The sequence below is a fragment of the Oncorhynchus keta genome, chromosome 20 (genome assembly GCF_023373465.1).
Source record: "Oncorhynchus keta strain PuntledgeMale-10-30-2019 chromosome 20, Oket_V2, whole genome shotgun sequence".
NCBI classification, from domain to species: Eukaryota; Metazoa; Chordata; class Actinopteri; order Salmoniformes; family Salmonidae; genus Oncorhynchus; species Oncorhynchus keta.
In genome coordinates, this window is record NC_068440.1 from 18,843,188 (window position 1) to 18,901,582 (window position 58,395).

Here is a 58,395-nt window from a genome sequence, read left to right on the forward strand (position 1 = left end):
ACCCATGACGGCGTGGCCACGCACGCCTCCAACTCCATCATCAAGTTTGCAGATGACACAACAGTGGAAGGCCTGATTGCCAACAATGACGAGACAGCCAACAGGGAGGAGGTGAGAGCCCTGGCAAAGGGGTGCCAGGAAAATAACCTCTCCCTCAATGTCAACAAAATGAAGGAGCTGATCGTGGACTTCAGGAGACAGCAGAGGGAGTATGCCCCCATCCACATCGACAGGGCTGCAGTGGAGAAGGTGAAAAGCTTCAAGTTCTTTGGCGTACACATCTCTGACAATCTTTAAATGGTCCACCCACGCAGACAGCGTGGTGAAGAACATCTAACAGAGCCTCTTCTACCTCAGGAGGCTGAAGAAATTTGGCTTGGCACCTAAGACCCTCACAACTTTTACAGATGCACCATTGAGAGCATCCTGTCGGACTGTATCACTACCTGGTATGGCAACCACAGGTCTTTCCAGAGGGTGGTGCATTCTTCCCAATGCATCACCGGGGGTACACTGCCTGCCCTCCATGACTTCTACAGCCCCCGGTGTCAAAGGAAGGACAAGAAGATCATCAAGGTCCTCAGCCAACCAAGCCACAACCTGTTCACACCGCTATCATCCAGAAGGCGAGGTCAGTACAAGTGCTTCAAAGCTGGGACCGAGAGACTGAAACAGCTTCTATCTCAAGGTCATCAGACTGTTAAATAGCCATCACTTGCCGGCCTCCACCCAGCACACTGCTCTGAACTTAGTCACCGTCACTAGCCGGATACCACCCGGTTACTATTGCTGTACATACAGTTGAAGTCAGAAGTTTACATACACCTTAGCCAAATACATTTAAACTCAGTTTCACAATTCCTGACATTTAATCCTAGTAAAAATTCAGTTTTAGGTCAGTTAGGGTCACCCCTTTATTTTATGAATGTGAAATGTCAGAATAATAGTAGAGAGAAAAAAGGCACATTTATCATTAGGAAACCCTTTTGCAATTATTTTAGCACAGCTGAAAACTGTTGTGCTGGTTAAATACGTAACAAAACTTGCCTTCTTTAGACTAGTTGAGTATCTGGAACGTCAGCATTTGTGTGTTCAATTACAGGCTCAAAATGCCCAGAAACAAATAGCTTTCTTTTGAAACTCGTCAGTATTCTTGTTCTGAGAAGGCTATTCCATGTGAGAAATTGCCAAGAAACTGAAGATCTCATACAACGATGTGTACTGCTCCCTTCAGAACAGAGCAAACTGTCTCTAACCAGAATAGCAAGAGGAGTGGGAGGCCCTGATGCACAACTGAGTAAGAGGAGAAGTACATTAGAGTGTCTAGTTTGAGAAACTATATTGTATTTCTGATCAATATGATTTTTTAATGCACAAAAAAATGATTTTCTTTCAAAAACAAGGACATTTCTAAGTGACCCCTAACTTTTGAACTGTAGTGTGTGTGTGTGTGTGTGTGTGTGTGTGTGTGTGTGTGTGCGTGTAAATATATATATATATATATACACTTCGGACTTATTGCTCGATATTACTGCACTGTTGGAGCTAGGAGCACAAGCAATAAAACCTGATAAATGTGTGTATGCAACCAATAACATTTGATTTGAGTGGGAATATATTTTATTTTGTAGTTTGTGTGGATTAATGTTATTTTTCCATTCCCTGTATGGAATTTAGTTGCATTTTGTGATTTATTTTCACCCTTGTCCAGTTGGTGGCGACAAGACACTTGCGTGTATAGTTCACCATAAAACCTCAGCGAAGACGAAGTCTTTTGGGGACTAGAGTCCTCTATCTGTTTCTATGTCTCCACCACATGCAGCAGACAGTTGACATTTTTGACATTACGCGAAATAAGTTGGGTACGACCTTTACAGTTTTGTGGTCTCCCGTGAGTACGTGAAAGGGAATGTCGAACGGTGCAAGATCGGTTAGTGAGGTGCATCGGAACGGCAATATTATGGGTGAGTTCTCTTACTCTGTCCGTTTTAATTCATTCGGGAACTTTTGCTATCGTTTTTGCGTCCTCGGAGTTGTTACTAAAGAACTTTGTCAGAATTAGCTAACTAGTTACCTAGCTAGAAAAACGATAGTTAATTGGCTCATTGAAATACATTCACACACCGCTGGAGAATGACCGCGAGTAACGTTACTTTGGCATTTCCTTTGTTGTTTTTTCGACTGAGTGGCTTTGTTACCTGGCACACAGGCGGCTAGTACAGTACCAGCAAACGATAGCTAACATTAGCTACCTATCGTTAACATGTTGAGATACAGTCAGAGCATTTCATTACTGGCTAAATAATATGCTGTGTGAAGAATGTCTAATGAGTTGAGTTACTTCGTCAGATGCTAGTTGTGATAAGTTGGCAACCCCAACAAAAGCGCATCATAAATAGTTACGTTTCTAGTTAACTAGGTAACGTTAGTTTTGTTAGCTAACTACTAGCGCAGAGAACAATTACGTTGTAAAAACATTTTACTACTAGCTAGCTAGGTAGGTAGGTTGCAATGGAATAGTTGACGTCGCTTGCTGAGCTGTGAATGGCTGCTATTCCAGAAAGTCGACGAAGCTTGCTTAGTTTCAGATGTCAGAAACTGGCAGTGTTGATCACATAACTAGTCATTAGTTAATTCAAGTGGATTGAATCAATGCGGGGGAAACCTGGAGCAAAGTTGTTATGAACCAAAACTTCCTCAAAAACACCTAGCAAGATACGTCATCATTCGTTTGTCTGTCAAAATGTCAATCAAAAACCCATCTATGTTTTACTTGGATTGCAATATCTCCTTTAGAAAACGAAGTCCTGTATAGGTTCACATGAGACTGGATTAATACTGTGGTAATAATGTTGTAAATGCATGGTGGATGCTCATACTGATTAATACTGTGGTAATAATGTTGTAAATGCATGGTGGATGCTCATACTGAGTGACTCTGCTTGTCAGTTATTCCTCTGTGACCTGTAGCTGTAGAATCTGTCATGAGATGGTTTGCTATGAGTATAGAGACCGGCATTGAAACCCAACAGTCTACCTACCGACAGACCATGTGAATGTTCTCTCGTCCCTATGGAATGCATGCAATGTTATTACTTTAGTTTGAGTAAATAAATTGTTTTCCACCTTCTCTCTCAATTGTTATTGAACAATTGCTGTCTCTCCATTATTGCTACTAACTTTTTGTGGGGCCTGGGAATGCCAGGATGTCTGATGACACAGCTGACACTCAAGTGGGAGAGAATTGGAATTTGGCCTCAGATGAACTGGGTATGTAGTGAAGGGAGCTTTCCATGTCGACCACTGATTGTTCTTCACCTCACTCTCAGGACTGTTTTACTCAGACTTAACATTATTCCTAAATTACAGTTTAGTAATAAAAATGGACTGATTATAACACTAAAGCATGTGTGGCAGACAGACTGATGGAGAGGTTTACAAAACTATTAGTCTGATAAAGAACGATCTGGGAAAATGAAGAAAGGTCGTGGGAGGGGTCAGACTTTCTGAAGTAGAGCAACATTCTCTACCGTGTATCCTCCTCTAGTATTTGCAAGATGACATCATTGTACTGTGCTAGGCCTTGCTCTGGGGTTAGCTGAACACTCCTCTTTCTAACTTCAGGCTCTCACCACTTCTCTTCCGGCAGTTTACCAAACGCCAGCAAAGAAGAATTACGCATCTACTCTGCTTGAAGGGAGCATGTAGCAATGAGAGCGGACACCTACTGTATCGATGCATTGGCCAAGAGTGGTGGTAGGGCCTAAAGGAGGAAGCAAAGCTGCTTTCCTGGCGGTAAAGCCACTGTGTAAAGGTTGAGGTGAACATCCAAGACACAGATGTCCACCGCGCTGGGCCCTCTCTCCAACCTTGACAATGGTATTAGAAATATGTCATGGGTGTTGCCTTGAAAAATACCTGACTGACTTAAGTACATTTCAACAAGCTGCTTATGCCTGCTATGAGTCAGGAAGTTGCAGTAGCTGTAGCATATGTTTCATAAGCTGATGTTAACTTTTATGACCTTACCCTTGGACTAGTGGAAAAGTAGGGAAGGCTCTGAAGTGCACATCAAACGTTTCTCTCCTCAGTGGGAGCTAGCTAAGAGTTGCGCATTATGACGCTGCTGTCTCAGCTATGTGCTGTGGTTGCCATGAAGTGTCTGATCAGCGACAGGCACCACTGACAGTCGTACTGTGTACGTGACAGATGCTGCTGCTCCAGAGCAGACTGACAGACATAACATCAGGAGGAAGTGGCTTGGGCTGTGATGCATGCTACATCTGTCTACTTCTACACCACACACACACACACACACACACCTGGCATTTCAACATTGAAACCGTCAAAGACGATGAGCTTGAGTGAAGGCTAGGTGGGGCAGATCCTCTGTGGAAGTGGTTCGTTAATAGCCAATGAGCTGAAAAACTATCTGTCTGAAGCTGCTGGAAGGAACAGCCTCTTGCTATGAGTTGTGCTTTATCGCCAAAAATTTGTCCTCCGCTTAATAATCACTGTTTTTGGCCAAACTTTCAGGGTCTGGGATAACTTTCAGGGTCTGGGATAGCCTGAGTGAATGCTTAAATTCTTGCCACCCTATTGGTGGCTTTACGATTTTGGGGAGACAACATTATAGGAATCTGCTGTTTGTCAGTGTGAGGACTGACTCTAGCTACTGACTCAGGATTATCTGCCGTTCTTCAGTCTCTCCAACACTGAAAGCTGTGGGAAGAGGCCCGTGGGGCTGACAGCCAATGAGATTACACGACTGGGTTTGTAGCCAATAGGATTTCATTTTCACATCAGTCTCTGAAATGATGTATCAACACCTCTAAACTCCTGGATTAACCAATGACAGCTCTCCTATACAGATCTAAAAAGCTGTAGGAAATTTGAGTTAGTTATAACTCCTCAAACTGAAGCTCAAGTGAGTTGTAGGATTGAGGATTAGGCCATTTGAATGATAAATAGGTTGAATTGCTGAATTATAAGTATAAATGTGCTGTCTTATTGCTTTAGCCTAACTTGTTTGTCATTACATTTGGCAAGTACAAGATTTTTCTTCTCTGAACTGAGAACATTGTTTGCCTGCTGACTCCACACTCCTCTTCAGTAATGGCTGCTATCCTATTTAGGGAAAGACTCATGTGAGCTCTCATGGCACTTTACTGGCAGCCAGAGAGCTGTAAAAGAAGCTGAGCCTACAACCCCGTTCCAGACTAGACTGCTCGTAAATCTTGATTCATCTGTGTTTATGCATGGATTTGACGACAAATAACCTAGCCCTATAAAACAGGTAAAATCCCTTCAAGTAGAATGAAGAAACTGAGTGAGAAAATACTTTTTCATACCTGTGGCGGATCGAATTGAATTTTTGGTGAAAGATGCAGGAACTAGCATTAACAAAGCAAACAAAGTATGCATACCACCACCAATCATCTTATCTGATTGAGTGCTATAGGAAAAAATGAATAGCAAGACCTATCAGTACACTGTAAAAGCTAGAAGTTACATTACATTACATTTAAGTCATTTAGCAGACGTTCTTATCCAGAGCGACTTACAAGTAAGTTAAACTGTACCTCAGAAGCTATGCCTTTCTGACTACTAAATGAGTAGGCATATTTCTTGGTCATGATGGCACTTGCACATTGAAACGGCGTCAAAGTGAGTTAGTCCTTCTGTGCTTTTATCTGCAAGCAGGCATGAATGTGTTATTCTGACACATGATGAATGGTGGACTCATTTGTCTGTGTTAGCTGATTTACTGTTTCTCATTTCTTTCCTTTATGGTGTGGTGATCGTCCTGTTTACCGCGGACTGTGAATCATTCTGCATCTCCCCTCTTCCACCACCACCTCACTATCAACCATCCTGATCTTCACTCTCCAACTAAGCTGTAAGTATTATTGAGACTGATGGCCTAGCGTCAGTCCACTGTACCATACCTTTAGGCTATAATATTGACTTATTTGATGATGTTAGGAGATGAGAATGTTAGATTGGGCTTATGAATTCAATCGATTATCTGATGAATGATTGGGTCCATGTTGTAGGGCTGGGCGGTATACCGTATTTGACTATATATCGGTATTGATGCAGACAGGTTTGGGTTTATAATTTACCTTCTAAAACGGTATTTGAATGTTTGGTTTGTTAAATGTGATACGCCGTGTGTAACATCCATTTTTATAGGTTACTCAGCTACTTGAGTCATCTCAATTCAAGGGGCTTTATTGGTATGGGAAACATGTTAACATTGCCAAAGCAAGTGAGGTAGATAATATACAAAAGTGAAATAAACAATAAGAATGAACAGTAAACATTCCACTCACAGAAGTTCCAAAATAATAAAGATATTACAAATGTCATATAATGTATATATTTGCAGTTTTGTAACGATGTACAAATGGTTAAAGTACAAAAGGGAAAATAAATAAGCATAAAGGGGGAAATATGTGTCTCAAATCTGGTCATACATTTGGCAGGAGGTTAGGAAGTGCAGCTCAGTTTCCACATCATTTTGTGGGCAGTGTGTACATAGCCTGTCTTCTCTTGAGACCCAGGTCTGCCTACGGTGGCCTTTCTCAATAGCAGGGTTATGCTCACTGAGTCTGTACACAGCCAAAGCTTTTTTCATCTCTCTCCGTCTCTCTCCATGCTGCTTTCCACACAGATCTAGCCCTGCCCCCTGTCACTTCAGGAGCGCATTTGTTGTTCGTCAACCACGATACACTTACGTTCAATCTGCATGGTCAACACAACAATGTTGATCACAACGATGCTGTTTTCACTTTACTTAATATAAATCCATTAGCGTTCTATAATTACACTATTAGTTTGTTTCTTACATCTGCAAACAGCTAGTTTGTCTTAGCAAGTTGGGCCGAAATCTTGTTAGCTGCTAATCGCTAGCTAGCTGGCTAGCTATAATAAACGTACTGAGTCATAGTATACGTAACTAGCTATACAGCTTGGTAATACCAGTTATTTGTGTAGACCTAAATCAGCATGTTTGTGCAACATTATCTTATAAATCAAAAGAGGAATACGCAAAGCATGAGTATGTTAGCTAGCTAGATGAAGTAGCTAAGAGAGAACATTCAATGTAGTCAAAGATTATAGATCCCCTAGGAAACACAACACTTTGTTTCCTACCCTGTCACAATAACATCCCAGCCATTTTAATTTGTTGTCATGTTAAACAACACTGTATTCAAAGTGCCCAGTATTATATTCTAATTATAGAATTCTAATAATCATTCCATTTCCATTATTCCAACAGTTCACCCGTGTGTTGCTCGAAATTGCAAGTCAAATCGCAATAGCCACATTTGGTTAAAAATAAGGCTTAGATTGTTTGCCCTTAACGTGCAGCCCTACCTGGCAGTGTGGAAATGATCTCAAATGAGTGCAGGAAATGGATAAATGCTAAACATTATTTTTGGTTGAATGGAACAGCATAAAACAATCAGAATGGAGAAATACCCATTAAAATCAGATAGAATGTACACTACTGGTCAAAAGTTTTAGAACACCGACACATTTTTGTACTATTTTCTACATTGTAGAATAATAATGAAGACCTCAAAACTATGAAATAACACATGGGATCATGTAGTAATAACCATGCTACAAATCAAAATATATTTGAGATTCTTCAAATAGCCACCCTTTGCCAACTTTGCACACTCTTGGCATTCTCTCAACCAGCTTCACCTAGAATGCCTTTCCAACAGTCTTGAAAGAGTTCCCACATACGCTGAGCACTTGTTGGCAGCTTTTCCTTCACTCTGCAGTCTGACTCATCCCAAACCATCTAAATTTGGTTGAGGTCGGGTGATTGTGGAGGCCAGGTCATCTGAGCAGTCCATCACTCTCCTTCTTGGTCTAATAGCCCTTACACAGACTGGAGGTGTGTTGGGTCATTGTCCTGTTGAAAAACAAATTATGTCCTCATGAGAGCCATTTTCATCATAGCGCTTGATGATTTGTTTTGCGACTACACTTGGAAGAAACTTTCAAAGTTCTTGAAATGTTCCGGATTGACTGACCTTCATGTATTAAAGTAATGATTGACTGTCATTTTTCTTTTCTTATTTGAGCTGTTCTTGCCATAACATGGACTTGGTCTTTTCCCAAATAGGGCCATCTTCCGTATACCACCCCTACCATGTCACAACACAACTGATGGCTCAAATGCATTAAGAAGGAAAGCAATTCCACAATTAACTTTCAACAAGGCACACCTGTTAATTGAAATGCATTCCAGGTGATTACCTCATGAAACTGTTTGAGAGAATGCCATGAGTGTGCAAAGCTGTCATCAAGGCAAAGGGTGGCTACTTTTTAGAATCTCAAATGTAAAATATATTTTGAGTTGTTTAACACCTTTTTTTGGTTACTACATAATTCCATATGTTATTTCATAGTTTTGATGTCTTCATTATTATTCTCCAATGTAGAAAATAGTAAAATAAAGAAAAACCCTTGCATGATTAGGTGTTCTAAAACTTTTGACAGGTAGTGTATGTGTTGCCACCGTAGGGTCACCCACTACTAAAGCAACTTTTATTATTAAAAAACATAATAGTCACACTAATTATAATTTTAAATACTATGATATTATATTTTGTTCATATTGCTCAGCCCTAACATGTTGCTATATTTTTATATCCTGTACCTGTCAATTCATTAACTTTTAAACCGTTTTTTTTATAGGCCAGTGGTATCACAGCTACTGTGGCGAAGTCAATAGTATATCCAGTCTTTAGTTTAGCGTTGTTACCTGCCCGGACAGTTTGGAAGAGCATTCATGTTTGGTTTATGTTTACAGCAAGAGAAGCTCCTGGAAGGTTATGTGGGCTTTGCCAATCTCCCAAACCAAGTGTACAGAAAGTCCGTCAAGAGAGGCTTCGAGTTCACTCTCATGGTCGTGGGTGAGTAGAGATATTTGCACCACATTTTATGTCCTTTTTTCTAAATGCGACTCCACAGAACAGAAAAAATGACCTGATATGTATCTGGGAAAACAGATGGAGGATTTACTGCTGTGTAAAAAGCTGTGCATATTACTTTATGAATCAGCGAAGTATGCATGAAAATTGCCGTTATAGAGGCTCCATTTCGTCCCAAATAGCACCCTATTCCCTATTTATTGCACTACTTTTGACCAGAGTGTGTAGTATGTGGGGAATAGGGTGCCATTTGGGATGCAGTCCCTGTTTGAATGATGTGGATATGTAATATAGCCTACATATGGCTGTCTGCCATAGACGTTCATGCTTCCAGTCCAGCAGTATTACATTTCAGTCAGGAACTTTATCATGCTACAGTGCTGGCAGTTGGCTGTTAAAATGCATAAGCGATGCTTTCTCTTGAGTTAGGATAACTTGCCTTGCATGTAAAGCGGGACTCAAAGAAACCATATTTTAAACAAATGTGCTTCAGCAATGGAGGGTAGTCAGGGTTTATTTCCTCCGTGGTGTGTGTTTGTGTGCGCAGGGTGTGTGAGTGTGGTGTGCCTTTTGGATTGTGGGTGGGAGGTTTCCTGTAATTCCATTCATGCAGCCAGAGTTGGAGCCTGAACAGCTGAAGGGAGAGCGGGATGGAGGGAAAGAGAGAGACTGAGGATGCAGGCACCATTACATCCCTGCCATTCTCCACTCCACTGTTCTCTCTGTTCCATAAGTCTTGGCCAGAGTAGAGTGCAAACTGGCCCTAACCAGAATAGAAAGAGAAGTGGGAGGCCCCGGTGCACAACTGAGCAAGAGGACAAGTACATTAGAGTGTCTAGTTTGAGAAACAGATGCCTCACAAGTCCTCAACTGGCAGCTTCATTGAATAGTACCCGCAAAACACCAGTCTCAACGTCAACAGTGAAGAGGCGGCTCAGGGAACCAGTTTGCGCTGTTCTGTGAAGGAAGCAGTACACAACGTTGTACCAGATATTCAGTTTCTTTGCAATTTCTCGCATGGAATTGCCTTCATTTCTCAGAACAAGAATAGACTGACGAGTTTCAGAAGAAGGTTCTTTGTTTCTGGCCATTTTGAGCCTGTAATCGAATCCACAAATGCAGATGCTCCAGATACAAGGTGAACTGAGTCAAGTTTGTAGGCCTCCTTGCTCGCACACACTTTTTCAGTTCTGCCCACAAATCCTCTATAGGATTGAGGTCAGGGCTTTGTGATGGCCACTCCAATACCTTGACTTTGTTGTCTTTAAGCCATGTTGCCACAACTTTGGAAGTATGCTTGGGGTCATTGTCCATTTAATAGACCCATTTGCGACCAAGCTTTAACTTCCTGACTGATGTCTTGAGATGTTGCTTCAATATATCCACATAATTTCCCCCGCTCATGATGCCATCTATTTTGTGAAGTGCACCAGTCCCTCCTGCAGCAAAGCACCCCCACAACATGATGCTGCCACCCCCGTGCTTCACGTTTGGGATAGTGTTCATCGGCTTGCAAGCCTCCCCCTTTTTCCTCCAAAGAACATTTCTCCAAAAAGTACAAGCTTTGTCCCCATGTGCAGTTGCAAACCGTAGTTTGGCTTTTTTATGGAGGTTTTGCAGCAGTGGCTTCTTCCTTGCTGAGCAGCCTTTCAGGTTATGTCGATATAGGACTCGTTTTAATGTGGATATAGATACTTTTGGACCTGTTTCATCCAGCATCTTCACAAGATCCTTTGCTGTTATTCTGGGATTGTTTTGCACTTTTCGCACCAAAGTACTTTCATCTCTAGGAGACAGAACGCGTTTCCTTCCTGAGCGGTATGACGGCTGCGTGGTCCCATGGTTTTTATACTTGCGTACTATTGTTTGTGAATGTGGTACCTTCAGGCGTTTTGGAAATTGCTCCCAAAGATGAACCAGACTTGGGGAGGTCTACAATTTTTTTGTTCTGAGGTCTTGGCTGATTTTTGTTTTGATTTTCCCATGATGTCAAGCAAAGAGGCATTGAGTTTGAAGGTAAGCCTTGAAATACATCCACAGGTACACCTCCACCTCTAAAGCCATGACATAATTTTCTGGAATTTTCCAAGCTATTTAAAGGCATAGTCACCTTAGTGTATGTAAACATCTGACACACTGGAATTGTGAAAGTGAAATAATCAGTATAAACAATTGTTGGAAAAATTACTTGTCATGTAAAATATATGTCCAAAACGACTTACCAAAACTGTAGTTTGTTAACAAGAAATTTGTGGAGTGGTTGAAAAATAAGTTTTAATGACTCCAAGCTAACTTCCGACTTTGAATGTAACTAAGATGGTTCTTGCAGAATTTCTCAAGTGAAAACAAAATGTTGAATGACGACAAAAATTTCATTGAAGAATCCAGTCTGTAGTTCCCACTCCAAGGAGTAGCACTGTTGACCAATCACAACGAATGTTTGTAGACTGGGCGTAAAGCAAACTTTTGTATACCATCCACTGTGGCAGGTAGATTAAAAATAAAGAATCTGCCAGCCCAAGTATTTTTGTGTTGCGTAAATACACAAAGAAATACAAACTGAGCATGCTTAAGAATTTTTCTAAAACATCACATGTATTACTAGTCTGAAGTAATGTGGTATATTGCTCAATTTAATATTCTGTAACCCTGACTATTTAAAAATAAATACCAGAAACAAAACGTTTAGTTGCCCTAGGGTTGTACATTTTGGGGAATATTCAGAGTGGACACTAAGTGGAAATTAACGGGAATACAGTGGCAAAAAAACAAGTTTGAACCCTTTGGAATTACCTCTCTTTCTGCATAAATTGGTCATAATCTGATCTTCATCTTGGTCACAACCATCAGTCTGATTTAATCTAACACACAAACAATTATACGTTTTATGTCTTTATTGAACACACTGAACCCTTGGATTTAATAACTGGTTGACCGTCCTTTGGCAGCAAAAACCTCAACGAGATGTTTTCTATAGTTGCGGATGAGACCTGCACAACGGTCAGGAGGAATGTTGGACCATTCCTTTTTACAAAATTATTTCAGTTTAGCAATATTCTTGGGATGTCTGGTGTGAACCAATCTCGAGGTCTTATCACAGCATCTCAATGGGGTTGAGGTCAGGACTCTGACTGGGCCACCCCAGAAGGCCTATTTTCTTCTTTTGAAGCCATTCTGTTGATTTACTTCTGTGTTTTGGGTCGTTGTCCTGTTGCGTCAATTGGTGGACAGATAGCCTAACATTCTCCTGCAAAAATGTCTTGATAAACATGGGAATTCATTTTTCCATCAAAAGCATCCCAAACCATGATGCTACCTCCACCATACTTTACAATTGTGATTAGGTTTGGATGTTGGTGTGTTGTTCCTATTTTTCTCCACACATAGTGTTATGTGTGTTCCAAACAACACTACTTTATTTTAATCTGTCCACAGAATATTTTGCCAGTAGCGCCGTGGAACATCCAGGTGCTCTTTTGTGAACTGCAGACGTGCAGTAATGTTGTTTTTTGGACAGAAGTGGCTACTTCCGTGGTGTCCTCCCAGGAACATCATTCTTGTTTAGTGTTTTAGGTATCATAGACTCATCAACAGAGATGTTAGCATGTTCTAGAGATTTCTGTAAGTCTTTAGCTGACGCTCTAGGATTCTTCTTAACCTCATTGAGCCTTCCTGCGCTGTGCTCTTGCAGTCAACTTTTCTGGACGGCCACTCCTAGGGAGAGTAGCAACAGTGCTGAACTTTCTCAATAATAGACCATTTGTCTTACTGTGGACTGATGAACATCAAGGCTTTTAGAGATACCTTTGTAACCCTTTCCAGCTTTATGCAAGTCAACAATTCTTAATCTTAGGTCTTCTAAGATCTTTCGTTCGAGGCATGGTTTACATCAGGCAATGCTTCATGTGAATAGCGAAATCAGTGTTTTTAAAAAAAAATTATATTGCAGGGCAGCTCCAACCAACGTCTCCAATGTCGTCTCATTGATTGGACTCCAGGGTAGGAGACTCCTGACCCCATTTAGCTGTTGGAGTCATTAGCCTAGGGGTTCACATACTTTTTCCAACCTACACTGTGAATGTTTTTAAATTATGTATTCAATACAGACAAACATTTTGTGTTATTAGTTTAAGCATACTGTTTGTCTATGGTTGTGACTTAGATCAAGATCAGATTACATTTCTTGACCAATTTATGCAGAAATCCAGGTAATTCCAAACATACTTTTTCTTGCAACTGTATATGGGAATTAACTGAAAAATATGCAAATTAATATTAATACCATTTAAATGTAGATTTTTACATTGGAAATATTATATTAATATTATATTATAATATTATATTTGCCATATCATATGGAGACAAACATAAACCTTGTACCTTAATAATAATATGATTAAATCCTTCCAATAGAAATATATATATATTTTTATTTCGTTACGAATTGACCTTTTTAATTAAATGAGATGACTCTTCACATGGGATGATCTTCACTGTCACTTTCCAACCTTGTTGAGGATGGCTTGTTGTCAGGCTCAAAAAGCTAAACATTTGCCCTGATGGCCACCAATTTTTCAACCCTTGTGTTGGTCAGCCTGTTGTGTGCTGAGGTGGCTGATGTTGGTGGGATTTGGAGGATGATGGAGGCAACAGGGGAAAGAGCCTCAGATCCACAAAGTCCCTTCCACCAGGTGGCTGATGAGATATGTTGGCAAGACTGCCATATTGCAGCTCCATCCCAAAGCCCTTGCTTGGAAGTGTACCATGAACCTTGCCCTCATCCAGGCCAAGGTGGCGAGATACGGGAGTGATGAAGCATAGGCCTTGTTGATCTCTGCACCAGACAGGATGCTCTTGCCAGCATACTTGGGGTCCAACATGTACTCTGCACACTTCACACTTTTTGATGCATTTCAGAACTGCTGTTTCCTCTGCTTGGAGCAACAGTGAAGTGGGCAAGGCAGTACAGATTTCTTCTCTTACATTTGAAAGCAGAGTCTGAACAACAGACAGGATGGCATTGTCTCCCTCAATCTGTGCATAGGTTTAGGTTTCAGGCTGCTTACCACTCTCTCCCAAAATAAATAATCCAGGAGGATCCTCTTGATGCGGCTGTCCATATCGACAGACTGTGATAAGGCCATTTCTTTGAGAGACACCTTCCCCTCCAGGAGACTGTCAAACATGATGACAACACCACCCCAACGGGTTTTGCTGGGCAGCTTCAATGTGGTGCTCTTATTCTTCTCACTTTGCTTGGTGAGGTAGATTGCTGCTACAACTTGATGACCCTTCACATACCTAACAATTTCCTTGGCTTTCTTGTAGAGTGTATCCCTTGTTTTCAGTGCCATGATGTCCTTGAGGAGCAGATTCAATGCATGAGCAGCACAGCCAATGGGTGTAATGTGAGGGTAGGCCTCCTCCAGTTTAAACCAAGCAGCCTTCGTGTTCTCAGCATTGTCTGTCACCAGTGCAAATTCCTTCTGTGGTCCAAGGTCATTGACTGCCTTCAACTCATCTGCAATGTAGAGACCAGTGTGTCTGTTGTCCCTTGTTTGTGCTCTTGTAGAATAATGTTTGAGGGGTGGAGATTTCAATGACTACGTTCCTCCATTGAGTAAAAAAAACCTTCTGATTCCAGGAGGACCATGAGCTGTTGCTATTGATAAGGTGTCTGATTCATCATTTTCACCTCGAATAGAAGTAGAGGGACTTTTGTCAGAGGTTGCTTGTTGTGAGCGCTGAGGGAACCTTGTGCACTTGGCCAGATGATTCTGCATCTTTGTTGCATTCTTCACATATGATTTGACACAGTATTTGCAAATGTACACATAATTTCCTTCTACATTAGCTGCAGTGAAATGTCTCCACACGTCAGATAGTGCCGTGGCATTTTCCTGTAAAGATTTGATAAAAAGTGTAAAAAAATATATACAAAAAAGATTAAACAACTCCCTTGTAAGATAAATGTCTTAAAATGAAAGATGTATGGAAACAGGTGAATTAATACTCCTCAGTTAGCAGGCTCAAGCAAGCTAAAAACCACATGGTAGCAAAAACTAACTAGCAGAAATTGTTAACAAGTTAGAATTTGTTTAAACACACTGTAGGCTACTATTTACTCGGTAACAAAAAATCATCCATGTGATATAAAAACTATTCACCCCACCCAGTATTGTAATCAAAATTTACCAGAAAGCATGTTGTCCTTGGCTCAGACAGTGTAGTAGTGTGGGCTCAATAGCATCTCATTCGTGTGCAAGCTCTTGAGAATCAGCTGTACATGTGATGGAAGAATGCACTGTGCATGCAGAGGGTTGCAATTCCTTTGAATTGGGGATTGTTGATCCAAGATGGCGTAGCAGTAAGTCGTCCTGTCGTGTCGTGTCCCTTGTATATATCGTTTCTTTTTCGTTTTTACATATTTTTCTTCGCATATCTCTTTAAAAACATTTAGCTAAAACCTAAGCTTCCAAATACTCTCCTGCAACCCGCCTCACCCAATGTAGCTATTTTTCCTAAAGTATTTATATTTACTTTGGAACCGAAACCCCTCAACTGAAGCTAGCCAGCTAGCCACCAGCTATGCTAGAGGTCTTCAGCTAACCGGTCATCAGCTAACCTTTAGCTCGGAAAGCTCTCGCCAGTTCGAACAACGCGACTCTAACCAGAGCATAACGGACCTATTTATTGTTCATCCCCGGATTCCCACTGCAAACGGAAAATTTTTCAGCTGGATCTTCACAACTAGCTATCTAGCTAAACCGCAACCCCGGATGATTACTCCTGGCTAGCGTTTCCACCCACTTAGCTTGAAGCTAGCCCGGCCAGAGCACCTGTGCTACCACCGTAGCATACTCCTGGGCTACAATACCTGGGCCCACGACCGGTCTATCGATGTCACCGCATGAAGAGGAATAAACAGACTCACCCCATCGCGACGTCCCCCAAAGGCTAACTCTCTAGCCCTTGCTATCTCCTTGCTTGCTAATTCGGCCTGCTAACTGCTAGCTTGTTTAGCTCCGGTCCGCTAACTGCTACCTTGTTTAGCCCCGGCCTACGAACTGTTAGCTTGTTAGCACAGGCCTGCTAATCGTCTGAATCGGCGCGTCCCAAACACTCACTGGACCCATATTTACTTTCAATCTCTTTTCGATTTTTAATTTGTTTATACCTTCCGGAAACCTACCTCACCCAATGTGATACGGAATCGCTATTATTTTTAATTTTTAGAACACACTCAAGAACCTCCAGAAGCTAACCAGCTAACTAGCTACAAGCTATTTAGTCATTGTTAGTTTTTTTTAACCTGGATAACACTCGCCAGTCCAGCTTCCCTGCCCCATCCACCGCTGCCCCCTGGACACTGATCTCTTGGCTACATTGCTGATGCACGCTGGACTGTCCATTAATCACGGTACTCCATTCTGCTTGTTTGTTTTATGTCTGCCCCGTTGCCTGGTCAACGCCATTTTACCTGCTGTTGTTGTGCTAGCTGATTAGCTGTTGTTGTCTCACCTACTGTTTTAGCTAGCTTTCCCAATTCAACACCTGTGATTACTGTATGCCTCGCTGTATGTGTCTCTCAAATGTCAATATGCCTTGTATACTGTTGTTCAGGTTAGTTATCATTGTTTTAGTTCACAATGGAGCCCCTAGTTCCACTCTTCATACCCCTGATACCTCCTTTGTCCCACCTCCCACACATGCGGTGACCTCACCCATTACAACCAGCATGTCCAGAGATACAACCTCTCTCATCATCACCCAGTGCCTGGGCTTACCTCCGCTGTACCCGCACCCCACCATACCCCTGTCTGCGCATTATGCCCTGAATATATTCTACCATGCCCAGAAACCTGCTCCTCTTATTCTCTGTCCCCAACGCTCTAGGCGACCAGTTTTGATAGCCTTTAACCGCACCCTTATACTACTCCTTCTCTGTTCCGCGGGGGATGTGGAGGTAAACCCAGGCACCCTCATTTTTGTTGACTTCTGTATTCCAAGATGGCGTAGCAGTCGGACGTGTGTTTTGTCTTGTCCCGTCCTGTCTAGTGTAAATATAGTTTTCTTCGTTTTTTTTTCTGTATATATTTCGTACATATTTTAATCTCACTTTCAAACTAGAGCTGAATATACTCTCCTGCAACCCGCATCACCCAATGTGGTACGGATCTGCTTTTTCTATACTTTACTTTAGAACCGGAACCACCATCAGAAGCTAGCCAGCTAACTAGCTACTAGCTCGTACTCAGTTAGCCATTGCTAGCGGTCTTCTAAGCTAACTAGGACACCAGCGCGACATCAACCCAGAGCATATCAGACTGCTCTTTCTCTACCACATCTCCGGATTCCTACCGCAAGCTCTGAACCTTTACACCGGATCATCGCAACTAGCTAGCTGCAATCCGAGTGGCTACTCCTGGCTAACGTCTCTGTCCCAAAATAAGCTACAGTTAGCCTTGAGCTAAGCCCATCTCCCGACCAGCCGAAGAGGCCCAACAATACCTCTTTTGCCAATTGGCCTGGACCCTTTACTGCCGACACGGAGCCCCGCCGATCCATCACGACTGGTCCGCCGACATAATCGTCCGAGGTGGTTTCAACAGGCTTTTTCGTTGCGACATCGCCAAAGATCCATCTGCTGGCCAAGGCCCGCAAGCTTTCTGAAACGCTGTGTCTCCAGCTCACCCAGCGCACTAGAGCTCCTGTAGCATACTCCTGGGCTACAATTACCCGGGCCCACGACCGGTCTGTCGATATCACCGCAAGAAGAGGAATAAACAGACTCACCCCATCGCGACGTCCCCCAAAGGTTAGCTCTCTAGCCCTCGCTATCTCCCTGCTTGCTAATTCGGCCTGCTAACGGCTAGCTTGTCTAGCCCGGGCCTACGAACTGTTAGCTTGTTAGCACAGGCCTGCTAACCATCTGGCTCACCGCATCCCAAACACCCTGAACCCATTTACTTTCTATCTCTCTTTGATTTTTATTTTGTTTATACCTTCCGGAAACCTGCCTCACCCACTGTGATACGGAATCGCTATCACCTTTAATTTTTATTTTATTTTTATGACACACTCAAGAACCTCCAGACGCTAACCAGCTAACTAGCTACAAGCTATTTAGTCATTGTTAGTTTTTAAAAAAACCTGGATAACACTCGCCAGCCCAGCTTCCCTGCCCATCCACCGCTGCCCCTGGACACTGATCTCTTGGCTACATAGCTGACGCACGCTGGACTGTCCATTAATCACGGTACTCCATTCTGCTTGTTTGTTTTATCTGTCGGCCCAGTTGCCTAGTCAACGCCATTTTACCTGCTGTTTGTTGTGCTAGCTGATTAGCCTCGCCTACTGTTTTTAGCTAGCTTTCCCAATTCAACACCTGTGATTACTGTATGCCTCGCTGTATGTCTCTCCCAAATGTCAATATGCCTTGTATACTGTTGTTCAGGTTAGTTATCGTTGTTTTAGTTCACAATGGAGCCCCTAGATCCACTCTGCATACCCCTGTTACCTCCTTTGTCCCACCCCCCACACATGCGGTGACCTCACCCATTACAACCAGCATGTCCAGAGATACAACCTCTCTCATCATCACCCAGTGCCTGGGCTTACCTCCGCTGTACCCGCACCCCACCATACCCCTGTCTGCGCATTATGCCCTGAATATATTCTACCATGCCCAGAAACCTGCTCCTCTTATCCTCTGCCCCCAACGCTCTAGGCGACCAGTTTTGATAGCCTTTAGCCGCACCCTCATACTACTCCTTCTCTGTTCCGCGGGTGATGTGGAGGTAAACCCAGGCCCTGCATGTCCCCAGGTACCCTCATTTGTTGACTTCTGTGATCGAAAAAGTCTTGGTTTTATGCATGTCAACATCAGAAGCCTCCTCCCTAAGTTTGTTTTACTCACTGCTTTAGCACACTCTGCTAACCCTGATGTCCTTGCCGTGTCTGAATCCTGGCTCAGGAAGGCCACCAAAAATTCTGAGATTTCCATACCCAACTATAACATCTTCCGTCAAGATAGAACTGCCAAAGGGGGCGGAGTCGCAGTCTACTGCAGAGATAGCCTGCAAAGTAATGTCATACTTTCCAGGTCCATACCCAAACAGTTTGAACTACTAATTTTGAAAATTACTCTCTCCAGAAACAAGTCTCTCACTGTTGCCGCCTGCTACCGACCCCCCTCAGCTCCCAGCTGTGCCCTGGACACCATTTGTGAATTGATCGCCCCCCATCTAGCTTCAGAGTTTGTTCTGTTAGGTGACCTAAACTGGGATATGCTTAACACCCCGGCAGTCCTACAATCTAAGCTAGATGCCCTCAATCTCACGCAAATCATCAAGGAACCCACCAGGTACAACCCTAACTCTGTAAACAAGGGCACCCTCATAGACGTCATCCTGACCAACTGGCCCTCCAAATATACCTCCGCTGTCTTCAACCAGGATCTCAGCGATCACTGCCTCATCGCCTGTATCCGCCACGGAGCCGCAGTCAAACGACCACCCCTCATCACTGTCAAACGCTCCCTAAAACACTTCTGTGAGCAGGCCTTTCTAATCGACCTGGCCCGTGTATCCTGGAAGGACATTGACTTCATCCCGTCAGTTGAGGATGCCTGGTCATTCTTTAAAAGTAACTTCCTCACCATTTTGGATAAGCATGCTCCGTTCAAAAATGCAGAACCAAGAACAGATACAGCCCTTGGTTCACTCCAGACCTGACTGCCCTCGACCAGCACAAAAACATCCTGTGGCGGACTGCAATAGCATCGAATAGCCCCCGTGATATGCAACTGTTCAGGGAAGTCAGGAACCAATACACGCAGTCAGTCAGGAAAGCTAAGGCCAGCTTCTTCAGGCAGAAGTTTGCATCCTGTAGCTCCAACTCCAAAAAGTTCTGGGACACTGTGAAGTCCATGGAGAACAAGAGCACCTCCTCCCAGCTGCCCACTGCACTGAGGCTAGGTAACACGGTCACCACAGATAAATCCATGATTATCGAAAACTTCAAGCATTTCTCAAAGGCTGGCCATGCCTTCCGCCTGGCTACTCCAACCTCGGCCAACAGCTCCCCCCGCAGCTCCTCGCCCAAGCCTCTCCAGGTTCTCCTTTACCCAAATCCAGATAGCAGATGTTCTGAAAGAGCTGCAAAGCCTGGACCTGTACAAATCAGCTGGGCTTGACCATCTGGACCCTCTATTTCTGAAACTATCCGCCGCCATTGTCGCAACCCCTATTACCAGCCTGTTCAACCTCTCTTTCATATCGTCTGAGATCCCCAAGGATTGGAAAGCTGCCGCAGTCAACCCCCTCTTCAAAGGGGGAGACACCCTGGACCCAAACTGTTACAGACCTATATCCATCCTGCCCTGCCTATCTAAGGTCTTCGAAAGCCAAGTCAACAAACAGGTCACTGACCATCTCGAATCCCACCGTACCTTCTCCGCTGTGCAATCTGGTTTCCGAGCCGGTCACGGGTGCACCTCAGCCACACTCAAGGTACTAAACGATATCATAACCGCCATCGATAAAAGACAATACTGTGCAGCCGTCTTCATTGACCTCGCCAAGGCTTTCGACTCTGTCAATCACCATATTCTTATCGGCAGACTCAGTAGCCTCGGTTTTTCGGATGACTGCCTTGCCTGGTTCACCAATTACTTTGCAGACAGAGTTCAGTGTGTCAAATCGGAGGGCATGCTGTCTGGTCCTCTGGCAGTCTCTATGGGGGTTCCACAGGGTTCAATTCTCGGGCCGACTCTTTTCTCTGTATATATCAATGATGTTGCTCTTGCTGCGGGCGATTCCCTGATCCACCTCTATGCAGATGACACCATTCTATATACTTTCGGCCCGTCATTGAACACTGAGCAATCTATCCTCCAAACGAGCTTCAATGCCATACAACACTCCTTCCGTGGCCTCCAACTGCTCTTAAACGCTAGTAAAACCAAATGCATGCTTTTCAACCGATCGCTGCCTGCACCCGCACGCCCGACTAGCATCACCACCCTGGATGGTTCCGACCTTGAATATGTGGACACCTATAAGTATCTAGGTGTCTGGCTAGACTGCAAACTCTCCTTCCAGACTCATATCAAACATCTCCAATCGAAAATCAAATCAAGAGTCGGCTTTCTATTCTGCAACAAAGCCTCCTTCACTCACGCCGCCAAGCTTACCCTAGTAAAACTGACTATCCTACTGATCCTCGACTTCGGCGATGTCATCTACAAAATGGCTTCCAACACTCTACTCAGCAAACTGGATGCAGTTTATCACAGTGCCATCCGTTTTGTCACTAAAGCACCTTATACCACCCACCACTGCGACTTGTATGCTCTAGTTGGCTGGCCTTAGCTACATATTCGTCGCCAGACCCACTGGCTCCAGGTCATCTACAAGTCCATGCTAGGTAAAGCTCCGCCTTAGCTCAGTTCACTGGTCACGATTGAAAAACCCATCCGTAGCACGCGCTCCAGCAGGTGTATCTCACTGATCATCCCTAAAGCCAACACCTCATTTGGCCGCCTTTCGTTCCAGTACTCTGCTGCCTGTGACTGGAACGAATTGCAAAAATCGCTGAAGTTGGAGACTTTTATCTCCCTCACCAACTTCAATCATCTGCTGTCTGAGCAGCTAACCGATTGCTGCAGCTGTACATAGTCTATTGGTAAATAGCCCACCCATTTTCACCTACCTCATCCCCATACTGTTTTTATTTATTTACTTTTCTGCTCTTTTGCACACCAATATCTCTACCTGTACATGACCATCTGATCATTTATCACTCCAGTGTTAATCTGCAAAATTGTAATTATTCGCCTACCTCCTCATGCCTTTTGCACACATTGTATATAGACTCCCCTTTTTTTTGTACTGTGTTATTGACTTGTTAATTGTTTGCTCCATGTGTAACTCTGTGTTGTCTGTTCACACTGCTATGCTTTATCTTGGCCAGGTCGCAGTTGCAAATGAGAACTTGTTCTCAACTAGCCTACCTGGTTAAATAAAGGTGAAATAAAAAAAATAACAATTATCCAAAATATGCTACAAGACCTAGAATTGCCTTGTGTATCCCACAAAAAAGGTTCACTGTTAACTTTTTTACAGAAATTTACTGTAAAGTTTCTGACCCTTAGCTGCCCTTTTTAAGACTACCTTGGTAACAGGGCCACTTGAGTCATCACATGTGCCTGTCAGAATGTCTAGTAGAGGCCAACAATGTCTCTTTTCTAGCATTGGGAACAAACTCAAACATTGAAAAGCAACCTAACTTTTGAACAAAACAATGTAAATAGCCAAGAAACATGAGGACAATATCTCACTTTAGTAGACTTTCAAGTAAATCAGGGCACCTTTTATGACTGTGCGCATTGCTTCTAAAAACTGATCTTTCAGCAGTGGTGGATAAAGTACCCAATTGTCATACTTGAGTAAAAGAAAAAGATGTACCTTTTTTCATTGAAAATAACTCAAGTTAAAGTCACCCAGTAAAATACTACTTGAGTAAAAAAGTATTTGGTTTTAAATATACTTAAGCATCAAAAGTAAATGTAATTTGCTAAAATGTACTTATTTCAAATTCCTTATGTTACGCGAAAGGCACAATTTTCTACATTTTTATTTTTTTAAATTTAAGGATAGCCAGGGGCACTCTCGAGCACTCCGACATAATTTACAAACAAAGCATTTGTGTTTAGTGAGTCCACCAGATTGGAGGCGATAAGGATGACCGGGGATGTTCTTTTGATAAGCGCATGAATTTGCCCATTATCCTGTCTTGCTAGCTATTCAAAATGTAACATACTTTTGGGTGTCAGGGAAAATGTATGGAGTAAAATGTACATAATTTTCTTTAGGAATGTATTGAAGTAAAAGTAGTCAAAAATATTAAAAGGAAAGTACAGATACCCAAAAAACTACTTAAGTAGTTTTACTAAAGTACTTTTCAGCACTGTCCTCCAGACAGGCAGTGTTGCTGGGCAAGGTGGGATAGCTATAACTTTACGATTCAAATGTATTTGTGCATTACCAGATATTAAACAAAATGGCAGAAATACTTTGAAAACAACTATAAATTAAAGCTCTCACTTGTGCCCATACTTTACCATTTTGATTAAATTCTCACACCAGGAGAGTTACCAATCGCCAACGTGGCTGGTGAATTCAACATTCTTACCCGCCAGTGCCAAAATCTACCCACGTTTGGCATGTGGCGGGTGTTTTATTTTAGGCCCTGGGCGTACTTTCGCTACCAAACTTCGACAGCCCAAAAATGAAAATGGAACCCTGCCAAACACCTAAATTAACAAAAACATCTCAACTTTGTCTTAATATATGCTCAAACTGTTTCAACTTGGAAGCCAAGCGTCCGAAAGGCGAAAAGCTCTCTTGGTCAGAACTGATTTTTGGCAGCCAAGTTAGTGACAGTGGGCTGCAGCAGTCGGACGTTTGCGTCCGTCTATAAAAGTAAACATTTGCCAATGATTTACCACGTTTGCCCAGGATTGACCTTGATCTTGGCTAGAATGGCTACCGCAGCAAACCCTAGTTCAGCTCATTGTGCCTCGGTTAACACATACTTTTTAATGCGTTTCGGTTTTTATCTTCTCTGGAAACTATGTCCCTCACATAAACACGTAGGATTTCAGGGTTTTGACTCGCTCTCTGACTTTCTAAAGGAAATTGATGCGTTCGCCACAAGATATTTAAAGATTGTCACGTGGTAGCCAGACATGTTTTTATAGTCATTTTTTAATGTATTCCGTATTTGAAGGGGAAATAACCCCTTTTTCAATACACACACACACACACACACACACTTTACCTGCACGTTAAATACAATGAAAGCAGAATGATAACCTCAGCCAGTTGCTACTGTCCCCCTCCTAACAGAACAGAACCACTTCATTTCACCAGTCGGTGTACTATTTCCTGCCCCGTGTCACTGCAGTAGAAGGCAGCGCCGTCAAATGAACTGTCTCCCCTCTCCAATACAAACTTTTTCCTGCTTCCCCCTTCTAGCCCCAGCTAGCCCCTCATCTCCTTGCATGCAGAGCAGTGCAAAGCTCCTCTGAATAAGCCCCCATGGTTTACACAGCTGCTGAAAATGTCCTTTAAAGGAAGTGTGCTGCTGGCTGGGCTGGTCACTGACCGAGTAGGGCCACTGGCAGGGATGGGCCAGGCAGGACTGCACCGAGAGAGGGCCATGCTCTGGTCTGGTGGAACTTATGAATTCTACTTTCTAGGACAGGTCACATAAACCAGATTAGCTTCCGTTTCCAGCTGTACGACCCTGAGACTGACCCTTCACCTACTACTGTTAACGGAAGTCTGGTCTGGCTCCATATTCCCAGTAGCATCCATACCAGTGCTGATGATGCCATTCCAGTGTAGGGAGATCCCTTCCCAGGCCCCAGCTACAGGCCTGTACTACCAGTTTAGGGAGATCCCTTCCCAGGCCCCAGCTACAGGCCTGTACTACCAGTTTAGGGAGATTCCTTCCCAGGCCCCAGCTACAGGCCTGTACTACCAGTGTAGGGAGATCCCTTCCCAGGCCCCAGCTACAGGCCTGTACTACCAGTTTAGGGAGATTCCTTCCCAGGCCCCAGCTACAGGCCTGTACTACCAGTTTAGGGAGATCCCTTCCCAGGCCCCAGCTACAGGCCTGTACTACCAGTTTAGGGAGATTCCTTCCCAGGCCCCAGCTACAGGCCTGTACTACCAGTGTAGGGAGATCCCTTCCCAGGCCCCAGCTATAGCCCAATATAGGGATATCCCCCATTATCATTTCCATGCCATAAGGATTTAAGAGGCCTCTCTCTCTGCTAACATTCTGCAACTCCAGCTCTGAATAACCTACATCAGCTCTTATATCCCTCCCTCACCCTTTTCCCCGTCCTTTCTTCATCTCTCCCTCTCCTGCAAAGAAGCAAACCTGGCTCTGTAGTCTGACTAGCCAACTTGTTCGCTGGCATCCCGCCATCCTTCTTTCTCCTCCCTCGTATTCCCTTCTTGCCCTCTATTCCTCACTCCATACTCCCAGGAAGAGAGAGATGTGTAATGTTGTGACCAGAGCTAAGCTTCCTCTGCTCATCATTGCTGCTGCTTCGGACTCTGTATCTGGACCAGCTTTACATACATTGAGTGCTGAATCCCAACTCACTGTATCCGCTTGAGCCTGCCATTCTGTCAGTTTATAGTTTCCCTAATGCAAGCTGCCATTTTTTAAAGACAGGCGTATTTCAGTTGGCTGTTTTCACAAGACCACAACCCGCCCCTTCACCACCCAGCTCTCAGCGAGAGGAGTAGGCCCTAAATCCTGTCTTGCATCCCGAAGAAATACCCACATGGATGATCATATCCACCTCATTCCTCATAACAGCCTGACCGCTAAAACATTTCCATTGTGAGGTCAGTGTGGCTCTAGCCCTGGCTGGAAACATTTACCGTGTGTAGAGAACCTCTTTCTAAAAGGTTTGAGGGAGAAAGAGGGCTCTCCTTTTGTGTGGTGCACACAAAGCGTTTAGTAGCTGGTTAATTGGCAGTAGTGAGTGGTCGATCGATGCTGGGCTGAACAGCACGGTCGATGCGCACAGACACACAGCAGTGAGCTGCGGTTCTCTGTGCCAGCCCAGCATGTGTCTCCAGCCACGCCCCGTTCCATCACACTGTTCCCTTTGTTCAGCCTCTCTCATTGGCCCCCCGTCCCTACGCCAACCGTTGCTATGTATACTTTTGATGGTGTTGCGTTACCTAGAGCCACCTGGGATTGTTCTCTGAAAATCTGAATCTTTCCATGAGAGATTATTGAGCTGTTATTTTATCCAAGACAAATTTCCTAAATTAGTTTGTGGTGAGACGGTCGCTGTAAAGGTATGATGACTAAGCCAGCCTTTTAGGATTTCCTTATCATAGTCCCTGATTTAGATTCCTGAAATGCAGACAGGAAAATTATTTGACTTGGGAAGAAAGATATTCAGCCCCACTCATCCTCGCCTGTCTCTCTCCTTCTCTCCATCTCATGTTAAAGCTTGTCACTTCACTTGAGGCAGCTCAGATGGATTGATTTCCTGTTTGAAAAAGCTTGAATGTGAAACATTTTAAAGAATTCCAAACATTGTGCAGGGCTTAGGACTACATCTGGAGATGCCATGTTGCGACTGTTTAGTGTGAAAACAAAGATTAGAAAGACCAGTACAGTGTGAAATACACCTCTTGAAATGAATTTCTCCCTTTCTCTCCCTCACTCTCCCCCCACCTCTTTCTCTAGGTGAATCTGGTTTGGGGAAGTCTACACTGATCAACTCCCTCTTCCTGACAGACTTGTATTCACCTGAATACCCTGGACCCTCCCACAGAATCAAGAAGACAGTACAGGTAAAGACTACGATACCCTATTGAATTGGTTTATTTGAATGGGAACAGATAGAAACACAATGAATAAAGGATCAGCTGATGTGCTTGTTGCACCATAGCTGGAGCTCATTGTCATCACCCTACTTCTTTCTCTCTTGGAATACACTATCATACTTCTGTCCCTTTTGTAACCTTAAACAAATGAGTAGGCTCACCCCTTCCCCTCCCTTTTAACAGGAAATCGCCTTTTTATTTTCCCAAAGGAGTGAAATACTTCAGTTCACTCGCCACATTAAACAAGCTGTTTCCCCATTCTGTTGCTTTAGGTGCAGGGTGATAGCTAGGTAATGTGTCTCCATCCTGTCTGACTACCCATAAGTCCCTCTGTTGGCCACAGAACTGCCCTCCTAGTCTGGTATATTATCTGATGTTGAGGCACTCTGCCAAGTCAGCCTTTTTTAACAATGCTGGAGCCTAAAGAAATTCATACCAGTAGGTTTGGCCAAAATCTGTCTGACGCAGAGCTGGGTCATGTTCAGCCATGACATAGAAGAAAATGGTCCGAAACAAGGATCTACTATCTGAAAGCTCCTTATTTTTCCGTTGTAAAACATTTTGCTACTGTGTGCCCTAATGAACAAGGCCCTGTAATAGATGTTTCTCTGGACTCTACTTGAATCATTTAACCCTGACATTGGGCTGGTTAACTGCTGGTGCCCCAGGCTGTGGTATCACAGGTGTGCCACAGCCAGCTCCCACCCAGACCTTTTGTGTTGTTTTGGGTCGTTGATGTCACAGCCCTGGCCCTCTCTCTATTACATCCCGGCTCTCTGACATGCTGCTGGTGAGGCTTCAGGCCACTCTTAAGAGTAGATGCACTGACAGGATAACCTGTTACCACCGCTGCCCTGTCGTCTGTCTATGAATAGCAAGACACCTGCAACCAGTTTATCTACTTAGGCTAGGAGGAATGTCTAGCACTGCTGAAACCATACAGAATATCAGGTGTGGGCGACTGACTCATCAACTGGGAAAACAAATAGCAACAGGGAGTTTTTGGCGGGAATAGAGAACTAGTACTTGACTGGAGTCATGCTCCTCTCCTCCGTGGGTGTACTGACTACTGAGCCAGAAGTTAATGTTCCGGTCAGGGGAAGTGCACTAACTGGGCCCCGCTGCCTGATGGCCGCTGCTGTTACATTGTAGCCAGAGGCACGCACGCACGCAAACACACACACACACACACACACACACACACACACACACACACACACACACACACACACACAGCTGAAAAGGTGCAGAGCCAGGGGTTGACGTATTTGTTTTCTAGTCTGCACGGAGGAAATTAGTCCACGCTGATGATGGATGAGCCCCAGTCAATCTGGGAAATCGTTTGACAACCAAGGGGTTCACAACCAGAACACCACACTACCTGTGATTTATGACACACACTCACAGTGTCATTCTCATAAAGAGAAGCAGTGGAGGGGTTGAGAGAGATTATTACAGAACATCTGCTATTAGGGAGTTTCCTATACTTGTGCTGTATGGCCCAAACCAGTGTGTTTCTACTGGTGTAGTGGTATTGACAGTAGATATTCCCTCTACTACTTTGTCTAACCTCTATATTCTCTTTACAGGGTTAATATTCTGTAGTATCTGGTTTAAGCTGCTATGGCAGAGGGTTGATCTAGTTGTAGCTATGGGGGTGAACTGTAACACCAACCAGAGCCGTGCTGTGTGACTGAGCCATCTGCTCTGCTCTACCACCTCCTCTCACTACCACCTCCTCTCACTACCACCTCCTCTCACTACCACCTCCTCTCACTACCACCTCTCATCCAGGGCTCTCTTGAAAAAGAGATTTCAATCTCAGTGTAACTTTGCTGGTAAAATAAAGGATAAATCCAACCCCTTGTCCTTTGAGCTAATCCTTGGTTCCCTCAGTGTTTCCCTCTGTGAATCCCTCAGTCCTTAAGAGCCCTTAGTCAGGCTTAGTGTTGACCAAGCCTTAAAGTCTTTACTCACAGAACCAAGGCATTTCACTAGGCCCGGAGTCAGAGTTGGAGGACAGCTCTCCAACTCGCTTCTCCCACGCTTGCTTGGCCGTCTCCACTCGCTGACACTGATTTCAAGAGGAAGTTGTGCTGTACATGTAGGCTGAGGTGTCACATTGATTTGTTTCTGAAAAAGAGAGGGACTAAAGCAGGGGTGGGGAAACTACGCCCTGGGGGACAGATTCAGCCCGCAAGCCTGTTCAATCCAGACCAATCTAGCTAAGGAATCATACGTTGGGCTTCTGAGTGCCTTTTTAGAATGGGTGAGCATATGAGTCTGTCTCTGTGTGTGAGTGATTTATTTGAGAGGCATGTGAGCATAGATTAGTGTGTGTGTGTGTGTGTGTGTGTGTGTGTGTGTGTGTGTGTGTGTGTGTGTGTGTGTGTGTGTGTGTGTGTGTGTGTGTGTGTGTGTGTGTGTGTGTGTGTGTGTGTGTGTGTGTGTGTGTGTGTGTGTGTGTGTGTGTGTGTGTACTGTACTGTACATGGGCCAGGTGTGTGAGAACTCTGTCACACAGAGGATTAGGTTGTGATGGACTGGCTCCCTGGCTGGGGACGACAGGAGTATAGCAGAGAGAGACTGAGCCTGCCAACATCTCATGTCTTGGAACATCTCTGCACCGCAGTATTTATGCCCTAGTTCAGCTCCATCAGTGATAATGTTAGCACTGGAGAGACTACAGTGGGCTGGGTAACCACCCTCTAACGGCCCTGTTAGATGGGGTGGCCTCCTCAACCATGTTGAAAAATACCTTTCTTCTCACGTCCAGTTTTATCACTGACACTGCCATGTTTCTGGATATGGAATATTGAAACATCTGTGAAACAAGTGTCTCTAAAACATCCGTTTTGCAACATGTCTACTCTACTGCAGAGATCTATTTGTAAAGGCCTGTTTTGCTGAGAGAGCTGCCTGTTATCTGTTTGCTGATCTGAGCCCAGGTTTCAAAGAGACAAATGTTAATAAGAGGATTCCCAATAATGTCCTGTCCTGTTGGTTTATTCTGTTTGGCTTGCAGCTGCTGAATGAGTTACCCAACTCTGGCCACACACACACTGGCTGAAGAGCTCTGTCTGTCGTTAGATCTCATTTAATGTGTCAAGTATGGCCTCCAGGCCAATTCCTGGTGTTGAAAGCCCAAAACAGCCTGCAGTGCGTGTTCGTTTGTGTGTGTGCCAAAGGATTGGCCATGCACACACCGTGCAGAGGGGTGCTCCAAACAGACTGTTTCCTGTGATGATTGAACAGGGGATAAAACCATGGGTCTCTTATCAGAGCTGGACTACATGCCTCTGAGACACACACACACACTCACAGTTCTAAATATTATGACCCCACACCTATCCGATGACAGATCACTATTAGTCACACGTTCTACCTGGCTTGAACGTTTTTCAATAGGAGAATGATTAGTCATTGATGACAGTTTGTAATGTTGTGTACAGGCCAGAGTGGCGTAGCCTGGGGGCTAGTCTCTATCATGCCAGCAATTCCATAAGGCGTTGGCAGGCGAGCAGAAACTGACAGGCACCCAAGCTAAGGTAGGTGAGGATCATGTGTTAATAGTGCTGTAATGATGTCATTGGGCTGGTCCTGGCGTGCCTGTGGAGGCTGTGAGGGGTAAGGCGTGCCAGGATAATGTACTCCTACCAGCCTATTGCTTCAGAGCTGTGGAATCCTCAGTGTACTGGTGAGTCAGTTTTAGTATTGGTAGTATTTGACTAGGATTCCCATTAGCTGCTGCTTACGCAGCCGTTACTCTCCCTGGGGTCCACATAAAACATGACACAATACAGAACATTATGGACCGTAACTCAAGGACCGAGCTACATTGATTTAAAATATGAATTGACACTTTCATACACGTAAGACTTAACAGTCCATTCTTAATAACATTACACACAGGCCAGCACGTACATACTCTTTAGTTAATCTAACATGTTAGAAATACCACCCAGTGGGTCTCTTGTGGTATAATGGTAACCTTGGTGTAGTTCTTCGTTTTAGTAAAGGAACATAGTCACACAGGATTGGCGCCGTTCACCCAGGGAATGGAGTCCCATACATATGTTGCCTCAGCAACCGTGACATCCTTGGCTTTTCGTTATATTTTACTCACCTCCAGATATAGTGGGTTGCAGTGAAGTTAACTTAGTGGTGCTGAACATAGTCGGAGCCATTCATGAAATGAAAAGGGTCCCGTACATAAAATACTGGACTTTCCTTATACGTTATAGTCACCACCAACTGTGAAGTGTGACTTGGTGAAGCTGCATGAAAAATGAAGAGACACACCGGGGCGGGGCCATTAATAAAGGAAACGGGTACATCAGTTTCTTCCAGCTAAAGCCTCCTCTAGCTAGTGTCATGTGGTAAAAAAGACAGAGACCTAAATCTAATATCTCTGTTCTTTTCTCTCCACTGTTTCTCTTAGAGCCTGTTTGAGTTCAGTGCCATGGAAACATCTTATCTTTAACCCAAACACCAGATGTTCTCGGAATGGAGAGGAGTAGATTTATTTATTTGATTATTATTTGGTCAGTAGGGAGAGGTTTTGTTAAAGCTAATTTTGCTGATTTGCTTGAGTGATTTTGAGATGGCAGGAAGTTCCACGCAATCATGGTTCGATACTATGATACTGTGATACTATGCCTGGCATTGACCTCGTTTTTGATTTTGGGACTGTGAAAGAGACTTGATGGACGTCTCTTAGGGTACGACTGTCTGTCTGAACTGTATGTTAGCTGATTGAATAGACACTTTGGGAATTTTTAACACATGAATATTTCTTACAAAAACAAGAAGTGACTCAGCCAACCTCTTCTCTATTCCTGGGTTGACTTCCCAGAGTTCTTTTGTCTTTGTTTCAAAAGTCCCAAGTCCTTACTAAGGGCTCTGGATCTGAAGGTTGAGGGAGGATCTGGTCTCTGAGCATCACTACCACTACCACTACATGCTAGCATGCCAGTTGAAGAAGAGGAAGTAGTCAGAGCAGTAACAGGAAGTAGTACTGAAGGTGCTAGACTTGTGGTTTACCATCTCATGAAGACGACATCACTTGATCAATGGTTAGCCATCTACTTTGACCTGCTTCCTAGAAACATCCTCCATGGAGGATTAACCACATTGTATTGTACCTCCCTTTTTGAAGTTGCATGAAAGTGATCCTGTTTCTGTGATTCACTGCCAATAGAAACATCGCCTCTGCCTCATCCCTCCTCTGCGTGTGTGCGTGTGTGCGTGTGTGTGTGCGTGTGTGTGTGTGTGTGTGTGTGTGTGTGTGTGTGTGTGTGTGTGTGTGTGTGGGGTATTCTATGTAGCTAACTTACACCCACAGAAGCTTGGGCATTTTAAGGGGCTTCTCTTGTTTCATCTCTCGTGCGATTCCTCTCAACACTACAGTCTAAATCTCCACTAAGCCCAGCACCCACCAATTTGTTTACCTGTGCATTACACATCCTTAAGTACTTAAAGTTTAAACAAGATTAGAGCGTGTGAGTGTCTGTGTTTTCTCTGCATCGTTTGGCTTCACATTATTCCAGAGGTTTCCTGATAAACTTGGCTGGGTCAGGATCCCAGAAGGGAAGAGTTGCTGGTGGGAACTCTACGCTTGTTTATCCTAGAGGGGAAGAAAGGAAGAATGAATAACGCCTTCTTTTTTCCATTTTTCTTCTCTCCAGGAACCACAAACTGAGCTTTCACATAATTGCGGTGTCTTTTGTTTCCCAGTCGAGCCAGGGTGATGTGATGAAACCCAATGGAATGCATTGGTTGGGTAATGAACAACACACCCTCTGGGATCCATCCAGATCTGTTTGGAGGCCTGAAGACCTTGGGGTGATGAGGGCTATGCTATATTGTTTGTGTTGAAGGGACTGGGCTAGCCTGGTCCCAGATGTGTTCGTGCTGTTCAGCCAACTTTAGTGCTCATTGCCACCGACCGTCATAGGAATTGGCTGAACAAATCTGGACCAGGCTAGGGCAGGCGTCTGTGTGGGTAATTAACAGATGTAGAGGGTACGGGAGGAGGAGACTAGGCAGATGAGGCTAGCGCTTAGCATGCTAATGTCTGTCTGTGCCAGCCTAATGTCATATGACACAGCTGAGCCAACCAACCGTAGCAGAGAGAAGCGTGGCGGAAGCAGTCAGTGTTGGGTTCCTCTTCCATGTCTGTCTGTGAGATCATTGTGGTCAGTCGCTTAGAGGCATGACTCACTGTTAAGGAGAGAGGGAGGTGGGGAGCGAGAGAGCAGGGGGATAAGAGGGAAAGGGAGAGAGGGGGTAGGGAGAAGGAAGAGAGGAGGGAGGGATTTGCAGATTCTTTACTAGCTGTTTACTCAGCACTGATCCTTCTCCTAACATTACACTGTTTAGTACCATCTCTAACTCATTCCAGACAGGGAGTTGTCCATGTCGGTTGTTTTATCCATTCAGCATCTCACACTAGCATCGTTCATGACACTGTAAAGGGTGCAGTCGGTTGAACAGCATGAATTAAACTTTTATTTTTTATGCCACTGTCAGTCGATGCTATGGTGGTGCCTAAGAAGATATTTGTAACCTGTTTTAGTTACAACAAGACAGACTAGAGGGGTGTGAGTGAGAGAGCGAGAGAGAATAGGGAAGGAGAAGTCCTACTCTGGTGATTAGAGAACCTGGTTGAGGTTTATGTATCTCCGCCAGTAGCCAGCAGCAGCTTGGGGTTAGAAGTCAGAGGTCAAGAAAAGAGATGGGAGGATCTCAATGTGCCGTCTCGATTCCTGTGACAGAAGGTCACGGAGCTCAGGGACCACAGCGCCCATGCACACACACACACACACACGCACACAGTGTGAACTGGATGAGGAGGTCAACGTCTCACACACCGTAAAGAATCTTCTGGCCCACCAGCTCCAGGTGTCAGTGTCTTGCTAGGGTGGGGTCGACAGATGTGTCATCACGCTGCCCTATAAAAAAGCTGTGTGCATTCCAGCCCTAATGATTGAGTGACTAGATTTATTGCTTGGACATTTAAATTTTCAAACCATTAAAACATGTTTTTTTTTTTTTTACCTCATCCCATCATTTCCCCTGCAGTTGGTAGTTTAGCTGTTCTTTGGCTGGAACATACACACAGTGGTTCACACATGCAACATATCAGGACTCTACACTGACCCTTTTTATAAGTTTACAAATGTAGGTGCACGCAAATAAACATACTTGAGATACTAACCCTCACGTTTTTCTAGACGCACTGGTGCTCCTAAATTCACATTCCAAGTCGTACAGTCAAATATTTAGGCGCATATGCAAAAGAAAAATGATCGTACTGCATATCATCAGTGTTTTCAAAACATACTTAAGAAGAATGTGTCCCTGAACAAAGGGGGGGTCAAAATCAAAAGTAACAGTCAGTATCTGGTGTGGCCACCAGCTGCATTAAGTACTGCAGTGCATCTCCTCCTCATGGACTGCACCAGATTTGCCAGTTCTTGCTGTGAGATGTTACCCCACTCTTCCACCAATGCACTTGAAAGTTCCTGGACATTTCTGGGGGGAATGGCCCTAGCCCTCACACTCCGATCCAACCGGTCCCAGACTTGCTCAATGGGATTGAGATCCGAGCTCTTCGCTGGCCATGAAAGAACACGGATATTCCTGTCTTGCAGGAAATCACGCACAGAACGAGCAGTATGGCTGGTGGCATTGTCATGCTGGAGGGTCATGTCAGGATGAGCCTGCAGGAAGGGTACCACATGAGGGATGTCTTCCCTGTAATGCACAGCTTTGAAATTGCCTAAAATGACAACAAGCTCAGTCCGATGATGCTGTGACACACCGCCCCAGACAGACCCTCCACCTCCAAATCGATCCCACTTCAGAGTACAGGCCTCGTGATAAGCTCATTCCTTTGACGATAAACACAAATCCGACCATCACCCCTAGTGAGACAAAATCGTGACTCGTCAGTGAAGATCCCTTTTTGCCAGTCCTGTCTGGTCCAGCGACGGTGGGTTTGTGCCCATAGGTGACGTTGTGATGTCTGGTGAGGACCTGCCTTACAACAGGCCTACAAGCCTTCAGTTCAGCCTATTGCGGACAGTCTGAGCATTGATGGGGGGATTGTGCGTTCCTGGTGTAACTCGGGCAGTTGTTGTTGCCATCCTGTACCTGTCCCGCAGGTGTGATGTTCGGATGTACCGATCCTGTGCAGGTGTTGTTACATGTGGTCTGCCACTGCAAGGAAGATCAGCTGTCCGTCCTGTCTCTCTGTGGCGCTGTCTTAGGTGTCTCAGTACGGACATTGCAATCCATTGCCCTGGCCGCATCTGCAGTCCTCATGCCTAAGGCACGTCTGTAAGATGTTAGTGTCTTAATGGCCGTTCAACAGGTGCATGTTCATTAATTGTTTATGGTTCATTGAACAAGCATGGAAAACACTGTTTAAACCCTTAACTCCACAGATCTTCATTGTAATTTGGATTTTTATGAATTAACTTTGAAAGACAGGGTCCTGAAAAAGGGATGTTTCTTTTTTTGCTGGGTTTAGTAGATCATCTGCATACATTGACACTTTGTGCTCTTCACCAGCTCGGTAGATTCCAGTGAATGATGGTGATAGTTTTAAGGCCAAGGAAAGCGGTTCTATTGCAAGAGCAAAAAAGGGGCAGGGACATAGGGCACCCTTGACGGGTCCCTCTGGAGAGGGGGAAGTATTTTGAAGGTTGAGAGTTGGTGTGTACGCTAGCCGTAGGAGCAGAATAGAGCAGACGTATCCATGAAATGAAATTGGACCCAAAACGAAATCTTCCCAAAATCTTAAATAATCCCACTCTACATCAAGAGAAAAAACTATTTGGGGGTTATAATGTTCAAAAGCTGTCGTACATTGGAAAACAGTTGTCGCCCTTTGATGAAACTCATTTGATCATCAGATATGACATCCTGAAGGCAGGGTTCCAACCGGCATGCTAGAACCTAATTACTTAACATCAGCATTCAAAATTGAAATGGGCAGATATCCACCGCATTCCCCTGGATCTTTATCTTTCTTAAGTATAAATGAGATAGAGGCTTGGGTTAGCGTCTGGGGGGTCCTGTGATAACGAGTCGGTGAACATATCTAACAGTAATGGGGCAAGTTGATCTGAGAATGTTTTGTAAAAATCTACCGTGGAAGCCACCAGGGCCAAGGGCCTTGCCACCAGGGCCAAGGGCCTTGCCACCAGGGCCAGGGGCCTTGCCATCATTGCCAGGGGCCTTGCCATCAGGGCCAGGGGCCTTGCCATCAGGGCCTGGGACCTTGCCATCAGGACCTGGGGCTTTGCCACTTTGCATTAACTTTAGACCCTTCGTTATCTCATCAAGATGCAGAGGGTTGTCCAGAACTTTACTCATGTCCATAACTTGGGATATCCCATCCATTGATATCTAAAAAGTTGTCCATAGCCGTATTATCTGATGGGTTGGATATCCTGGCTCAGAATCCTTTGGCAGTCCAATCACGTGGATATTCTGGCGTTGTGGATATTCTGGCGTTTTGAATGTGAAATCAAATCTCAACTTCGGCCAGTGTGAGATGCCACAGAACCCCGGATGGTTTCCACGGTTGCCTGAATTGGATCCAGTGCAGCCGCCAGGGAGTTATTCAGCAATTCTGTGAGTTCTGCTGCCAAACTTAAATGCAATTTCGCTAGCTCTCTGACAAGGATCTCCAGTGTTAATTTAGCTGAAGCGTGTGAATGGTTTGCTAATGCCAACTTAGGTACGCTCTATTACTGGGTAATTAAAATAACTTTTGAAGTCATGAGAAGTATGAATTTAGGCGAAATTGAGGATTATTTACAAAAGTTGTCGGAGAAGAGACATCGTGCGACTTATTTCTACATTGCTCAACCGAAGCCCGAATTGGTCATATTTTAATAAGGTGCATGCATAGGGATGTCCACGTCACCCAGAGATATGACCATGCTATAGAGATACACCTAGCAGACTGAAACTTCACTGTTGTAGGCATAATACAGCTAGTGCTATCTAGACTTGTGCTGGCAAACAAATCCATGACATTAGCTACCTAAAGGTGAAGTAAACTCAACTGAGGAGTAACAGACTATAAACCTGAAAACGTGCAGGATACCTCTCCGGTTTCCCAGATTTTTTTAATATACTATGTTATGCTTGTTCGCGTAGCACTCCTCACAGGCCGCTGTACATTTGTTTGTTTGTTAGTGAGATGAAACTGACCAAACTCAAAGGTATTATTGTAGGTCAGAATTGCAACACAATATTTGTTAAAAATGTTATTCCATATTTTTAAAATGGTGTTTATGTTCACAGATGAAATTTCACTTTTCCGTTGCGCTTTGTTAGCCAGCCAGGGGGTGGCCAGGACACAGTGGGGCTGTGTGGGGGAGAAGAAGCCTTTAGCTGGGGCCCAGCGGGTAGGTTGGAGGTAGAGCAGCCGTAACCCAGCCTCAGGCAACCACAGGCATTCTACGTGCTTTCTAAGTGGAAGGTGACGGCTAAGTTTAGCTGCTGAGGTTAAACTCAAATGTGCTGCTCTTTGAGAAACTATGGGCTGCTGGCTGGGCTGGCCTTCTCAAAATGGTCCTACAGCAATGAAATATGTCATTAAGTAAACAAAAGGATGGTTAAGGCTGCTTATATCTGTGTGTGTGTGTGTGTGTGTGTGTGTGTGTGTGTGTGTGTGTGTGTGTGTGTGTGTGTGTGTGTGTGTGTGTGTGTGTGTGTGTGTGTGTGTGTGTGTGTGTGTGTGTGTGTGTGTGTGTGTGTGTGTGTGTGAACAAATGAGGTATAGTAGTGTTTTATGTTGGTCCGTGTACAACTGCTGAAGCAGAGCTTGCCTACTGTACACAGAGCTGCTTTAACACACACAATGCCTTCCATTGTGATCTGAGCGGAACACTGCAGGCCTTCATATGTTCCTCCTGATTAAATCATTGAAGTGCAGCTCATCTGCTAATCACAAGGTTTGGTCTGGACCGCCTGCTGGTTAAAGCTCTCTGGTCAGCTAAGAGGCCACTCTGCAATCTGCTATGTACACCCTGTATTGGACACTCGTAGGCAGCCAGATATTACTAGAGCTCTCTCTGGGTCTAAGGTCAAATATCATCCTCAGTCTCCCTGGTGACAACCCTCAACAAGTGTATCTCTTATTTGTGATTTATATTTGGCAAAACCACATTTCTTTTCACCTGGGATTTTGTAGTTTGATTGTTAGCTATCTTCTCCAAACAGATACTTTCTAGATAAAGATGAAAGGAAAGGACTATGTTAGACCCCCTAACCAAGCCCCTGAATCTGAGCCCATCCCCTCAACAGAGGAGTGCTCGGAGGTGACGAGACTGCAAACTGTCATGATTAGCATAAATTAGCGCAAGTTATACACACACTATGGTGCAACGCATCGGGGGATTATTTTTTCAATGCGTCTGTTTGTACATGTCCCTATTCAAATTAACTGTAAATGGAGAGAAACTGATGTCATGGTGGGTTTTTTTTTATAGTTCACTGTGATTCTGTGCTGAATTTCTACATGTCTTTGTTATAATTATTTAGTGTTCTCTACAATCTCAGGTGGAGCAGTCGAAGGTGCTGGTAAAGGAAGGAGGAGTTCAGCTGCTTCTCACCATCGTTGACACGCCAGGGTTCGGGGACGCTGTCGACAACAGTAACTGGTACGTCTGACTAGGTGGCTGGCTGACCGACTGATATGCTTGTTGGCCGACTGACTTGCCTGCTTGTTGGCCGACTGACTTGCCAACTGACTGGCTAGCCTAGCCTGCCCTATATCTCTATCTGAATGTGTATATTCTACATTAAATATAGAGTAATTGAGTAATGTCTGTGCTCTGCTCTCCTATAAAGCTGGCAGCCAGTCATCGATCACATCGACAGTAAGTTTGAGGATTACCTCAACTCAGAGTCCCGGGTCAACAGACGGCAGATGCCTGACAACAGAGTGCACTGCTGCCTCTACTTCATTGCCCCCTCTGGACACGGGTAGGTACTGCAGCTGGAATGGCGCCATTCTTGACACACTATAATAGTTCAATTTAGTCCCTGCTGCTTCTCAAACTGTGAATAATTCTTCTCCACGGGGGAAGAAAAGTGTTCCTCCACTCATTTGAGATTGAACATGTTCATTTAGGTATCTCTCTTCTCCTGGGTTCACTTTGTTGGAGGCTGTTTCTCATCTCTGTATTTCCTGTCTGTCCTCGGCTCTGCTCCACACAGCTGGCCCTGCTGTTGCATCTCTCTGGGCTGTGCTGTGCTCCCCATAAACAAAGGGTGATTTGACAGGCCTGTACTCTCTCCATTTGGATGCCGGTGTTCCTCACTGTCTTGGCCCAAAGTGTGCCTGTATCTCTGACCAAGTCCTTGTTCTGGTCTCTATTGTGCCTGGCTGGCTGGTAGCAGTCTGTGGTCATCCAAGAGTACTAGCACCGTATGGCTCCATTGACAGTTAACATGTGTGCGTGTGGGCGGGCCGGGTGTGTGCGTGTGGGCGGGCCGTGTGTGTGTGTGTAGGCAGGCAGGCCGGCCGTGGGAGTGTGGGGGCAGGCTGTGGGGGTGTGTCTGTGTAGGCCTAGTGTGTGTGTGTGTGTTTGCGTAAACTGATCTTTCAAAATGGAGACTGAAACACAATCATTTTTCAAAGTGCGATGATTCATGCTGCTCTCTTGATCTAACTTTCTGAACATACAGTTGAATCCAGCCACAGCCAAGGCAGAGCATAGACTTGTACATGTTGTCTGTGTGCCAGGATTCAACATTGTTTAGATATCCCAGGATCTACTTTCACAGACTGGAATCTCTAACTCTGTATGAAATACCAACTTGATGGCTGTTTAAATTAAATTGTTTTCAGGCAGAACAGAAGAGTGCTGTGCTGCTCAGTAGATTTACAGTGTATTGTGGGCCAGATGCTGCCATGGAGAGGGAGATTCGTGCTGAACAGGAAATGGTTTTTTTTAGTCCCAAGGTCAGCCAAGCTGTGTATCTGAGTTTTTCTACCCCTCTTCCCTCTCTCCTTCCATCTCTCATTCCCTCTCTCCGTCCCTCTCTTCTTCCCTCTCTTCTTCCCTCTCTTCTTCCCTCTCTTCTTCCCTCTCTTCTTCCCTCTCTTCTTCCCTCTCTTCTTCCCTCTCTTCTTCCCTCTCTCCGTCCCTCTCTCCGTCCCTCTCTCCGTCCCTCTCTCCGTCCCTCTCTCCGTCCCTCTCTCTTTCCCTCTCTCCATCCCTCTCTCCATCCCTCTCTCCATCCCTCACTCCATCCATCCCTCTCTCCATCCCTCTCTCCATCCCTCTCTCCATCCCTCTCTCATCCCTCTCTCTTTCCCTCTTTCCCTCTCTCTTTCCCTCTCTCCATCCCTCTCTTTCCCTCTCTCCATCCCTCTCTTTCCCCCTCTCTTTCCCTCTCTCCATCCCTCTCTTTCCCTCTCCATCCCTCTCTTTCCCTCTCTCCATCCCTCTCTTTCCCTCTCTCCATCCCTCTCTTTCCCTCTCTCCATCCCTCTCTCCATCCCTCTCTCCATCCCTCTCTCCATCCCTCTCTCTTTCCCCCTCTTTCCCTCTCTCTTTCCCCCTCTTTCCCTCTCTCCATCCCTCTCTTTCCCTCTCTTTCCCTCTCTTTCCCTCTCTCCATCCCTCTCTTTCCCTCTCTTCTTCCCTCTCTTCTTCCCTCTCTTCTTCCCTCTCTTCTTCCCTCTCTCTTTCCCTCTCTCTTTCCCTCTCTCATCCCTCTCTCTCATCCCTCTCTCCATCCCTCTCTCCATCCCTCTCTCCATCCCTCTCTCCATCCCTCCAGTGTAGCACCAACAAGCTTCACCTTGACCATGTTAAATGAAAGGAACTTGTTGAAACTCAAAACCTCTCTCTCTCTCTCCAGGTTGAAGCCTCTTGATATAGAGTTCATGAAGCGGTTACATGAAAAAGTGAACATCATCCCCCTCATCGCCAAAGCTGACACAATGACTCCTGAGGAGTGCCAACAGTTCAAGAAGCAGGTGTGTGTGTGTGTGTGTGTGTGTGTGTGTGTGTGTGTGTGTGTGTGTGTGTGTGTGTGTGTGTGTGTGTGTGTGTGTGTGTGTGTGTGTGTGTGTGTGTGTGTGTGTGTGTGTGTGTGTGTGTGTGTGTGTGTGTGTGTGTGTGGGCGGGCACTGTGTACACACCATGTCCTGTGTGTATGTCTTTCTCTGAATGCAGATGTAGACTGTGATATTAGTAGTGTATGCAAGCTTTTCCTGTGGGAGAGAACATGAAATAAATGAGTGATGCACAGTTGTTGCATGTGACTCAACGAGTGTGTGTACGTGCTGTGCACAGTTCCCTCATCCTGTGTATTGACTGCCCCTTCAGCCTGAGTGAGTATTGATGTTTGTGGCTCGTTGGCCTAGATGGGTACATAACCAGAGGGAAGCACGACTCACATGAACTCTACCACTCTTCCCCCTTTCTCTCACCTCTCTCTCTCACACACATTTCTCTCTCTCTCCCCTCTCTCACACATTTCTCTCTCTCTCCCCCTCTCCCACCTTTCTCTCTCTCTCTCCCCCTCTCTCTCAACTTTCTCTCTCTCTCCCCCTGTCTCTCACATTTTCTCTCTCTCACTTTCTTTATAGATCATGCGAGAAATCACAGAGCACAAAATCCAGATCTACGAGTTCCCAGAGACCAACGATGAGGAGGAGAACAAGATGGTCAAGAAGATCAAGGTTTGGATCCCACACACACACACACACACACACACACACACACACACACACACACACAGCTTGTATTTTCCACACCAAAGCTGGAATTGAATAAAAAATAGGAGAAAAAAACTTGACAAACATGAACACAACACTGTCTTTATCCTGATCATGAAATGTAGTGTTTACATCCCTGCTGAAGGCATAACATAAATCTAACACTAAAATCCACTACTAGTGTTTTGGCTGCACTGGCCCCACCAGCCCCAGGATTAATAAGAGAGAAACCACTGAGTGGGTAGTTGGCTACCACTGCCACTGAGTGGGTAGTTGGCTACCACTGCCACTGAGTGGGTAGTTGGCTACCACTGCCACTGAGTGGGTAGTTGGCTACCACTGCCACTGAGTGGGTAGTTGGCTACCACTGCCACTGAGTGGGTAGTTGGCTACCACTGCCACTGAGTGGGTAGTTGGCTACCACTGCCACTGAGTGGGTAGTTGGCTACCACTGCCACTGAGTGGGTAGTTGGCTGCCACTGAGTGGGTAGTTGGATACCACTGAGTGGGTAGTTGGCTACCACTGAGTGGGTAGTTGGCTACCACTGAGTGGGTAGTTGGCTACCACTGAGTGGGTAGTTGGCTACCACTGAGTGGGTAGTTGGCTACCACTGAGTGGGTAGTTGGCTGCCACTGAGTGGGTAGTTGGCTGCCACTGAGTGGGTAGTTGGCTGCCACTGAGTGGGTAGTTGGCTGCCACTGAGTGGGTAGTTGGATGCCACTGAGTGGGTAGTTGGATGCCACTGAGTGGGTAGTTGGATGCCACTGAGTGGGTAGTTGGATGCCACTGAGTGGGTAGTTGGATGCCACTGAGTGGGTAGTTGGATGCCACTGAGTGGGTAGTTGGATGCCACTGAGTGGGTAGTTGGATACCACTGAGTGGGTAGTTGGATACCACTGAGTGGGTAGTTGGATACCACTGAGTGGGTAGTTGGATACCACTGAGTGGGTAGTTGGATACCACTGAGTGGGTAGTTGGATACCACTGAGTGGGTAGTTGGATACCACTGAGTGGGTAGTTGGCTACCACTGCCGCTGAGTGGGTAGTTGGTTACCACTGCCGCTGAGTGGGTAGTTGGTTACCACTGCCGCTGAGTGGGTAGTTGGTTACCACTGCCGCTGAGTGGGTAGTTGGTTACCACTGCCGCTGAGTGGGTAGTTGGTTACCACTGCCGCTGAGTGGTTAGTTGGTTACCACTGCCGCTGAGTGGTTAGTTGGTTACCACTGCCACTGAGTGGGTAGTTGGCTGCCACTGAGTGGGTAGTTGGCTGCCACTGAGTGGGTAGTTGGCTGCCACTGAGTGGGTAGTTGGTTGCCACTGAGTGGGTAGTTGGCTGCCACTGAGTGGGTAGTTGGCTACCACTGCCGCTGAGTGGGTAGTTGGTTACCACTGCCGCTGAGTGGTTAGTTGGTTACCACTGCCGCTGAGTGGTTAGTTGGTTACCACTGAGTGGTTAGTTGGTTACCACTGCCACTGAGTGGTTAGTTGGTTACCACTGCCGCTGAGTGGTTAGTTGGTTACCACTGCCACTGAGTGGGTAGTTGGTTACCACTGCCGCTGAGTGGGTAGTTGGTTACCACTGCCGCTGAGTGGGTAGTTGGTTACCACTGCCACTGAGTGGGTAGTTGGTTACCACTGCCACTGAGTGGGTAGTTGGTTACCACTGCCACTGAGTGGGTAGTTGGCTGCCACTGAGTGGGTAGTTGGCTGCCACTGAGTGGGTAGTTGGCTGCCACTGAGTGGGTAGTTGGCTGCCACTGAGTGGGTAGTTGGCTGCCACTGAGTGGGTAGTTGGCTGCCACTGAGTGGGTAGTTGGCTGCCACTGAGTGGGTAGTTGGCTGCCACTGAGTGGGTAGTTGGCTGCCACTGAGTGGGTAGTTGGCTGCCACTGAGTGGGTAGTTGGTTACCACTGCCACTGAGTGGGTAGTTGGTTACCACTGCCACTGAGTGGGTAGTTGGTTACCACTGCCACTGAGTGGGTAGTTGGCTGCCACTGAGTGGGTAGTTGGCTGCCACTGAGTGGGTAGTTGGCTGCCGCTGAGTGGGTAGTTGGCTGCCGCTGAGTGGGTAGTTGGCTGCCGCTGAGTGGGTAGTTGGCTGCCGCTGAGTGGGTAGTTGGCTACCACTGCCGCTGAGTGGGTAGTTGGTTACCACTGCCGCTGAGTGGGTAGTTGGATACCACTGCCGCTGAGTGGGTAGTTGGCTACCACTGCCGCTGAGTGGGTAGTTGGCTGCCACTGAGTGGGTAGTTGACTGCCACTGCCACTGAGTGGGTAGTTGGCTACCACTGCCACTGAGTGGGTAGTTGGCTACCACTGCCACTGAGTGGGTATTTGGCTACCACTGCCACTGAGTGGGTAGTTGGCTACCACTGCCACTGAGTGGGTAGTTGGCTACCACTGCCACACACAGGAGCGAACAATCAAACACACGCTCACTAAAGGTACACACGGAGACACACACACAAACCACTGTTCTCAACTGTCACTGCCATTAGAGTTGCTGTGTTCCCAATGCACTACTTTATCTCCAGTCAATTTTCCATCCAATTTTAAAAAAGGAGTCTTGGTAAACATACTTCACCGCAGCAGAATGTGTGTGCATAGCCTTGTCAAACAGGTTATTTGAATGAGTTGTGTGTCTGCTGTGTAATGTTTTATCTCCCTCCCCTGCAGGATCGCTTGCCCCTGGCTGTTGTTGGTAGCAACACCATCATCGTGGTCAACGAGAAGCGGGTGAGAGGGAGGCAGTACCCCTGGGGCGTGGCGGAAGGTGAGAAGCCATGGGTCAGAGGTCACAGTCAAGACACTGGCCTGGATACACACACAACAGCCTCTGGGCTGTTAAACGTCGATTTGTTTAACTTTGAAAGGTTTACGTGTGGAAGTAATACAATCTCTCACCCTACTATGGGGTCAATATATTATCCGGGCAACTGTGTGTTGGGGAAGTGCGTCTGCAGGTCATGTTTGACTTAGAATGACCATTATGCTTTTTCCCTTAGGCCCTCTCTGTATCTTAGGCCCTCTCTGTATCTTAGGTCCTCTCTGTATCTTAGGTCCTCTCTGTATCTTAGGTCCTCTCTGTATCTTAGGTCCTCTCTGTATCTTAGGTCCTCTCTGTATCTTAGGTCCTCTCTGTATCTTAGGTCCTCTCTGTATCTTAGGCCCTCTCTGTATCTTAGGCCCTCTCTGTATCTTAGGTCCTCTCTGTATCTTAGGCCCTCTCTGTATCTTAGGCCCTCTCTGTATCTTAGGCCCTCTCTGTATCTTAGGCCCTCTCTGTATCTTAGGCCCTCTCTGTATCTTAGGTCCTCTCTGTATCTTAGGTCCTCTCTGTATCGTAATTAAAATGCTGACATTTCTAGTCCCATCTAGTTGGGACATGCCTGGTTAATCAAATAAATCTACATTTCTAGTTTCAGCTCAAAAAGAGTATTAAAATGTAACATTATTCAACACTATTCCTATACTAAACATTATACAACCAGAACCTGGGGAGGTTCAGTAGCCTCCTGCCCAGCAGTTGACCTATAGTTATGTTGTGTTATAAACATTCACTTGCTATGTTATCTCTGGCCCTGAGTGATGTGTGTGTTCCTGTCTGACCAGTTACGTCGGTCCGGTATATACTCCGCCTTATCTACTGGTGACTTAATGACCATGGAATGTTTTTAACAAATAGAGTAGTACTTAGGTCATTTTGCATACGACAAACATGACATTTGTTAATGTCTTAACAAAGGAAAAGCGTTGAGTTGAGTTGAGTTGTATCAACTCGGCATATAACAGGCCCTTTTAGATGGAGGGTGTGTTTTGAGGAGAGTCCTGTATGTAACAGACAGACGTGTTCTATTCAACAGGATATGTGTTCAGTTCTTTGATGCCAGACAGACCAACAGGATATGTGTTCAGTTCTCTTTGATGCCAGACAGACCGACAGGATATGTGTTCAGTTCTCTTTGATGCTAGACAGACAGACCGACAGGATATGTGTTCAGTTCTCTTTGATGCCAGACAGACCGACAGGATATGTGTTCAGTTCTCTTTGATGCTAGACAGACAGACCGACAGGATATGTGTTCAGTTCTCTTTGATGCTAGACAGACAGACCGACAGGATATGTGTTCAGTTCTCTTTGATGCCAGACAGACCGACAGGATATGTGTTCAGTTCTCTTTGATGCTAGACAGACAGACCGACAGGATATGTGTTCAGTTCTCTTTGATGCTAGACAGACAGACCGACAGGATATGTGTTCAGTTCTCTTTGATGCTAGACAGACAGACCGACAGGATATGTGTTCAGTTCTCTTTGATGCCAGACAGACAGACCGACAGGATATGTTTTTTCAGTTCTCTTTGATGCTAGACAGACAGAACGACAGGATATGTGTTCAGTTCTCTTTGATGCTAGACAGACAGACCGACAGGATATGTCTTCAGTTCTCTTTGATGCTAGACAGACAGACCGACAGGATATGTGTTCAGTTCTCTTTGATGCTAGACAGACAGACTGACAGGATATGTGTTCAGTTCTCTTTGATGCTAGACAGACAGACCGACAGGATATGTGTTCAGTTCTCTTTGATGCTAGACAGACATACCGACAGGATATGTTTTTTCAGTTCTCTTTGATGCTAGACAGACAGACCGACAGGATATGTGTTCAGTTCTCTTTGATGCTAGACAGACAGACCGACAGGATATGTGTTCAGTTCTCTTTGATGCTAGACAGACAGACCGACAGGATATGTGTTCAGTTCTCTTTGATGCTAGACAGACATACCGACAGGATATGTGTTCAGTTCTCTTTGATGCTAGACAGACAGACCGACAGGATATGTGTTCAGTTCTCTTTGATGCCAGACAGACAGAACGACAGGATATGTGTTCCGTTCTCTGATGCTAGACAGACAGACTGACAGGATATGTGTTCAGTTCTCTTTGATGCTAGACAGACAGACCGACAGGGTATGTGTTCAGTTCTCTTTGATGCTAGATAGACAGACCGACAGGATATGTGTTCAGTTCTCTTTGATGCTAGACAGACAGACCGACAGGATATGTGTTCAGTTCTCTTTGATGCTAGACAGACAGACCGACAGGATATGTGTTCAGTTCTCTTTGATGCTAGACAGACAGACCGACAGGATATGTGTTCAGTTCTCTTTGATGCTAGACAGACAGACCGACAGGATATGTGTTCAGTTCTCTTTGATGCTAGACAGACATACCGACAGGATATGTGTTCAGTTCTCTTTGATGCTAGACAGACAGACCGACAGGATATGTGTTCAGTTCTCTTTGATGCCAGACAGACAGAACGACAGGATATGTGTTCCGTTCTCTGATGCTAGACAGACAGACTGACAGGATATGTGTTCAGTTCTCTTTGATGCTAGACAGACAGACCGACAGGATATGTGTTCAGTTCTCTTTGATGCTAGACAGACATACCGACAGGATATGTGTTCAGTTCTCTTTGATGCTAGACAGACAGACCGACAGGATATGTGTTCAGTTCTCTTTGATGCTAGACAGACAGACTGACAGGATATGTGTTCAGTTCTCTTTGATGCTAGACAGACAGACCGACAGGATATGTGTTCAGTTCTCTTTGATGCTAGACAGACAGACCGACAGGATATGTGTTCAGTTCTCTTTGATGCTAGACAGACAGACCGACAGGATATGTGTTCAGTTCTCTTTGATGCTAGACAGACAGACCGACAGGATATGTGTTCAGTTCTCTTTGATGCCAGACAGACAGACCGACAGGAAGCTGCTTTAGCACCACTCCCTCTAAATGATTCTCGACTCTACAGCACTTGTCTTAGTAGAGTGGACCTGTATGAAGTTTAGCTAGCTATTTTGAACTTTAACTTCATGACCCCAGAGCTCAGGTCATGTGTACACACACTCCAACCCCAGAAGTGAATTAATGTCCCCTCTATGCTCCCCACTGTTGTACCGCTGCAAGAGTAGATGGGAAAGTCAGCTCTACTCTGAACTCTACCATTCAGATATAGCTTTGTATCTCTGTCTATGACCAGATTACAAGTCAACATCTTTGGTCTGTAGTGTATGTGAGATGCTGTAATTTTCGTATAAAATAGTAAAGTTGTGTTCTTTCGACTGGATGAACTGTGCGGTTACTACGACTACAGTACCTCTGTGGCGGTTGCATGAAACCCGCCCATGGGGAGTGAGTTTTGGATTACCAAAAAATGTTTCTGGCACCGTGTAAGTGTATAAATATAGAGAGGGAGAGGGGAAGGCCACACTTCAGCTATGTGATCCACTCCCTACACACAGCAGGCAGAAACCTCAGGGGGAACTAGTGTATGTGGGAGTATACATGGTGTCTGGCACCACACTGTGACTGCTGACAGTATTACACCCAGACTCTCCTTCCTATCTACTCCACGCAATCTCTAGGGGAAGATCTTAATTGCATACTCCTCGCTTCCTATCTCCTCGTCCCCCTCAACTTATTGTATGAGAAAGCCAGAGGCCCCTCCCCTGTGACCTTCTCCGATGGGTTACGAGGAGCGTGGACGTGAGGTCTTCCCTTCAGCAGTGACTAGCTCTCCATCTCCCTCCTGTGACTGTCACACCCCCTTGTGGTAACTGACAACTCTCTCTCTCTCTCTCTCTGTCTCTCTGTCTCTCTCTCTCTCTCTCTCTCTCTCTCTCTCTCTCTCTCTGTCTCTGCCTGTGTGTCTGTCTCTCTCTAGTGGAGAATGGAGAGCACTGTGACTTCACCATCCTGAGGAACATGCTCATCAGGTACTGTTCCAGCACACACAAACACATTCCTCTGCATCATGGTCATGCACCACTGAGTGTCCTGTTTTACACTCTGCATGAGCATCGGCAGAGACATTATGGTGCCATTTCTCAGTGCCATATTGATCCTCACTGCGCTCTCTGACTGTTTAAATGTCTTTTAGTGTCATTTTTTTTCTGTAAAGTTTATTGCTGTGGTTAATTTTAGTTTAAATAAAGTTTTATTTGAGTTGTTCTGTCTTCTTGTTCCAGAACCTACATGCAGTTTAAATAAAGTTTTAATTTGATTTGATCCAGAACCCACATGCAGGACCTGAAGGATGTGACTAACAACGTCCACTATGAGAACTACCGCAGCAGGAAGCTAGCAGCCGTCACATACAACGGAGTGGACAACAACAAGAACAAGGGACCAATGACCAAGTTAGTACTAACCAACAGTCGACCAAAGGTGTTTGTAAGTGGTTATGTTTTTAATTTCTCTCCATTGCAGTTCTGGATCAGTGTGGAAGAAACGCTTGAGACAAGGCCCTGCACTACTGCAATCCTCTCCCCTGATCACAGGGATGAACAGTCACCCACACACACAGCCCAGCATCTGGGCTGGATCTAACAGTCACCCACACACACAGCCCAGCATCTGGGCTGGATCTAACAGTCACCCACACACACACAGCCCTGAATCTAGACTGGATCTAACAGTCACCCACACACACAGCCCAGCATCTGGGCTGGATCTAACAGTCACCCACACACACACAGCCCAGAATCTGGGCTGGATCTAACAGTCACCCACACACACACAGCCCAGAATCTGGGCTGGATCTAACAGTCACCCACACACACAGCCCAGCATCTGGGCTGGATCTAACAGTCACCCACACAGCCCAGAATCTGGGCTGGATCTAACAGTCACCCACACACACACAGCCCTGAATCTAGACTGGATCTAACAGTCACCCACACACACAGCCCAGCATCTGGGCTGGATCTAACAGTCACCCACACACACACAGCCCTGAATCTAGACTGGATCTAACAGTCACCCACACACACACAGCCCTGAATCTAGACTGGATCTAACAGTCACCCACACACACAGCCCAGCATCTGGGCTGGATCTAACAGTCACCCACACACACACAGCCCTGAATCTAGACTGGATCTAACAGTCACCCACACACACAGCCCAGCATCTGGGCTGGATCTAACAGTCACCCACACACACACAGCCCAGCATCTGGGCTGGATCTAACAGTCACCCACACACACACAGCCCTGAATCTAGACTGGATCTAACAGTCACCCACACACACAGCCCAGAATCTGGGCTGGATCTAACAGTCACCCACACACACACAGCCCAGAATCTGGGCTGGATCTAACAGTCACCCACACACACAGCCCAGAATCTGGGCTGGATCTAACAGTCACCCACACAGCCCAGAATCTAGACTGGATCTAACAGTCACCCACACACACAGCCCAGAATCTGGGCTGGATCTAACAGTCACCCACACAGCCCAGAATCTGGGCTGGATCTAACAGTCTAATGAGCCTTAACTACTGCTAATTCACAGCCAAGCACAGAGAACCTCACTAAAATAATGCACCGTAATGTCACAGTAACCACCAGCATTCGTTCTCATTAGCTAGCTAATAGCTTTCTAACGCATGGTCATCATATCAGCATGGTCATCATATCAGCATGCTAAGTGTGTGTGTTTCTCTTTTTTTAGATTTGACACAAGTGAAGGCATGTAAGTGTCATTTCAGTTCTTCAAGTTGGCTCCGTCTCTACTTCCTCTCTGTTTTTCCGTCTGCCTCGTACAGTCCCTGTGTTTGTATAGAGATGCTGTTCTTTATTATGGGCTGGAGGCCCCTACCAGGTCACAATATACATGAAATCATTCTTCAGCATTAGCAAACTGCCCAGAAGTCTTCATTGAATACTAGTTGGTAGAATAGTCTTCCTGGAAAGTCATTTTTGTCCTATGATTATAGGCTCTTGCTTTTTTTTGTGAGCTTCACTTAGCAACTGTACCAATAGAGCTTTTGGCGGCTTGGCGTTCACTAACTCAGCGACGCAATGGCTTTGCTTTACTAACAGAAATTAATATTATCCTCTCATTGAATAGCTCTGTCTTCCACATCCAAGGTCTTCCTCTCCCCTCCTCCTCCTCCTCCTCCTCCAGGCATAAGTGTATGCAGGAGAGATCGTGACAGGAATTTCCACCCTGGCCCAAAGTCTGAGTTTGACTACTCTGGGCTAGAGCTGGGGTGTAAGGCCTCCAGACTGGTGGATGATGTGTGTGTGCCTCAACCCTGCAGGAGTCCCCTGGCCCAGATGGAGGAGGAGAGGAGGGAGCACGTGACCAAGATGGAGAAGATGGAGATGGAAATGGAGCAGGTGTTTGAGATGAAGGTCAAGGAGAAGATCCAGAAGCTCAAAGACTCTGAGCTAGAGGTACAGGAACCTAACAGAACACCTTCACACCACTAAAACTCACTCACTCACCCCTTGTTTATTTATTAATGGAGCAATCTCACTTAAAAAAGACACCAGTTTGAATGGTTACATTTGTATGTTTTCATGAACAATGTATTCATAAAAAATAGATGCATCTATTTCACACAGACACACAAATATATCTCACACACACATACACACATACACACACTAGACTCCAGCCATGCAAAGGGTGCAAACTGTCCTGTCTGCAGCTCCAGCGGCGCCATGAGCAGATGAAGAAGAACCTGGAGGCCCAGCACAAGGAGCTGGAGGAGAAGAGACGCCAGCTGGAGGACGAGAAGCACAACTGGGAGGCACAGCAGAGGGTGCTGGAGCAACAGAAACTAGACGCATCCAGGTACAGCACGCTGCTACGACTCACATGAAGAAGATGGCCAACACGTACATTCCTATAGAACTATATTGCATGGAGTCAACCCTGAACAATTATTCAACCTGTTTTTTCCAGTGTCATATAATGCAGTATGTGTTTTTCTACACAAATCAAAACTAACTTTATTTGTCACATGCGCCTAATACAAGTGTAGACCTTACTGTGAAATGCTTACTTACAAGCCCTTAACCAACAATGCAGTTCAAGAAGAGTTAAGAAAATATTTACCAAATAAACTACAGTAAAAAGTAGCACAATATTTTAACAATAACGAGGCTGTATACAGGGGGTACAGGTTAGAGGTCATTTGTACATGTATAGGTGGGGGGGGGTCAATGTAAATAGTCTGGTGGCCATTTGATTAATTGTTCAGCAGTATTATGGCTTGGGGGTAGAAGCTGTTAAGGAGCCTTTTGGTCCTAGACTTGGTGCTCTGGTACCGCTTGTCGTGCGAACAGTCTATGACTAGAGATTTCCTCCTCACCTCATCCTGTACCATCATAGAATATGATGGAAGGTTATTATTTTGGGAGAAACAAATGTGTCTCAAGGGTACACAGCGCAAGGGTACATAAACAAATGTGTCTCAAGGGTACACAGCGCAAGGGTACATAAACAAATGTGTCTCAAGGGTACACAGCGCAAGGGTACATAAACAAATGTGTCTCAAGGGTACACAGCGCAAGGGTACATAAACAAATGTGTCTCAAGGGTACACAGCGCAAGGGTACATAAACAAATGTGTCTCAAGGGTACACAGCGCAAGGGTACATAAACAAATGTGTCTCAAGGGTACACAGCGCAAGGGTACATAAACAAATGTGTCTCAAGGGTACACAGCGCAAGGGTACATAAACAAATGTGTCTCAAGGGTACACAGCGCAAGGGTACATAAACATAATCAATTTAGTAATTTGTCTCTCTTTTCTCCTCTCTCTCACACCCCTACAGAACCCTGGAAAAGAACAAAAAGAAGAAGATATTTTAAAAGTATTTCGGCAAGACCACCGTGTGACAATGTACTAGTTGCCAATTTACCAACCTGGACTGTCAGTTTGTCTGTCGACCAACAACCTGTTACTATGTGTATGCATGGAGGAGCAGTGTGGTATGTCTGGGGGAGTTCTACCTGGGGTCCTACATTAGACCTACTGTCACAGACATGCTCAGTCCTGGAAGGTGTCTCCTTTCTGTTCTCTCGCTCTCCTCCCCAAAGACCTTTCTCGTTCTCCCTGAAATGGGCATGTTAGACTGTTGTACAATCATGTTTTTTGGTTCGCAGTTCTCAAGCACACGCAGTCCCACACGCACACAACAAAACACACAGGTATGAGCTATTTCATGATTTCAGAGACGATTCCCTTTTCTTTTTGAAACCCAGAATGCCACAAGACTTGCTTTCTTATCCTCTTTCTAGTTAGATGACCTTGGAGACTGCACGACTTTGTTGTAGTGTTCTATTTAATGCCAAATGACCAAACTGCGGAGTAGGAAGCTACACACCAAGCTACACACCTCAGGCGTTTTTCTTTTTATAACAATTTTAGTTATTTAGTTATCGTTGTTATTTTTTCGCCCTCATCCAAAAATGTTATCCTCTTCCAATTCTTGTCATTTAAATCATCTAGCCATGGACCGCTGTGTATAACTTCAGTCATATTAGAACCTTTCATTGCTGGGTATTTTGTCCCTTTTTTCCTCTCTATTATATTGGCCCTGCTACAGTAATCGTTACATTTTTCATTTTGTGTTTGTAGGCATTTCTCCATTCTGGTCTTTGAGGTTTACTGTGCATACTGAATTTCACTCCAGCTGCTACACAGTAAGCCCCCTTGACCAGGGCTGGGAAACCCTGTTTTAGGAGACGGTGGGGGAGGAAAGTTTGGTTGTTAACTCAACCCGTTCACATAACCCTGATGTAGTTTACTTACAATGACCAATGACTGTAAACAGGTCTGTATTGACTGTAATAAACAACGATGGGGTTCCCTTCCCTTACATCACATTTAACTCTGTTCATGTAATGCATCTCTTTATTTTTTTTATTATTATTTTTATTATTTTGTAGTCATAATAAACTTGTGATGATACAACTCCAGTTGGTTTTATTGAAATAAGCTGAATCAAATAAGCTTTTTGTTGAGATGGAAGTGAATTAGTGTGATATGATGCTGCTTAGCTCGCCTTTGATTCCAGTTACAAGCCAAAAGCTGTTGTCGGCGATATGTCCCCAAAACCAAGATGCACGCTATATTTCACCAGCAGGGGGCAACTGACTCCCACCATATCCCATACAACAGGGATCATCAACTACATTCAGCCACAGGCACAATTGTTTTAGCTTTTTCTTGAGCAGGTATTCGGGGGTCCGGAACATAATTAGAATTAATTTGCAGTCTACAAATTGACCACAGGAAGCCCAAAGAGATATTTGACATTATTTCAAACCTTTCTTACATTTTACGATTGCGTATCTATTATGTGTGGGAATAATTGGAACAGAATTCCACAATTTTAAATCACTTGGAGCTGATTTCCTGGTGTTATTAGTCTTAGGTTCCAACAACGATATGTATATATATATTTTTAATAATAAAATATAACGGCTCAGAACTTGGGGTGGCCAAATAAAATGACTGGGCTGTCAGTTGGGGAACCCTGCAATGCAGTCATAGGTCATATCTCAGGAGTTTACAGGCTGATTGATCAGTCTTATCACACACACTCTCTGTGCCCCTTGAACATTCTGCTCTTTAGACCTGATCATCTTGTCATGGTGTACTCCAGACCTGAATCCTCCTGAATAGACAGATGGATTTGAGAGTTCATTGAGGGAGATGGCAGATGACCTTTGACTTTTACCCACTTCAGGTGAAAGAGACTGAAGGTAAAAGTAGGTAGGCTCTCACCTGATGTAAGTGGCAAGCAAGAATTCCTTGGTCGAGGAAATACAGTGCTTACTTAGCACATACTAATTGGCCTACAAGATAAAAATTGGTTGTGACTTGTACTAAATCTCGGGAATCTGAATAAACTTCGGAACCATCCTGTTGGGATGGATGATTTTGAGACAAAATAATGAATCATTGGTAAGGTTTGACCTAAAATGGAGCAAGAGACAATGGTGAGCTAGGAATTAGCTGATCGTAATAGTTAATCAGTAAAAGCCTGTCAATTGATATTGGGTCAACTGCAAACCGACACCCTTTGACACAGAAAGCTGTGTTGGCGTTGATCCTTGGTGTCTGTCTGACCACATCATCCTAGCCAAGTCAAACTGGACAATGGTCAAGGTTCATTTCCTCGCTCTGTGCTCAGCACCCCTGGAGCCATGCGGTCCAGACTGAACATCCCTACTAACCAGGTTTTAGTAATGGCCATTGCACGAAGGGTACCGCCCAATTACTCCACTCAAAGTCATTGGATATAAGTTCAGTTGTGCCATAGTGCATTTTGATCACATACTGTATTGACCTGCTAGGGAGCTATGAAGAAACTGACAGAACTTCCTCAAACTATCATCTCTATTTATTATCACCTTGAGGTCCATTTAGTATAAGGCTCCCTAAATATTTACAGTGCCCCCATTCAGCTCTGCCTCAGTGGAGTGGTTACTAATGCTAAACCACTCTCATCAGCAGTCTCTTGCTGCCTGGTCCATGGGAAACTGGATCCAATCTTTCTTACATAACACTACGACGCTTCAATTTATTTTCGCTGTCCACACCGCTCAGTGCTTTTCTCTAGTCTATCACCCCTGAGACCTCCTTCCTGCCAAATACTGTTCCATAGCTGGTGAAACACAGGAGGCTCTTGCTAAATGCAGTCCTCTGACTTGGCTTGCAGTGTTTGTTCTGCTAAATTGCTCATTTTGACGATGACCTTTGTGTTTTTGGAGCTCTGTGTGTGTGGTGTGCTGGAGTGGGTCCAAACAGACAGCCTGCAGAGGGAGAAGATTTGCCACTGTGGCTGTCAACGTGTTTGAGCTTTTTTCTCTGTGTCGCTTGGACAAGGCAACGCAAACACACACTGTGACACACACGCACAGTACACACATTTTTACATATTACATTTGAGTAATTTAACAGACGCTCTTATACAGAGCGACTTACAATTAGTGCATTCATCTTAAGATAGCTAGGTGAGACCCACATCACAGGCATAGTAAGTCATTTTTTCCTCGAAGTAGCTATCAGTGCTCGTGGGGGGTGGGGGGTGCTGTGTGGATTATTTAACCTCCTAAAGTTGATGTCTGTGCCACAGTGGAAATCTAAATAGTTTTTTTTTTAAATCCCCATAAAAATCTGTCAATTTAAGCTAGAGATGTTTTTTTGTTGTTGCTTTGTATGCAAAAGTGCGACATCAGCCTACAGTATGTTGCACTTCCGCACCCGCGGTGAAAGGTGACCGAGCTAGAGTGGTGTTTGTCAAACCATGGGACATGCCAAAAATGTGGTCTTCTCATAAAATCGTATGTAGCGTCCGAACGGTTTGGCCTACAAACTACACTGAACAACACTATAAACACCACATGGAAAGTGTTGGGCCCATGTTTTATGAGCTGAAATAAAAGATCCCAGAAATTGACCAAACCAACAAAAGCTTATTTCTGTCAAAGGTTTGTGCACAAATTTGTTTGCATCCATGTTAGTGAGCAATTTTCCTTTGCCAAGACAATCAATCCACCTGACTGGTGTGGCATATCAAGAAGCTGATTCAACAGTATGATCACTACACAGGTGCCCCTTGTGCTGGGGACCATAAAAGGCCCATTTAAAATATGCAGTTTTGTCACACAACATAATGCCACAGATGTCAATGATGAGGGAGTGTGCAATTGGCATGCTGACTGCAGAAATGTCCACTGAAGCGGTTGCCTCCAACGTGATTTTAGAGAATTTGGCAGTACGTCCAACCGACCTCACAACTGCAGACCACGTGTAACCACGCCAGCCCAGGACCTCCACATCAGGCTTCTTCACCTCGGGATCGTCTGAGACCAGCCACCCAGACAGATGATGAAACTGTGGATTTGCACAACCTGATGAATTTCTGCTCAAACTGTCAGAAACCGTCTCGGGGAAGCTCATCTGCGTGCTCGTCGTCCTCACTAGGGTCTTGACCTGACTGCAGTTTGTCGTCATAACCAATTTCAATGGAAAAATAGTCACCTTCGATGACCACTGGCAAGCTGGAGAAGTATGCTCTACCCAGATGAATCGTGGTTGCGTGTGAGTGAGCGGTTTGCTGATGTCAATGTTCTGAACAGAGTGCCCCATGGTGGTGGTGGGGTTATGGAATGGATAGGCATAAACTACAGACAGGGAACACAATTGCATTTGACCATTTGAATGCACAGATGACTGTGTTGAGGCCCCTGGTCGTGCCCTTCATCCGCCACCATCGCCTCAGGTCTTCCATGCCCTGCATACTCACCAGACATGTCACCCATTGAGCATGTTTGGGATGCTCTGTATCGACATGTACGACAGCGTGTTTCAGTTCCCGACAATATCCAGCAACTTCTCTTAGCCATTGAAGAGGAGTGGGACAACATTCCTCAGGCAACAATCAACAGCCTGATCATCTCTATGTGAAGGAGATGTCGCGCTGCATGAGGCAAATGGTGGTCACACCAGATACTGACTGTTTTGCTGTAGGACGCCCACAGGCCTCACAATACTCGTCTGAAGGTCCCCCGGTACCAGTTGAAAAAATGAATGGAAACTGTTTAGTGCCAAAAATAAGGGTTCAAATACGTCAAGATGTTTTAATGTTTCCTCATCTTTCTTATATCTATCAGATATTGGACATATACTTCAGAACAAACTTTCTTTAGATGTTTTTGGGGGGACTATCTGTTGTTCCATGTAGGGAATATGTTATTCAATGTGTTTGGATGGGTTAGCAGCAGAAAGGCCAAAAAACATATTTCATAAAATATTTGTATTATATTTTCGGGATACTTCAAGGGGTATTACAATTCTAAATCAAATAGCTAAATGATCATTGGTCTGACCTTCTTAAAACAATCCCATACAGCTTAGTAGACCCCCCCCAGCCCCCCTGCTGTCCCACCTATGCACTCACTCTGGTCCCTTCCAGTGCTGGTGGCTTGTCATCCAGTACATAGGAAAGATTAGGGTTCTGCCCAAACACTAGCTTACATGGGCAGTGACCTGCTGTCCTAGCTTCAGGGGGAATATGGGCAGTCACTCTGCTGTCCTAGCTTCAGGGGGAAGATGGGCAGTGACTCTGCTGTCCTAGCTTCAGGGGGAAGATGGGCAGTGACTCTGCTGTCCTAGCTTCAGGGGGAAGATGGGCAGTGACTCTGCTGTCCTAGCTTCAGGGGGAAGATGGGCAGTGACACTGCTGTCCTAGCTTTAGGGGGAAGATGGGCAGTGACTCTGCTGTCCTAGCTTCAGGGGGAAGATGGGCAGTGACACTGCTGTCCTAGCTTTAGGGGGAAGATGGGCAGTGACTCTGCTGTCCTAGCTTCAGGGGGAAGATGGGCAGTGACACTGCTGTCCTAGCTTCAGGGGGAAGATGGGCAGTGACACTGCTGTCCTAGCTTTAGGGGGAAGGTGGACAGTGACTCTGCTGTCCTAGCTTCAGGGGGAAGATGGGCGGTGACTCTGCTGTCCTAGCTTTAGGGGGAAGATGGGCAGTGACTCTGCTGTCCTAGCTTCAGGGGGAAGATGGGCAGTGACTCTGCTGTCCTAGCTTCAGGGGGAAGATGGGCAGTGACTCTGCTGTCCTAGCTTCAGGGGGAAGATGGGCAGTGACTCTGCTGTCCTAGCTTCAGGGGGAAGATGGGCAGTGACTCTGCTGTCCTAGCTTCAGGGGGAAGATGGGCAGTGACTCTGCTGTCCTAGCTTCAGGGGGAAGATGGGCAGTGACACTGCTGTCCTAGCTTTAGGGGGAAGATGGGCAGTGACTCTGCTGTCCTAGCTTCAGGGGGAAGATGGGCAGTGACACTGCTGTCCTAGCTTTAGGGGGAAGATGGGCAGTGACTCTGCTGTCCTAGCTTTAGGGGGAAGATGGGCAGTGACTCTGCTGTCCTAGCTTCAGGGGGAAGATGGGCAGTGACACTGCTGTCCTAGCTTCAGGGGGAAGATGGGCAGTGACACTGCTGTCCTAGCTTTAGGGGGAAGATGGGCAGTGACTCTGCTGTCCTAGCTTCAGGGGGAAGATGGGCAGTGAATCTGCTGTCCTAGCTTTAGGGGGAAGATGGACAGTGACTCTGCTGTCCTAGCTTCAGGGGGAAGATGGGCAGTGACTGCTGTCCTAGCTTTAGGGGGAAGATGGGCAGTGACTCTGCTGTCCTAGCTTCAGGGGGAAGATGGGCAGTGACTCTGCTGTCCTAGCTTCAGGGGGAAGATGGGCAGTGACTCTGCTGTCCTAGCTTCAGGGGGAAGATGGGCAGTGACTCTGCTGTCCTAGCTTCAGGGGGAAGATGGGCAGTGACTCTGCTGTCCTAGCTTCAAGGGGAAGATGGGCAGTGACTCTGCTATCCTAGCTTCAGGGGGAAGATGGGCAGTGACTCTGCTA

The 58,395-nt window shown here is 45.3% G+C and overlaps 1 protein-coding gene across 3 annotated transcripts; it reads left to right on the forward strand.

Annotated features, from left to right (window-relative positions):
- Nucleotides 1-1,743: 1,743 nt before the first annotated feature.
- On the forward strand, nucleotides 1,744-52,937 carry LOC118377218 (septin-7-like). Of its 3 annotated transcripts, XM_052472235.1 has the most exons (14): nucleotides 1,744-1,964; nucleotides 2,539-2,540; nucleotides 8,837-8,939; nucleotides 26,247-26,353; nucleotides 37,970-38,070; nucleotides 38,261-38,395; nucleotides 40,283-40,400; nucleotides 41,016-41,108; nucleotides 43,824-43,920; nucleotides 47,887-47,938; nucleotides 48,236-48,361; nucleotides 50,270-50,405; nucleotides 50,663-50,808; nucleotides 51,796-52,937. In XM_052472235.1, exons 1-14 carry the CDS (start codon nucleotides 1,910-1,912, stop codon nucleotides 51,830-51,832), a joined length of 1,308 nt encoding a protein of 435 aa, XP_052328195.1. In that variant the 5' UTR covers nucleotides 1,744-1,909; the 3' UTR covers nucleotides 51,833-52,937. The 3 variants fall into 3 exon arrangements, with proteins under 3 accessions (XP_052328195.1, XP_052328193.1, XP_052328194.1); XM_052472233.1 differs by lacking the exons at nucleotides 1,744-1,964; nucleotides 2,539-2,540 and adding an exon at nucleotides 49,678-49,698 and having other exon boundaries at nucleotides 8,792-8,939; XM_052472234.1 differs by lacking the exons at nucleotides 1,744-1,964; nucleotides 2,539-2,540 and having other exon boundaries at nucleotides 8,792-8,939.
- Nucleotides 52,938-58,395: the final 5,458 nt, after the last annotated feature.

Excerpts from the sequence above, each read along its gene's own strand:
- LOC118377218 (XM_052472235.1), top strand. The coding sequence starts at position 1,910 with ATGTCGAACGGTGCAAGATCGGTTAGTGAGGTGCATCGGAACGGCAAT. Across the intron at positions 38,396-40,282 it reads ATTGCCCCCTCTGGACACGG|GTTGAAGCCTCTTGATATAG; the intron begins GTAGGTACTGCA and ends CTCTCTCTCCAG. Across the intron at positions 48,362-50,269 it reads AACAAGGGACCAATGACCAA|GAGTCCCCTGGCCCAGATGG; the intron begins GTTAGTACTAAC and ends TCAACCCTGCAG.